Source organism: Triticum aestivum, chromosome 7A, assembly GCF_018294505.1.
Source record: "Triticum aestivum cultivar Chinese Spring chromosome 7A, IWGSC CS RefSeq v2.1, whole genome shotgun sequence".
Classification (NCBI taxonomy): domain Eukaryota; kingdom Viridiplantae; phylum Streptophyta; class Magnoliopsida; order Poales; family Poaceae; genus Triticum; species Triticum aestivum.
The window spans coordinates 59,699,817-59,771,905 of NC_057812.1; the positions used below are offsets into that span (position 1 = coordinate 59,699,817).

Sequence of the window (72,089 nt, forward strand, 5' to 3'; positions counted from 1 at the left end):
TCTCACCGCTACCTTTACCAAATCGTGTTCACACACTTAGCTCACACACAGTAGGACATGTTCACACGCCTCTGATTCATCCCCGATGAATCAGACCTGACTCAACTCTAAGCAGTAGCAGGCATGACAACAAACATGAATGAGTAGGCACAACAGGGCTCAAACAACTCCTACTCATGCTAGTGGGTTTCATCTATTTACTGTGGCAATGACAGGTCATGCAAAGGATAAAGGGGTTCAGCTACCGCAGCAAGTAACAAATATGCGTTGTTGTCCTAATGCAGTAAAAAAGAGCAGGAGCGAGAGAGTGGGATTTTATCGGAATGAACAAGGGGGTTTTGCTTGCCTGGCACTTCTGAAGATAACATTGAGTCTTCATCAGTGTCAACGATCACATCATCGGTATCACGTCTATCGAGAGGGGACAAATACCGGCAACACAGAAGGGAACACAATCAATGCAATGCACAATATGATGCATGATCATGACATGGCAAAATGAATGTGTTTTGAGCTAATGCAACTAAAACCAGATTAAATGAAGTTGGTTTGAATCCAAGATTCAAATTCAAACTCCATATGTGATTATTTAAATGCCATTTATTCGATTTGTGCTAAACAGTAGTGATAAGTTGTTCTAACATGCATGAAAATGGTACAGATGGATTCCTTGAATTTTTCTGATAATTTTTCATATATAATTTATTTAATTTGGAGTTACGGTTGAATTTCTATGAATTTTAGAAGTTTATACAATTTTCTGGAATTATTAAATCATTTAAGATTTATTTAAATTCCATAAAGGAATTATTGCGTCAGCACTAGGTCATGCTGACCTCAGCAGAGTCAACAGGGGCTGGTCCGGGTCAAACCTGACCAGGGGGGCCCACTGGTCAGTGACACACCGCTGGCATGAGTCACTGACGTGTGGGGCCGGTCAAAAGCCACGTCAGCAAGTCAAACTGACATCGAGGCCCACATGTCAGTGAGATAGAGAGCTAACAGGGGGTTATTTAACTTAACCCGTGTTTTTAACAGCGGCGGTCCCACATGTCATGCACAAGGGTTTAATTAACTGAGTGATTAGCACCTAACCTAATGCTCCACGTCAGCTCTAATCGGCGTTTAACCGCCAGCGTAATAGGGCACGGCGAGGTCGCTCGTCCGGCCAACTCCGGCGACGGGAGGTCGCGTGGCCGGGTGCGTTGGAACACCCGCAGCAGGGCGCGTACGATGGTGGTGGTGGCTGGAGCTGATGCGGGCTGTAGCGGCACCGGCGATGAGCTCGGCGGCGGCGATGCTTGGGCTCGGTCGGGGCGCGGGGCTGCAGCTTGCTAGCGAGCAGGTTGAGAGGCGCAAGAGCACCAGGGAGCTCCTGGAGCACTACCGCGTGCTTGGACGTGAGCAGATCGAGCTCAGGCCACGGCGGCGATGAGACACGACGGCAGAAGCTCTCGGCGATGGCGGGAATCGAGCTAGCGAACCAAATCCACCACGGGGTATGAGGGGAAAGGGAGAGGGGCTCACAGGGAGTCGTATGAAGAAGACGGCGAGCTCAGGGAGGCCCTGTGGACGACGAATCGGGCGGCGGCATCCGGCGGCCGTGGACGGGGAAGAAGGGTCGCGGCGTCGTCTTGGGGTCCTCCGGCCTTGCGTGGGTCGGCGGAGAGGCGCTCGGGTTCTAGGCGGAGCTCCTGGGCTGGTCAGAGAAGCGAGGGGGCGCGGTGGCCGCGGCAGCAGCAAGCGGCGGCGGCGGTCCGCTCTCGGGTGCGTGCGAGAGAAGAACAGAGGAGGAGATGGGACGAGGGAGTGAGCGGGAGGGTTCCAGGGGTCGAGGCGGCGCCGAGGAGAGAGCGCGAGGCGTCGTGGTGGCCTCAGTGACGCAGGCACGGCAGGAGGTGCGTGGCGCCGCGGGGCGCGGGCGCGTCGACACGCCTCTGCCTACTGGCAGAGGTTGAAGACGGTGGGGAGCTGGGTTGGGCCTCAGCCGCATTGCTGGGCTAGGTGGGGCGCCAGATGGGCTGCAGGTGAGTTAGGTAGGCTTCTGCTCTTTTTTTTTATATCTGTTCTGTTTCTTTTATTTAATATCTTTTGCCATTGTTTGAATTTAAACAAATTCAAACAATGCCAAAAACTCCTCTGAATATTTTTATTTTGCTAGATGGACTTTTCCAAAAGCTTATAAAATATTTCAGGGGTATTTGAAATTATATTCTAGTTATATGAATATAATTCAAATTCAAATAGCTAATGATTTAAATTCAAAGTCCCAAAAATAAATCCTTTTAAAATGTTCATTATTTTTGGTTTGGATCAAAACCCTTGCCAAAAATATCAAACATCTAAGAGGAGCATTTTGGAACAATGAATGAGATTTTAGGGGTTTTGCCCTTCTTTATTTAGGGTTTTGAGGCTTCTGACTTCCTCAGTTCAAGTTTTAAAAATTTAAACATGATGCACAGATGGAAGCAAGCACAGGACAGGTCAGAGCTAGGGATGTGACACTTCTAGTCGTATTCAGGCCGTGATGGCCTAGTAGGTGGCATTTTTTTACAATTCATTTTTTCATTTCTACTTAGAACTAAATACTTATAGTTTTTTAGTGATTTTTTTCTTTTAGGTCACAAAAATTATAAACTTTCTGTTAGTGCCATTAGTTATAAAATTTGAATAGTTTAAATGTGAATTTTTTAAAATTTGTGTGAATCACTAGTTTATGAATAACTTTACTACAAAAATTGATTTTTGAGTCATTCTTTTTCCTGCTATTTAATATTACTGTGCTTTATCATTATACTCAATTTGGTAATTTTAGTTAGTCATAACAAATGTTATAGGCATTTTTTTCTTTTTGCTATTTATTTTTTCATTTCTACTTAGAACAAAATACTTATAGTTTTTTAGTGATTTATTTTTTCTTTTAGGTCACAAAAATTATAAACTTTCTGTTAGTGTCATTAGTTTTCAAATTTGAAAACACTTTTTTTGTTTTTTTGCTTTTAGTGCCTATTTTTTTCCAGTTTTTTTGTTTTGTTTTCTGCATTATTTATTTTCTTTTGTTTTTTGATTTACTTTTTAATTCCTTTTGCTTTCAGTTTTAGAAAAATTATAAACTTTCTGTTAGTGCCATTAGTTTTCGAATTTGAAAACACTTTTTTAGTTTTTTTGTTTTCATTGCTGCTTTATTTATTTTATTTTGTTTCTACTTACAACAAAATACTTATTGCTGCTATTTTTATTTTTTTAGTTTTTTTGTTTTGTTTTTTGTATTATTTATTTTCTTTTGTTTTTTGCTTTATTTTTTAATTCTTTTTGATTTTAGGTCAGCAAAATTATAAACTTTCTGTTAGTGCCATTAGTTTTAGAAAAATTATAAACTTTCTGTTAGTGCCATTAGTTTTCAAATTTGAATAGTTAAAATTTGAATTCTTTGAAATTTGTGTGAATCACAAGTTTGTGATTAACTTTACTAAAAAAGGAACATAGATGCACCTATAGAGAAAATTCGACCTAAATTCATAGTTTTCAAATGAACTCTGAAAAAGTTGGCATAGCATACTCGTGTGTTACAAAGTTGGCTTGGTATCATCATAATAGTTGCGGGAGAAAGTCTTCACTTTTTCTTCGCTTGTGTCATTTGCTTATTGCGCCGTAACCATGGATAATCTTCATCGTTTATCAGGATGCTTGGGTCAGCCTTGACATTGAAGGGAGGAATTTCATGAAACTTTTCATAATCTTCAGACATGTCTGTCTTGCCCTCCACTCCCAGGATATCCCTTTTTCCTGAAAGAACTATGTGGCGCTTTGGCTCATCGTATGATGTGTTCGCTTCCTTATCTTTTCTTTTTCTCGGTTTGGTAGACATGTCCTTCACATAGATAACCTGTGCCACATCATGGGCTAGGATGAACAGTTTGTCAGTGTACCCAAGATTTTTCAGATCCACTGTTGTCATTCCATACTGTGGGTCTACCTGTTCCCCGCCGCCTGACAGATTGACCCATTTGCACTTAATCAAAGGGACCTTAAAATCATGTCCGTAGTCAAGTTCCCATATGTCCACTATGTAACCATAATATGTGTCCTTTCCGCTCTCGGTTGCTGCATCAAAGTGGACACCGCTGTTTTGGTTGGTGCTCTTTTGATCTTGGGCGATCGTGTAAAATGTATTCCCATTTATCTCATATCCTTTGAAGTCAATACAGTCAAAGATGGTCCCCTGGACAACAAGTACAGCTCATCACAAATAGTGTTGTCACCTCTGAGATGTGTTTCCAACTAACTGTTGAAAGTCCTGATGTGTTCACATGTAATCCAGTCGTCGCACTGCTCCGGGTGTTTGGAGCGTAGACTGTTCTTGTATTCATCGACATACAGGGTCACCAAGGTAGAGTTCTGTAGAACTGTGTAGTGTTCTTGAGACCAAGAATATCCGTCCTTGCATATTATTGAGTCACTTTCAAGAGTGCCTTTTCCAGTCAGTCTCCCCTGATACCGCGATTTAGGGAGACCTATCTTCTTAAGACCAGGAATGAAGTCAACACAAAACCCGATAACATCCTCTGTTTGATGGCCCATGGAGATGCTTCCTTCTGGCCTGGCGCGGTTACGGACATATTTCTTTAGGACTCCCATGAACCTCTGAAAGGGGAACATATTGTGTAGAAATACGAGCCCCAGGATGACAATCTCGTCGACTAGATGAACTAGGACGTGCGTCATGATATTGAAGAAGGATGCTGGGAACACCAGCTCGAAACTGACAAGACATTGTGCCACATCACTCCTTAGCCTCGGTACGATTTCTGGATTGATCACCTTCTGAGAGATTGCATTGAGGAATGCACATAGCTTCACAATGGCTAATCGGACGTTTTCCGGCAGAAGCCCCCTCAATGCAACCGGAAGCAGTTGCGCCATAATCAGGTGGCAGTCATGAGACTTTAGGTTCTGAAACTTTTTCTCTGGCATATTTATTATTCCCTTTATATTCGACGAGAAGCCAGTCGTGTCCTTCATACTGAGCAGGCATTCAAAGAAGATTTCTTTCTCTTCTTTCGTAAGAGCGTAGCTGGCAGGACCTTTATACTGCTTCGGAGGCATGCCGTCTTTTTCGTGCAAACGTTGCAGGTCCTCCCGTGCCTCAGGTGTATCTGTTGTCTTCCCATACACGCCCAAGAAGCCTAGCAGGTTCACGCAAAGGTTCTTCGTCACGTGTATCACGTCGATTGAAGAGCGGACCTCTAGGTCTTTCCACTAGGGTAGGTCCCAAAATATAGATTTCTTCTTCCACATGGGTGTGTGTCCCTCAGCGTCATTCGGAACAGCTAGTCCGCCGGGACCCTTTCCAAAGATTACGTGTAAATCATTGACCATAGCAAGTACGTGATCACCATTACACATGGCGGGCTTCTTCCGGTGATCTTCCTCGCCATTGAAATGCTTGCCTTTCTTTTGACATTGATGGTTGGTCAGAAGAAATCGATGATGGCCCAGATACACATTCTTCCCGCATTTTTCCAGGTATATACTTTCAGTTTCAATAGTGCGTGCATGCAAAAATCTTTTGTTTGTTTGTCCTGAAAGGTTACTGAGAGCGGGCCAATCGTTGATGGTCATGAACAGCAACGCCTTTAGGTTAAATTCCTCCTGTCTGTGCTCATCCCACGTACGTACACCGTTTCCATTCCACAGCTGTAAAAGTTCTTCAACTAATGGCCTTAGGTACACATCAATGTCGTTGCCGGGTTGCTTAGGGCCTTGGATGAGAACTGGCATCATAATGAACTTCCGCTTCATGCACATCCAAGGAGGAAGGTTATACATACATAGAGTCACGAGCCAGGTGTTGTGATTGCTGCTCTGCTCCCCGAAAGGATTAATGACATCCACGCTTAAAGCAAACCATAAATTCCTTGGGTCCTTTGCAAACTCATCCCAGTACTTTCTCTCGATTTTTCTCCAATGCGACCCGTCAGCGGGTGCTCGCACCTTCCCGTCTTTCTTCCGGTCCTCACTGTGCCATCGCATCAACTTGGCATGCTCTTTGTTTCTGAACAGACGTTTCAACCATGGTATTATAGGAGCATACCACATCACCTTCGCAGGAACCCTCTTCCTGGGGGGCTCACCGTCAACATCACCAGGGTCATCTCGTCTGATCTTATACCGCAATGGACCGCATACCGGGCATGCGTTCAGATCCTTGTATGCACCGCGGTAGAGGATGCAGTCATTAGGGCATGCATGTATCTTCTCCACCTCCAATCCTAGAGGGCATACGATCTTCTTTGCTGCGTATGTACTGTCGGGCAATTCGTTATCCTTTGGAAGCTTCTTCTTCAATATTTTAAGTAGCTTCTCAAATCCTTTGTCAGCCACAGCATTCTCTGCCTTCCACTGCAGCAGTTCCAGTACGGTACCGAGCTTTGTGTTGCCATCTTCGCAAATGGGGTACAACCCTTTTTTATGATCCTCTAACATGCAATCGAACTTCAGCTTCTCCTTTTGACTTTCGCATTGCGTCCTTGCATCGACAATGACCCGGCGGAGATCATCATCATCGGGCACATCGTCTAGTTCCTCTTGATCTTCAACAGCTTCACCCATTGCAGCATCATTGGGCACATCGTCTGGTTCCTCTTGATCTTCACCAGCTCCCCCTGTTGCAGCATCACCGTATTCAGGGTGCACATAGTTGTCATCGTACTCTTCCTCTTTGCCGTCTTCCATCATAACCCCTATTTCTCCGTGCCTTGTCCAAACATTATAGTGTGGCATGAAACCCTTTTAAAGCAGGTGGGAGTGAAGGATTTTCCGGTTAGAGTAAGACCTCGTATTCCCACATTCAGTGCATGGACAACGCATAAAACCATTATGCTTGTTTGCCTCAGCCGCATCAAGAAACTCATGCACGCCCTTAATGTACTCGGAGGTGTGTATGTCACCGTACATCCATTGCCGGTTCATCTGCGTGCATTATATATAATTAAGTGTCCAAATTAATAGAAGTTCATCATCACATTAAAACCAAAGTACATACATAGTTCTCATCTAACAACATATAGCTCTCCAGAGCATCTAATTAATTTAACCATACATTGAAACTATGTAAAACATTTCAATGCGAAAACAAATGCGATCATAATCGCAACCAAGGTAACAATTGATCCAACGGCATAATGATACCAAGCCTCGGTATGAATGGCATATTTTCTAATCTTTCTAATCTTCAAGCACATTGCATCCATCTTGATCTTGTGATCATCGACGACATCCGCAACATGCAACTCCAATATCATCTTCTCCTCCTCATTTTTTTATTTTTTCCTTCAACAAATTGTTTTCTTCTTCAACTAAATTTAACCTCTCGACAATAGGGTCGGTTGGAATTTCCGATTCACATACATCCTACATAAATAAAATCTATGTCACGTTGGTCGGCATAATTTTCATAAACAATAAATGAACCAATAGTTATAAAGATAATATATATACCACATCCGAATCATAGACATGACGAGGGCCGACGGGGGCGGATACCAAAACCATCGCACTATATAAGATGCAATAATAAAAGTAAGAAAATAATACAAGTATCTATGTAAACATACAAGTAAGAATATTTTTCCTTTCAGAAAGAAGATAAGAACAAGAGGCTGACCACGGTGGTGCCGGCGATGACCTCGGCGTGGGTGATCGACGGCGGTGAAGACGGGGACGGTGCGTGATGGACCGCTAAACCTAGACAAATATTGAGGAAAATGGAGCTTGGAGGTTGAGCTTGGAGAGGAGAAAGCTTAAGTAGTGTGGCTCGGGCATTCCATCGAACACCTTGTGTGCATAGGAGGTGAGCTAGAGCGCCACCAAGCCCTCTCCCCCTCGGCCAGAAAAAAACAGAGCAGTGTGCTCTGCTCTTATGCGAGTCGATATATATAGGCACCTCATTGGCCCCGGTTGGTGGCATGAACCGGGACTAAAGGGGAGCCTTTGGTCCCGGTTCAAGCCACCAACCGGGACCAATGGTGGTGGGCCAGGCGCGAGGCCCATTGGTCCCGGTTCGTCCCACCAACCGGGACCAAAAGGTCCAGATGAATCGGGACCAATGGCCCACGTGGCCCGGCCGGCCCCCTGGGCTCACGAACCAGGTCCAATGCCCCCATTGGTCCCGGTTCTGGACTGAACCGGGACTAATGGGCAGACCCGGCCTGGACCGTTGCCCCCTTTTCTACTAGTGCCTCTCCCATTCTCTTTAATTTTGTCGCGGATGCCCTCTTGAACATCCTATCCAATGTTGCGTTAGCCGGGCACATATCCCCTATAAGCTCTCATCTCATTCCTGAGGGCATTACCCATCTACAATATGCTAACGACCCGATTATCATGGTGGAACTTAATGATCCCTGTCTCTCACATCTTAAGTTTCTTCTCCTATGCTTCGAGGCATTGTCAGGCCTGAAAATTAATTTTGCTAAGAGTGAAGTAATAGTCACTAGGGTATCGGATGCTGAGGCCCTACGTGTTGCATATCTGCTCAACTGCTCTCTAGGTTCCTTTCCTCTGAAATATCTTGGGCTACCTATTTCATGCGACAAACTTCTGGCCAAAGATTTCGCTCCCACGATGGCCAAGGTGGGCAACCGAGTCATGCCATGGAGGGGCAGATATAATACTCAAGCTGGAAAGGTCCCCATGATTAATGCGTGTCTCTCTTCCCTCCCTATGTTTGTGATGGGGTTTTGTCTCCTTACTAATGGCACTCATGCTGGTTTTGACAAACACAGAGGTGCCTTTTATTGGAATGCGGCAGATAACAAGTGCAAATGCCGTATGGTCAAGTGGGACCAAATTTGTCGACCCAAAAGCCTTGGGGGATGGGCATTATTAATACCTTAGTCATGAACAAGTGTCTGATCATCAAGTGGTGGTGGAAGATCATGACAACCTCGGATAAACCACTTTGGTATAACATTCTTAAGGCCAAATACTTCCCTTCTTCCAGCCCCATGTTTGCCCCCGCTTCTGGTGCCTCTCAGTTCTGGAAGGACCTCGTCAAACTCAGGCTAGTGTTTCAAGGCTTAGTCAAGTTCGTTGTGCATAATGGCAGATCTACGAGGTTTTGGCTCGACTAGTGGTACGGTCCTACAACCCTTGTTGTTTCTTTCCCGGTGTTGTTTTCATACTATCCTGACTGAGAGATCTCGATATTTGAGCTCTCTGACAATAATTGGGACCTTTAGCTACGGCGTTCTCTATCTCCCGGAGAGTTGGTTGATTGGCACCGTCTTGTTGCCCACTTCCATTTGCTCTCGGAGTAGGAGGACTCACTTGTGTGGCCTCATTCTTCTTTTGGGCAGGTTTCTGTTAAATCTTTATATAGCAAGCTGATCTCTGGCTTGACTACTTCCAAATTCAAGTGGATCTGGAGGGCCCGCATCCCTCCAAGATTAAGTTTTTTTTGCGGCAGGCCTCCCACGGGCGCCTGCCGGCTGGTGACAAAATTCGCAAGCATAATGGCCCTGGCTCTGATTGCTGTGCATTATGTGGTCAGTGAGAGGACACGGCTCATATATTTTTCAATTGTGTCTTGGCTAAACTCTTTTGGTCATGTATCAGATCGTGGCTTCATGTCTCTTGGATACCGAACTCCTTCTCTGAGCTTCGTCTTTTGGCCTCTAACCTGGTTGGGGCCTAGAGAAGAATGTTTTGGGTGGGATTTGCAGCTGTTTGTTGGACTCTCTGAATGACTAGGAATAAGTTTGCCATTGAACATACCTTTCCTACTAATCCTGCTGATTGCTTATTTAAAACTTGCATATTCTTGCAACAGTGGAGATTATTGACTAAGGAGGAAGATCGGGATGCTTTTGTTGAGATGACGTCCAAAATTTGGGTTACAGCTACCTCCCTCCCTCGCACTCAAGCTGGCAGTTAGGAGTTGTTGGCCCTGATAGCGTCGTTCTTGAGTCTCCGGCCTATGTGTCGTGTACTGGCCTGGGAGCAATGTACATTAAACCTCTGTTTGTTCGTTGTGGCACAGATACAATGATGTCCTAGTGGATGCTGGTTGGTTTCGTTTGTTATGACTCTGTGTGACGCCACCGATTTGAACATACACTAATCATGCACGTAAATGTGTACGATCAAGATCAAGGACTCACGGGAAGATATCACAACACAACTCTAGACACAAATTAAAATAATACAAGCTTTATATTACAAGCCAGGGGCCTCGAGGGCTCGAATACATAGCTTGAATACACAAGAGTCGGCGGAAGCAACAATATCTGAGTACAGACATAAGTTAAACAAGTTTGCCTTTAAAGGCTAGCACAAAGGTAGCAACGATCAAAAAGGCAAGGCCTCCTGCCTGGGACCGGAAGACTTAGTGGTACAATCGACAACAATTTGATTGGTTGATACCCAGCACATGTTTTGATGTCTGAGCCAGAAGGATGAATCCTAGGATTTGATTGAGGATTGCGAGCATTCGCAACATTTTGAATCAACAGACTCAAAATGATAATGACAAAGGATACTAATTGAATATTGCTGGTCTTAAGGAACGCAACCAAAATGCAAGCACACAATTGTAGAGCAATAGCTGGAAGAGGATTACCGGAAGATCGAATAGTATTTCGACGTATCTTATGGATCATAAGAACAATGGGGAAAGAACGGATCTATGTAAGCGTGAGGAATTATCCGTAGGGGGTATTCATGTGGCAAGACTGCAAGGCAGTAGGTACCAAGTATCCTCGAAACAATAGTGAGAATTTTGGGGTATCTTACAATAACAAGATCAACGGGGAATGATTGTACCAATGGCAAGTGCACATGGTTATCCATAGGGGTTTATCGATGGAAGGGAATTGCTATAGCCATGGCACAAAGTCTCGAGAGAACATCGCAGAGTATCTTCGGGAACCTTCGGTGCACCGAGCAATCATATTGAGTGTGGGGCTCTCCGGGAGGAAGTGGTTACGAGAACCTAGAGTCAGAGTTTAGTAAAATCATTTAACCCGAATAGAAGAGATATTAGAGTCCCAGAGTATAGGTCGAGGAATAAAAGATCCTAATACCACCCAATGGCGACTTGGGCCCGTAAGACACACAGGCATGTTAGTAAAAGTTTTGCAATGTATAGACTTGACTTCGACCAAGGAGTGTGGACGCCCCCGATTTGACCGTACACTAATCATGCACGCAAATATGTACGATCAAGATCAAGGATTCACGGGACGATATCACAACACAACTCTAGACACAAATTAAAATAATACAAGCTTTATATTACAAGCCAGGGGCCTCGAGGGCTCGAATACACAAGAGTCAGCGGAAGCAACAATATCTGAGTACATACATGGCACAAATGTAGCAACGATCAAAAAGGCAAGGCCTCCTGCCTGGGACCTCCTAAACTACTCCTGGTCGTCGTTAGCGGCCTGCACGTAGTAGTAGGCACCTCCAGTGTAGTAGGAGTCGTCGTGGACGGTGGCGTCAGGCTCCTGGGCTCCATCGTCTTGTCGCAATAACCGAGTATAGAAAGGGGAAAAGGGGGAGCAAATCAACCGTGAGTATTCATCCAAAGTACTCACAAGCAAGGAACTACACTACATATGTATGCATTGGTATCAAATGGAAAAGGGGTAGCATATGTGGACTGAACTGCAGAATGCCGGAATAAGATGGGGATAGCGAGTCCTATCGAAGACTACGCTTCTGGCAAGCTCCATCTTGCAGCATGTAGAAGATAGTAGATGGTAAGTTCACCAAGTATCATCACATAGCATAATCCTACCCAGTGATCCTCCCCTCGTCGCCCTGTGAGAGAGCAATCACCGGTTATATCTGGCACTTGGAAGGGTGTGTTTTATTAATTATCCAGTTCTAGTTGTCATAAGGTCAAGGTACAACTCCGAGTCGTCCTTTTACCGAGGTACACAGCTATTCGAATAGATCAACTTCCCTGCAAGGGTGCACCACATTTCCCAACACGCTCGATCCCCTTTGTCCGGACACACTTTCCTGGGTCATGCCCGGCCTTGGAAGATCAACACGTCACAGCCCTACCTAGGCACAACAGAGAGGTCAGCACGCCGATCTAAATCCTATGGCGTAGGGGTCTCGTCCCATCGCCCATTGCACACCTGCATGTTGCGTATGCGGCCGGCGAGCAGACCTAGCCTCCCTTATACAACAGCAGGCATTCCAGTCTAACCCGGCGCGCGTCGCTCAGTCGCTGACGTCACGAAGGCTTCGGCTGATACCACGACATCGAGTGCCCGTAACTGTTCCCGCGTAGTTGGTTAGTGCGTATAGGCCAGTGGCCAGACTCAGATCAAATACCAAGATCTCGTTAAGCATGTTATTTTGAAATAACCACGGGCGCCGACCAGGGCCAGGCCCACCTCTCTCCTAGGCGGTGTCAACCTGCCCTGTCGCTCCGCCACAAAGATCCACTCAGAGGGCCGTCGGGACAGACGTCCTTTCGGACCCAATCCGTGAATCACTCGCGGGTACTCTACAAGCCGACCTGACTTTAGTCACCACAAGTATCATATAATATGTATATAAGTATATACCCGTGAGCACCTCCCGAGTGATCACGACCCAATAGTATAGCATGGCAGACGGACAAGAATGTAGGGCCACTGATGATAAACTAGCATCCTATACTAAGCATTTAGGAATGCAGGTAAGGTATCAACAATTGTAGCAACAATGACAGGCTATGCAACAGAGTAGGATTAACGGTAAGTAGTAACATGCTACACTACTCTAATGCAAGCAGTAGAGAGAAGAATATGCGATATCTGGTGATCAAGGGGGGAGGGCTTGCCTGGTTGCTCAGGCAAGAATGAGGGGTCGTCATCGATATAGTCGATCACGGGACTATCGGCAGCAGTCTCGAGGTCTACCGAAAAGAGGTAACGGACGGGGAACACAATAAGTAACAGAGCAATCAAAGGCATCACAAAGCATAACACAACAATATGCGGTGCTAGGAGTGGTCTAACACGATGCTATACGTTATAGACAGAGCGGGAAAATATCTGAGGACATTTCCTAGGTTTTGGGCATTTACTGGACAGACGAAAGAGAGGGGACGGTTCCATGTTTAGCATGCTAGGGGCATGTGACAGATGAACAGATCGCGTATTTGGATTTGTTGGATTTTTCTGAGCAACTTTCATATATAAATTTTTTTAATCCGAGTTACGGTTTATTTTCTATGAATTTTCAAAGTCTTAAACATATACCAGAATTCCTAGAATTAATATTAATTCGAAAATATAAGGATAAAATTCTATGGGTACACAAAGAGTGTACTCGGCTATTTGCATATGTGGCTAACAGTGGGCCCTGTTGACTGCTGAGTCAGCAGTCAATGGTCAATTGGTTGACTGGTCAAACTGACCAGGGGACCCACATGTAATAGGCTATTTACCTAAAAAAATAAACAATCCTAACTTATTTAAATGGGGGCCTACATGTCATTGCCACATATATTTAACAATTGTTTAACTTGATCTAATTAGTGGTAGGGCCCGCTGTCAGTGCCTAATTAGTGGGGAAATTAGCACTAATAGGATTAGCCGCTAATTAAGCAAAAGAAAAGGGGGGCGGACCCCACTAGCAGAGAGCCAACCAGCCACCAGGGTTGTGACCGCTGCACGCACGAGCAAAAGGCTCGCCCATGGCCAGCAGCCCCGACGGCAAGCGGCGACCGGTGACTGGAGCGGCAACAATTGCGGCCGGTGGCGGGCGGGGCTAGGCGGAAGAGGGCGGCGAGGCGCACGCGAGGGGCGAGCAACGGCTGCGCGGGACGCGGACGGCAGAGGGGGAGCCAAGCGCGGGTGAGGCCATGGCCTCGGCGAGGCTCACCGTCCGGCCACGGCGGGCGAAGGCGGATGCAGGGGCAGCGAGCGAGACTGCAGGCGGCGGCCGCGGGGAGGCTGGGGGCGTGGGGATGGGACGCCGCCAGCAGGCAGAGGCGGGGCGGGAAAGACGACGGGCGTGGTCGGGAGGAGCCGGCGGAGGTGGGACGCAGGGAGCCAGCGGAAGCGACGGCAGTGGGTGCGGGGGTGAGCACGGCCACGGCACCGACGGTGCACGTAAGGAGCAAGCTATGGGTTGGGGAGCAGCTAGGGGCGATGGGCACCCAACGACACGGCTGTGCATTGGCAGGCGTGACGAGCTGCAGACAATGGCGGCAGCTAAAGCAGCAGTGCAGCAGAAGCAACTAGCGGCAAGGTGGGGTGCGAGCACGCGGGCGGCGCACGGTCGGGCACGCACGGGGCTCATGTAGGTGGCTCCAGGGTTTGGCTGAAGGTGGTTGGGCCACGCGGGCGCGAACGCCGAGCTTCGGCCAGGGCGGAAACATCGTGAGAGCGAGCTACGGGGGAGAAAGAGATGTGCGAGGGGAGGGGAAAGGAGCCGGAGCTCACCGGGAAGGCACAAGGAGGCCGGGCGTGGGCTTAGGAGCAGCAGAGGTGTGGGAATCGTCGGGGATCACCGGCAGCCGTCGAGGAAGAAGATGGTCGGATCCGGCGGGGTGGTGGTTCCCGACTCCGATGGCTTGGCGTAGAGGACGTAGTCGAGGGAAGCGCATCTCCTGGGCATGGCCTCGCGGTGCAGGTCGGGCAGAGACCACGTGGACGACGACGTTCATGGTGGCGGCGGCGGGAGGCGGTGCGTGGAATAAAGCGGCACGAGGGGGAAGAAGTGGAGAGGCTAGGGTTTGTAGAGCGGTCCGAGGGTGTCCAGTAGGAGGCCAGGGAAGGCGACGGGGAGGCGCGGATGGCCGGCGGGTGTCCTCCCGTGGCCACGGACGGCGCACATGCGTCCACCGCTCCATGGTGAACAGGGGAGGGTGATGACCACGGTGTGGGCTAAGCCACACCGTGCACCAGAGGCCCAAGTGTACAGTGTGGGCCCCTTTTACTTTCTTTCCTTTTTTAAGTTCCTTTTTATTTTCTTTTTTCAATTATAACCATTGTTTTGCATTTGTTATGCTGTTAAACTATTTTTTTAAATTGATAAAGTTGCCTCAATAAATGTTATGCAACATCCAACACTGTCATAAAAAGTTTGAACCTCACTTGAATTTTGGTTTGAATTTAAATGCGATGAATGAGTGCTGCTGGGTCATTCAAAAACAGCTATGGGCATTTTGGAGTTTCAAATAATTTTGGTTTTACTTTTTTTTAATTGCTTTGGAAAAATTTGCAATAATATGAACACTTTTGTTTTACCGTTGGAAGAAATAATATATTTGACTTTATTTTAAATATGAATTTGGGGCTGAAATATTTCTTCATTGTTTTTCTTACGGCATTATGATGATGACTTGGCATCCTTAGTGTGGAGTTACTGTAGCTTAATTATCCGGACGTCACACTCTGCCTGGTGGCTTTATTTATAAAGTCGGGCTCTTGCTTTTTCTCTAAAAAAAGTACTCTTACTTGTCTTGTACTTCAAAAAGATCATGTATTCCTATATATATGCCCACGAGGCTCAAGCAATAAACATCGATCTCACCAATCCCTCTATATATTCCTCTAACATGGTATCAGCCTAACGATCCAACCCTAGCCGCCGTCGCCGCTTCTGCTCCACACCACCATCGAGGCAGTCGGTCTCCATGATCACCGTCGGAGGCCGCGCCGCTCGTACCTAGGGTTCTTCCGCTGATCATGTTTACCGGCTGCCCTAGAGAGTTCTTTTCCCCATCCTTTGATCAGAGTTTTTCTCTCTCTAGCCGGTCATCTTAATCGGCATTTTTATTTTTGGTTTACCAATTTATGATCGGTTTACATCACCCGCCGCCATCGCCAACCCCCGCGCATCTACTCTAACATCGGCACAGACTCTACACCGGCCATGACATCATCAGTGTGGCACGGCTGGACGCGTTGCCCAAGGGACGCCTTCGTGTGTAGCTGTCGGCCGCTCATCCGCATGGTCTCCATTGCCGGTCCGTCTTAGTCTTCATCGTCTGGGACATCACCAACAAACGGCACCATCGACTTCAATCTGCGCATCGTACCAGCCATGGCGCGTACATCGCCGCTGTTGGTCTGATCAAAAGATCACATGCGTGACTTTGCCAAGCCCGTCCCCGAGCACGCGCCTACCACCGATCGAGCCACATGTTGTCGTCATGTCGTCCCTTCGGACCGCTCCGTCGCCGCCCTAAGGCCCTACCGCCGGCTGCCCTAACTGCCCACTACTCCCATCGATGCACGTTCAGGTCGTCGTGCTACAACAGGGGGTCCATGCCACACCCCTCCCGAGATCCTCCCAACGGCTACCCTGGTAGTTGTTGCCTTTGTGTCACCCCTTCGGGTTGTCGCGCCGCGGCACGCGGTCCAGGCCGCTGCTGTTGTGCTGTCGCCACTGGCCAGTGGTTCTCCCATCGTCTTCCCCAACCCGCAAGCTGCCGCTACATCACCGCTTCGGGCTGTAGGGCTATGGTACGCGGTCCCCGCCGCTGCCAGAGGCCGTCACCATGGCTGCACCGACCCGCGCTCCGCCACTGCATCGCCCCTTTGAACCGTAGCGACACGGCCTGCGATCCACTCCGCCACCCCTGCGCGTCGACTTCCCATGGTATGTGCCGCGTCACCTCCCTCGGCGCGAGAACACTGAAGGAAATATGCCCTAGAGGCAATAATAAAGTTGCTATTTATATTTCCTTATATCATGATAAATGCTTATTATTCATGCTAGAATTGTATTAACGGGAAACTTAGTACATGTGTGAATACATAGACAAACAGAGTGTCCCTAGTATGCCTCTACTTGACTAGCTCGTTAACCAAAGATGGTTAAGTTTCCTGACCATAGACATGTGTTGTCATTTGATGAATGGGATCACATCATTAGAGAATGATGTGATGACCATAGACATTTCTTATGAGTTATGTGTTTTGGTGACCGAAGTTTGTTCGGAGTCCCGGATGATATCACGGACATGACGAGGAGTCTCGAAATGGTCGAGAGGTAAAGGTTCATATAGAATGGTTCCGAAGAGGTTCAAGGATTTTTCGAAGTTGGACAAGGGGAGGGGGCGCGGCCCCCCTTTCCTATTTCCCCTCTCCGTTGGAAGGAAGCGCGGGGGGGGGGGGGCGAATCCTACTAGGGGTAGGACTCCCCCCTAGGCGCGCCTCTCCCTGGCCAGCCACCTCCACCCCCTCTCCTTTATATACGGGGGCGGGGGGCACCCCAAAGGCACACCAAGATTTCTATTAGCCATGTGTGGTGCTCCCCTCCACAGTTTACTCCTCCGGTCATAGCGTCGTAGTGCTTAGGCGAAGCCCTGCATGGATCACATCACCATCATCGTCACCACGCTGTTGTGCTGTCGGAACTCTCCCTCAACCCTCTACTAGATCCAGAGCTTGAGGGACGTCATCGAGTTGAACGTGTGTTGAACACGAAGGTGCCGTATGTTTGGTATTTGGATCAGATGGATTGTGAGGACGTTTGACTAAATCAACCGCGTTAACCTAACGCTTCCGCTTTCGGTCTACGAGGGTACATGGACACATCCCCCCTCTTGTTGCTATGCATCTCCTAGATAGATCTTGCATAATCGTAGGAAATTGTTTGAAATTGCATGCTACGTTCCCCGAAAATGGCATCAGAGCCAGGTCTATGCATAGATGATATGCACGAGTAGAACCTAAAGAGTTGTGGGCGATAATAGTCATACTGCTTACCACCAACTCCTTGCTTTGATTCGGCGGTATTGTTGGATGAAGCGGCCCAGACCGACATTACATGACCCCGTTCATGAGACTAGTTCTACTGACGTGCTTGGGTTAAACTTGAGGAGCCTAGCATATGCAGATATGGCCTCGGAACACTAAGAACGAATGGTAGAGCGTGAATCATATAGTAGATATGATCAACATAGTGATGTTCACCATTGAAAACTACTCCATCTCACGTGATAATCGTACAGGGTTTACTTGATATGGATCACGTGATCATTTAGATGACTAGAGAGATGTCTATCTAAGTGGGAGTTCTTAAGTAATATGATTAATTGAACTGTAATTTATCATGAACATAGTACCTGATAGTATTTTGCATGTCTAAGTTGTTGTAGATCAATAGCCTGTGCTACCGTTCCTTTGAATTTTAATGCGCTCCTAGTGAAAGCTAAGTTGAAATATGATGGTAGCAACTACACGGACTGGGTCCATAACTTGAGGATTATCATCATTGATGCACAGAAGAATTATGTCCTGGAAGCATTGCTAAGTGCAAAACCCGCTACAGGAGCAACACCGGACGTTATGAACGTCTGGCAAAGCAAAGTTGATGACTACCCGATAGTACAGTGTGCCATGCTTTACGGCTAAGAACCAGGACTTCAACGACGTTTTGAACGTCATCGAGCATATGAGATGTTCCAGGAGTTGAAGTTAATATTTCAAGCAAATGCCCGGATTGAGAGATATGAAGTCTCCAATAAGTTCTACAGCTGCAAAATGGAACATAATACTTGGGTTAAAATTGAGGAGCGTAGCATATGCAGATATGGCCTCGGAACACTGAGACCGAAAGGTCGAGCGTGAATCATATAGTAGATATGATCAACATAGTGATGTTCACCATTGAAAACTACTCCATCTCATGTGATGATTGGACATGGTTTAGTTGATATGGATCACGTGATCATTTAGATGACTCGAGAGATGTCTAGCTATGTGGGAGTTCTTAAGTAATATGATAAATTGAACTTTAATTTATCATGAACTTACTACCTGATAGTATTTTGCATGTCTATGTTGTTGTAGACCAATGGCACGTGCAACCGTTCCTTTGAATTTTAATGTGTTCCTAGAGAAAGCCAAGTTGAAAGATGATGCTAGCAACTACACGGACTGGGTCCGTAACTTGAGGATTGTCCTCATTGCTGCACAGAAGAATTACGTCCTGAAAGCACCGCTAAGTGCAAAACCCGCTGCAGGAGCAACTCCGGACGTTATGAACGTCTGCCAAAGCAAAGCTAATGACTACTCAATAGTTCAGTGTGCCATGCTTTACGGCTTAGAACCGGGACTTCAACGATGTTTTGAATGTCATGGAGCATATGAGATGTTCCAGGAGTTGAACTTCATATTTCAAGAAAATGCCCGGATTGAGAGATATGAAGTCTCCAATAAGTTCTACGGCTGCAAAATGGAGGAGAATGGTTCTGTAAGTGAACATATACTCAGAATGTCTGGGTACCACGACCACTTCACTCAACTAGGAGTTAATCTTCTTGATGATAGTGTCATTGATAGAGTTCTTCAATCACTGCCACCAAGCTACAAAAGCTTCGTGATGAACTATAATATGCAAGGTATGGATAAGACAATTCTCAAGCTCTTCGCAATGCTAAAGGCTGCGGAGGTAGAAATCAAGAAGGAGCATCAAGTGTGATGGTCAACAAGACCACTAGTTTCAAGAAGAAGGGCAAAGGGAAGAAGGGGAACTTCAAGAAGAACGGCAAGCAAGTTGATGCTCAAGTGAAGAAGCCCAAGTCTGGACCTAAGCCTGAGACTGAGTAATTCTACTGCAAAGGGACTGGTCACTGGAAGCGGAACTGCCTCAAGTATTTGACGGATAAGAAGGATGGCAAAGTGAAAGGTATATTTGATATACATGTTATTTATGTGTACCTTACTAATGCTTGTAGTAGCGTCTGGGTATTTGATACTGGTTCTCTTGCTCATATTTGCAACTCGAAACAAGGGCTGCGGATTAAACGAAGATTGGCTAAGGACGAGGTGACGATGTGCATGGGAAATGGTTGCAAAGTCGATGTAATTGCCGTCGGCACACTACCTCTAGATCTACCTTCGGGATTGGTTTTAGACCTAGATAATTGTTTTTTGTAGCCAGCGTTAAGCGTGAACATTATATCTAGATCTTGTTTGATGCGAGACGGTTATTCATATAAATCAGAGAATAATTGTTGTTCTATTTATATGAGTAATATCTTTTATGGCCATGCACCCTTGATGACTGGTCTATTTTTATTGAATTTCGATATTAGTGATACACATATTCATAGTATTGAAGCCAAAAGATACAAGTTTAATAATGATAGTGCAACTTATTTGTGGCACTTCCATTTAGGTCATATCGGTGTAAAGCGCATGAAGAAACTCCATGCTGATGGACTTTTGGAATCACTTGATTATGAATCACTTCATGCTTGCAAACCATGCCTCATGGGCAAGATGACTAAGACTCCATTTTCCGGAACAATGAAGCGAGTAACGAACTTATTGGAAATAATACATACTGATGTATGTGGTCCGATGAGTGTTGAGGCTCGCGACAGGTATCATTATTTTCTGACCTTCATAGATGATTTGAGCAGATATGGGTATATCTACTTGATGACATAAGTCTGAAACATTTGAAAACTTTAAAGAATTTCATAGTGAAGTTGAAAATCATCGTAACAAGAAAATAAAGTTTCTACGATCTGATCGTGGAGGAGAATATTTGAGTTACGAGTTTGGTCTTCATTTGAAACAATGTGGAATAGTTTCATAACTCACGCCACCTGGAACACCACAGTGTAATGGTGCGTCAGAACGTCATAATTGTACTTTATTAGATATGGTGCAATCTATGATTTGAGACTACCATTGTATTTTTAGATAAATATTGTGCCATCCTCATGGACATTGGATTCTGTGGCTATAATCGGAGTTATAGACAACTAATGTTTATGTTAACACCATGTGTAACTTTTCTGACTTTGTCATACTTCCTATGTTCCTACTTTTTGATCCCCTGAGCGAATCTACATTCATTACATGATTTTTGTAATATCTCTTAAATCTTTCTTGAAGCATGCCATCATAGTGTACAGATATTTCTATTCTCTTGAAAATAATAGAGTCTACTAAACAAAGTTAGGTCAAATGCGAATCAACTTGTGGTTGGATGGTTAGAAGGACAATGGTATTTTCAGTCCACTAGGTTTAAGTCTTAGACTTGACCCTAGTACTCGCCATTTTCTGGATTTATTTCAAGCCGTTCGGCGATGCGTGTTTAATGAGAGAAGGGGTGTGCGTGCATGTGCTCGTAGGGGTGAGCGTATGTGCGTATGTACGAGCGTCGTCGTGTGTACCTTGTGCGAAAAAATGTAAGATCAAATTAATTATTCTGACATGATTAAAGAAATGGCTAATGAAACAAGATAAATTATGCAGTTGACTTAAAGCTATTGGAACTTGGTTTGCAATATTGGTTTGATCAGATTCCATGACATTATTTTCCTCCGTTGTGGTGGTAAATATAATGCATATGATCCTTCGGTAATACCGGGGCGTGATTAGATTGGACGCCCAATAATAGAAGCCGAATATAAGAAACGAATATCCAAGGAAAATACTGTGTGTGTTTGAATTGGGGTGGAGGGAGGGTGATTGTGAGCCGAATGCGTCATTGGCAAAGATGATAAATTTGAATTAGGTAGGCGGAGACATGAAGGCAATGGCTGAAAAATAAGACGTGATTATTATTAAACCACAAGAATATTATGCCCCGTTGCAACGCACGGCCATTTACCTATGAAATAAGAAAAGAATGACATGAGGGGTGTTTTGGCTATCGGGAGCATTTGCTCCTAAATGAACTGTACCGGAGAAAAGTTGTAAAATGTTTTCAAATTTTTTTGATTTTTTTTGTGGATGTTCATGTTTGTGTCGCAGGCATGCTTGATAATTTTCATGTGAAACGGAGCTGTAGTGTTTAGTCGGTGAAAATATATATTTGGGGTGACATTTTGAGGCAACATGTGATGTTCAATTTTTTTAATCCAAAAATGCACTATGCTCGGGCCGACCCCGCCAACGCGCTCGCCGAATTGGATTGCCGATGGGTTGGCCGAAAACTGGGAGCGCGAGGACTAGACAGATCGCCAACAAAACGCTCCTACTCCTACGCACGCCAACCCCGATCGATGCCTCCTCTTATCCAGTTGCAGTGTAGTGGATCGCCGGTCACCAGAAAGGAGAGCCGAGGCACGTGAGACCAACGAAGCGCTGCCATCTATGCTCTGCCGCCCGCCGGTACCAACGCTCGTCTCAAAACCACATTCTTGCTTCCCACCGTATCAAATAACGTTTCTCCCCGCGCGTTGGTTGCGCGGTTTCCCGCAACCTATAAATCCGGCCGAACCACCTTGTCCGCTGCCCATCTCATCTCACTCGCATTCACTCTGTACTGATAGTACTAGCTTGCTTCGGATCTCGAGCCACCAAGCTCTGCTCCCGCGAATATGTCTACGGTGACCCCTGCCTACCTCGACCAGAGGCTCCCGCCGCCAACCGCTACTTCAGAGGTAACGGTTCCGGCCTCAGGCAGCACTGCTCTGCTTTATACTCCCTTCGTTTCAAAATATAAGTCTTTTTAAATATTTCAGTACATGATTACATACGAAGCAAAATAAGTGAATCTGCACTTTAAAATATGTCTACGTACATTCGTATGTTGTAGTCTATTTGAAATGTCTAAAAAGATTTATATTTCGGAACGGAATAGAGTATATCCCATTCATTGCAGCTTATGTATCTGCTGAAACTTGATCTTAAATTCTTAATTAACACTCCTACGTTGATCCGAGACTGCAGAGGCTGCCATCGCGGGAGCCAAAGCCGCAGCCGTCGCTGCCGCAGTACCCACCGTAAGTAGCCAGCTAGCCATTCATTCAGTTCCAGAGTTCATAGCACACATCTCATGAATCAATGCGTTACCTGTAATGTAATTTCAGCTGGCGAGTGTGAAGATGCTGCCGTGGGCCAAGGCACAGCTGAACCCAACCGGGCAGGCCCTCATCATTTCCACCGTCGCCGGGATGGCCTACTTCATTGTCGCCGACAAGACCATCCTCTCCATGGCCAGGAAGCACTCCTTCGAGGACGCACCGGAGCACCTCAGGAACACCTCCTTTGACTAATTAGACCATAACAGATCCATTATTAGTGCGCAATAAACCGTGTACGCCGGTCGCCGGTCGGCTTGTACCTGTCTGCTGAAGCCTGAAAGATGCTCTGCTCTGAATGATACACTAGTATAATGTTCAGCGAGAGGGGCGAGGCGATGCAGATCAGGCCTTGCGCTTCTATCCGTGCAAGCACTTATCGGATGATGAAGTTACCATGTAATCCAGCCAGTATTTTCTTGAATTAATGAATACCAGTATTTGTATAACTCTGGTTCATCTGCCATCACTCATCTTACATGTGCCAGAGCATGCAAAAAAGACCAAACCAGTGTCATCTCCAACCCTGACCCCTAAAACGGTCACAATATCCGTTTATGAGCTGGCCATCCACGCTAATCCATCAAACGCCCAGACACAGTTTAAATAGACTTTAAACAAACTAGATAAAGTTCATACAAACTGAACGATTTTCATTCAAACCGGATCAAATCCGTGCCCCACCTCCTACTCTTACGGCCAGAGTCCGTCATGTGGATGTTGCCGGACATGGACGGATCGGCCTCGTCGCCATTGCAGTTGGGCACTAACTTTGCTAGCGACACGACCAACGCGGAACTGCCAACATCTGTGATGTTTGTGCCCCCTCTTTTTTCGTCTCCGCCTCGATCTCCGTGAGCAGGGCGTCAGTCTCCATCTGCAAGACACACTGCTGCCATCGCTCGTGAGGGATGTCGCGAACTGCAGCCGACGAGCATGAGGCTTGTCCATCCGACATTTCTGACACGGAGGTTGTCTCATCTCCAACGACAAGAAGAACTTGGATAGTTTGATCTATGTATGATATAGTACGTGGTTTAATTTTACATTCCATCATGCAGTATCAAAAAAGTAGATGGTGAGACTTGAGGTTTGTGGTTGCAGCGAGAGATAAATAAAGGGTGACCGGACTCTGTCCGCGGATGCATCCGGACGCATCTGCGAACATATGGGGTCACTTTTGAATATGCAGCTGTATATGGTAAAACACATGAACAATGCCTTTTTAAATTAAGTAAAACAATATTTTTTGAGATATTTAAAATATATATTATATCTATGTTTGGGCTTATTTCAGGCTTTTGGGCTGGGTTTCGGACGGAGAAGCTGAGCCCAAGCCCGGCCCAAATGTCGGGGTTTCGGGTCGGGCTGTCCATGCCGGGGCCTATTTTGGGTCGAGCCGCCGGTGGAATTGGCCTGATCGATTGCCGACGCGGCTAGCCGAACTAGCTAGGCCAAAAACTGGGAGCGGCCAGCCACATACAGATCTGAACTGAAACGGAGTGCACTCCACTCACGCACATGCTCCTATGTTCCTACACACGCTCCCTGCCAACCCCAGCCGCATGCTGGTTGCGCGGTTTCCTGCAACCTATAAGGTCATATTCACCGCGCGACCTTAAACGAACGTTCAATTTAGCCGGATTTTGTTCCTTTGGGGCGCCGATGGATTCGTCCATGTCCGCGTTTGTCCGATGGGTCGTGGGTGCGTCTAACGCGCGTTCGCATTCTAAAACCTTTCTGGGATGGATGTGAATAAAAAAATAAAAAAACTTAAATGAAATGACTAAAAAAGTAAATAAACGAAGTTAAAAAAAGATAAAACATATATATAAGAGTTACGGCGACAAAACGGTCCAGTTTATTAGTCCACTTAAATGGCCCAGTTCATAATTAACATAAAACCAAAATAAAAAAACACCTTCCACGCGCTCCTATGCTGTCCGGCCCCGACGAGCCGCGGCGGTGTCCCGATGAGGAACCAGCCTCGCGGTCGTGCTTGCCTTTGCGGCCGTAGTTCCAGATTCCCATGGCTGCGGGCGGCCGGCCAGCGAGTTCTTGGCTAGGGTTTCGGTTCGGCGCTGTCGGGTTTCAAGGAGGCCGCAGGGTGGCGTGGGGGCAGTGTGGATGACGACTCGTCCACGCTTCCCACTTAAAGAAGCACGGCGACCTTTCGATGTGCGGATGAAAGATGGGGGCCGCCCGCTCGGGCGCATTGATGTTGGCGGGTGGGAGGTAGGTGGCCGCCTGCCACGCGGCCCCGACGCGGACGAGGCGCGCGTCCGTTTGGTTTCCGTCGTGATCCAAACCCGGCGCAAGTTTGCGCTCGAAATGGATCGGCCCGGACACAAAACGGACAAGATGGGTCTGGCGTTCACGCGCTAGGCCGCCTCGTTTGTCCGTTTTACCCCAAACGGACGTGGCCGGACAGGATAGGTTCACGCGGTGGAGTTGGCCTAAATCCCACCAGAGCACCTTGCTGTGCCCATCTCATCTCATCTCACTCGCACTGCTAACTGATCTCACCTACTCCTACTTGAGTTCACTTGCTACTGGTTCAATTCCTTAGGGCATCTCCAGCCGTTCGGCCCCCCAGGGCGCCTAAATAGAGCGGCCTGGGGCGTGCCGGCGCTAGTTCGGCCCCTGGGGGCGACCTAGCTCCCAGTCACGCCCCCACGCGCTGGCCCCGGGATGCGGGAAATTTAAACTTGGTCGTTCCCGCTCTCAAAAGACGCCGCAAATCCGGCGATCGGACATAGTCTGGCGTTACAAAAAATAGAGCGCCGCCGCCGCAAGTTCGCATGTGCAATGATTCACTCGGCGGGGTCGGCTCCAGGCGTTGGCGGAGTCGACGTGCGCGGGCTCGGCGGTGTCGGAGCTGCTTCGGCACTGCTGGGCGGCGATGTAGAGGCGTCGCTCGGGCTTGGCGTCCGTGTGTTCGTGGGCGTCGTCGGCGTCGTCGGCGTTGCCGTCGGCAGCTCGCTCAGGATGAGGCCGCGCTGCACCAGGTCCCACGCCTTGAGCTTCTCGTCGTTGCTCTGGAGCATGTCCGCCCCGTCCATCAGAAAAGCCATGTCGGTGTTCCTCTTCTTCGCGGTGACGTTCGTCCGGAGCAGGTCGAGCTTGATGGCATTGTTCTTCATCAGCGACGACCACCGCGCCTCGGTCTTCTCTTCGCGTAGGATGGCCCGGGCCTGGGCGTCGGCGAGGCAATGCTCGATGGACTCCTGCACTCGCGCGGTTGCCGCGTCGGCATTTTTCCCCTTCTTTGCCAATTTGTGGCCGTCCGGCCGCCTCTTTGACGCGCCCGGAGTCGTCGCGTCCGGCTTGTATGTCTCCTTGGCCTTGTCGAGGGCACGTGGAACTTCCGCCCACTTCTCGCACTTGTCAATGCGTTTGTAGACGTGGAGGTGCTTGAAGTCGGCGTCTTGGTTGTCGCCCCGATACATGGCGAACATACGCAGCAGCTGCGCAGAGGGACGAACAGTTGGCGGGCGGCGGGCGTAGACGACGAAGATATGCGGGCGAACGGCGTGCGTACCTGATCCTCAACGCCGGCGCCGCTCTCCGGGCGAGCCACGACCTCCTCGATGATTCCATGCCATTTGTTGCACGCCAACTGGATACGCTCCCAATGGTTCGCCATCGCCTTGGAGTCGCGCTGCATGTAGACGCTTTTGAAATAGGGGTCGACGAGCTTCCGCTCGTCGAACTCGGCCTTGATGCGGTCCCAGTACGTCTCCAAGCTCTGGTCCGCGCCGGTGGTCGGGTCGAGGCAGACGACTTTCAATGCTACGGCGAGGCATTCCTCCTCCTTGGACGTCCACTTGATGCGCTGTTCGCCTGACCTGGCCGCCCTCTTCTTCTTCTTCTGGCGCCCCTTTGTCGGAACAGGAGCCGGCTCCTCCTCCTCCTCCTCGTCGTCCTCCTCCTCCTCCTCGGGTTCCTGCGCGTCCTTGCCGTAGACGTAGCCGAGCTCGGCCTCCATGTCGCCGCTGAGATCCACTACCTCGTCCTGGGTGGCGAACCCGGGAGACGCGGCAGCCGCGGTCGATCCTGTCGCGATGATGTCGTCCATGTCGGCTTCCGTGTCGTCGGCGTCGCCGAGGTGCGAGAAGGGCAGCGGTCCACGGTAGAGATGGGGCATCGGTGTGGACGCGTAGGCGACGGACGGCGAGTAGTTGTATGGAGGGTACTGCACGCCGACGAAGGCGGGCGAGGGCGTGCGTGTAGCGGGGTGACCATGAGGGAAGGTCACGTTTGGGTTGAACCCACCGTGCGCGTCGCCGTCGGCGTAGCCGGGCGACGATGAACCCCATGGAGATCCGACGCCTTGCTGTCCCCAGGGCGCGTACTGGGCATGGCTGATGACGGGAGGATTCATCCCCACCTGGTCGACCGATGAGGAAGACGCCGCCGTGCGCGCCGCGTTGTCGCGGGCCTTCTTGGCTATGGCCCTGTTCCGCTGGTCGGCGGTGACTGCTTCTCGCCGCTGAACTTTCACCCTCCATTCGGCGTTCGACAGGCCCGGTGGCTTCGATTGCGGCAACCTCGGCTTCCTCTGCTTCGGCTGGGCCACGGTGCCAGTAGCGGCTGCCGCCGCGCGCGGAATGGCATACTTCTTCGGCGGCATGGCGGCGACTGGGAGGCGAGCGGGAGGAGGTTTGGCGGGAGAAAGGCAGAGAATGGCGGGAGGAAGGCGAGCGAGCGGGAGAGATGCGAGGGAAAAACGTCAAGAAACGGCGGGAAAAGGCCCTCGAGTCGCCTCCAGGGCGGGCCCACGCGCCTTTTTCGCTTGTGCCGGCTCCCCAAGCGCCCCCCAGGGCGCCGGGTTCGGCCTGGGTCCGCCGGTACCAGTTTTGGCCCGAGCCGGCGAAAAACGGGCTTCTGGGGGCGCGACTGGGGCCTTTTTTGGCACCGGCGCGGCAAAATCGCCTGTTAAGGGCCTGTTGGGGCGCGGCTGGAGATGCCCTTAGGACTCTCATGCCACCAAGATGTCTACGGTGACCCGCGCCTACCTCGACCAGAGGCTCGCCGCCGCCAACCGCTGCTCCAAAGGTAACCAAAACTATGGCAGGCTAGCAATGCTCGTGTCCTTCTACTGTTAACATTGCAGCCTATGCGCTAGTAGTTAAAGGGCCTTTAGTTCCGATTCATAAGGGCATTTAGTCCCAGCCTTTAGTCCCGGTTCTTATACGAACCGGAACTAAAGGCCCTCCACGTGGCCGCTGCCTGGAGGTCCACCTTTAGTCCCGGTTGGTAACACCAACCTATACTAAAGAAAATTTTATGATTTTTTTTATTTTTTTTGCTTTTCAAATTTCTAAATTATTTTAACCTCTAATCTCTAATCACCCCTCATCACTGCTCAATTTAACCTTTAATCTCTAATCACCCCTCATCACTTCTCGAACGGTCACCCATCCTCTCACTACTCCAGCCTGAGCACGCTTAATTTTCGGGTTCTATTCTCCCTTGTTTCCAAGTCTGCACTTGTTGTTTTCCTGACAATAGTAAGATGTCAATCCTATTAACCCTCAGAAATTTAGCTTGAACATGTAGTCACACATTTCACTGTTTGAGTTTGAAACTATTTTTCTAAAAGACAATAATTATTTAGTAACACTAATATTTCTTGAATAAGTAGTTTGACCACAGTTTGACCCTAGTTTGACCATAGTTTGACCAGATTTGACCAAAATTCAAAAAACTGAAATAATTATTTAGTAACACTAATATTTCTTGAATAAGTAGTTTGACCATTGTTTGACCACAGTTTGACCATATTTGACCAAAATTCAAAAAAACTAAAATAATTATTTAGTAAAACTAATATTCTTCAATAATTATTTAGTAACACTAATACTTCTTAAATAAGTAGTTTGACCATAATCTGACTAGATTTAACAAAAATTCAAAAAAAACTGAAATTTGAGCATAACTTTTTTTCCTTTTAGAATTTCAGGATTCTAAAAAATTTCAAACATGTCGTAGGCCGTCAAAATTGGAAGCGGATTTTTGTTCTGAACATTTTGATATATTATACGTTTTTTTCCGACATCGTATGCAAAAGTTATAGCCGTTTTACATTTTCCCTACATTTTTTTTGCAAAACATGTTCAAATTTATGTTTTTAAATTTTCCTAACTAGTAGATGTAGTAATATAACTACCTCTCGAAGGATTTTATTTTTTTGAAGTTTTTATCATTTTCTTTTGATTTTTTCTAAACAAAAAAGGCGATCCAGGGAGGTTGAGTTTGAAAATGGGACCTTTAGTCCTGGTTTGACACAAAAACCAAAACTAAAGGGCATTGCACCCTTTAGTCCCGGTTTGTGTCTCAAACCGGAACCGGGACTAAAGGGCATCGCACCCTTTAGTCTCGGTTCGACGTGCCTCAAAACGGGACTAAAGGGCTCAGGTGAACCAGGACTAATGCCTTAGCCGCACGAATCGGGACCAATGCTTACATTAGTCCCGGTTCGTGACTGAACCGGGACTAATGGGCTGACCCGTCCAAGACCTTTGCCCCCTTTTTTACTAGTAAGACTTGATGGTGACTAAAATGTCTCTGTTGCTCCGGAACTGCAGAGGCTACCATGGCTGGAACCAAGGCCGCGGCCGTCGCCACCGTCGCTGCCGCAGTCCCCACCATAAGTAGCCGTTCAGATCCTCGACGAGAATCCTACCAGAGCTCATTGCATGTCTTAATGTGTTACCTTTTTTTTCGGGTGTCTTAGTGCGTTACCTCTAACGTAATTTCAGCTGGCGAGCGTGAGGATGCTGCCGTGGGCAAAGGCACACCTGAACCCAACCGGGCAAGCCCTCATCATCTCCACGGTCGCCGGGATGGCCTACTTCATCGTTGCCGACAAGACCATCGTCTCCCTGGCCAGGAAGCATTCGTACGAGACGGCGCCGCCGCACCACAAGAACACCTCCTTTCATTAGTTTGACTGTAATAGATCCATTAGTAGTGTGCAATAAACTACAGGCCGGCCCGTACGTACGTGTGTGCTGAATTATACTGTAGTATAATGTTCAGCGAGTGAGGCCAGGCGATGCAGAGCACTTATCTGATGAAGTTATCATGTAATCCAGCCAGTATTTTTGAATAAATGAATAATAGTATTTGTACAACTCCCATCACTCATCTTACATGTGCCAGAGCATAAAAAGAAAGAGGGCATCTTCAACACTGGCCCCTAAAACCGTCACAATATCCGTTTGCGAGCTGGTCATCCAACGCTAATCCATCAAGCGTCCAGACACATTTCAAATAGACTTTAAACAAACTAGATAAAGTTCATACAAACTGACCGATTTTCATTCAAAACGGGTCAAATTCATTACATTTTAGATATATTTGAACTAAACAAAAGCGGACGACGGCACTTTTTAACCCAGTCTAAATATTCATCAGTCGTGGAGGCCTTCGTGTTCCGCATCATGTCTTTGCCATGACTGGCAAGTTCAGTGACAACAAGCTTTTGTGAAGTGAAGTTACCCGAGGGGAAGAATGTGACATGGGACACGACTCACATGGGACCCGAGACTTGCCCACATCCGTGTCCCACCTCCTACTCTTCCTGGCCAAAGTCCTCGCGTGGACGTTGTCGGACATGGATGGATCGGCCTCGTCGCCGTTGTGGTTGGGCACGAACCGTGATAGCGGCGCGACCAATGCGGAACTAGCGACGTCCGTAATGTTTGTGCCCCCTCTTCGTCCGCCTCTGCCTGCAGGACGCACTGCCCCCATCGCTCGCGAGGGATGTCATGAACTGCGGCCAACGACCATGAGGCCGGTCCATCCGGCATTTCCGATGCGGAGGTTGTCTCATCTCCAATGACAAGTAGAACTAGGATAGTTTGATCTATGTATGATCTCTACTATTAAAGGGGGATCGAAACTTCAGTATGTTACTTGTCCGGTTACTTGTCCGAGATTTGATCGTCAGTATCTCAATACCTTTTACGTAAATCTCGGACAAGTAAAACTTTTCAGGTACCATTTGGACATGACTATAAACACATAAAAAGAAATTGCAAACTTTTTGACATTTTAAAAATTATTTTTCGCACGCAGGAGCATGTGCTCCCGAGAGCCAAATTAAATTTTCGAAGAATATTTAGGCATAATTTTGGTCTTATATGATTTTGCTATTTGCCGGCCGGTTATATTTTTGTGTGTGAAGGTTGGTGTTGCTGTGTATCTTAACTGAGCAGAGGCTGCATGTGTGCTCATTTTTATTGTATTCATTTGATATTTTATTTTGAGTAATAAAATTCATCCTTTATTGAAAAAGGCACTATGTTGATGGCCGACCCCGGCAAACAAAGGATCTGTACTGAGGCGCTCGCGGAATTGGACAGCCGACGGGTTGGCCGTAAACTGAGAGCGCCCACACGTCGCCAACAAAATGGAGTGCACGCTGACAGACACTGCTCTCACGGACATGCTCCTACGTGTTATCCTAAACAGGAACACGCTCCCGGCCAACCCCGATGGATCGATCCATGCCTCCTCTTATCCGGTGCAGAGTCCGCCACCCGTGCACCGCCCGCCGGTACCAAAACCACGGTCTGGTATTGCTTGCTTCCCACCGTATCAGGTCGTCTTCTTGCCCGGCCGCACGCTGGTTGCGCGGTTTCCTGCAACCTATAAATTCCGCCGGAGGCCGGAGCACCTCGCCCTGCCCCTCTCATTCTCGTATCATTTCACTGCTAATACTAGCTCACTTCCTTCGGATCTCGCTCGTTCCACCAAGCTACTAGTCCCTCGAAGATGTCGACGGTGACCCGTGCCTACCTCGACCAGAGGCTTGCCGCCGCCAAGCGCTGCTCCAGAGGTAACAACCGACGACCGGTTCCGGCCCAGGACCAGCACTACTCTGCTCCTATATCTCAACCATCCATTGCAGCTCATGTGTCTCCTGAAACTTGATCTTTGATTAACATTCCTGCGTTGATCTGAAACTGCAGAGGCTGCCGTGGCGGGAGCCAAGGCCGCGGCCGTCGCCACCGTCGCTGCCGCAGTCCCCACCGTAAGTAACCGTTCAGTTCTTCAGTTCCAGAGTTCATAGCACATATCTCATGATTGCGTTACCTGTAATTTCAGCTGGCGAGCGTGAGGATGCTGCCGTGGGCGAAGGCACACATCAACCCAACTGGCCAGGCCCTCATCATCTCCACTGTCGCCGGGATGGCCTACTTCATCGTCGCCGACAAGACCATCCTCTCCATGGCAAGGAAGCACTCCTTCGATGAGGCGCCGGACCACCTCAAGAACACCTCCTTCCACTGATTTTAGACTATAATAGACCCATTAGTAGTGCGCAATAAGCTGTGTGCGCTAGCCCGTACGTGTCTGCAGAAAGATAGTGTATAACGTTCAGCACTTACCCGAGATCAGGCGAGGCTTGCAGACAGTTAGTGGTGTGGGTGCAATTAGCACTTATCTGATCAAGTAATCATCATGTATCCAGCCAGTAATCTTGAATTAGTAATAACTTGCATTTGTACAGATCAGATTCACCTGCCATCACCCATCTTACATTTTCATGTTTGTGGTTATCATTTGTCATGTGGCCAGTGGCAGATCCTGCACAAGACCCAAATAACTCTGCATTCTTCGACCCCTATCCCCCCTGCTTTGCGACGCACACCAGGACCATGCCGCCTCACTTGTTAAATCTTTTGATAAGGTTTAGTAGATGGCGTGGCAAATATGGAAAGTTTTTAAAGGAAAAAGGAAAATAATCCTCAGAGCATACGTGCATTTCAACAAAGGACAGAACGACAATCCATCTTGTGCCTGAAGCAGAGACCAGTACCTCCACTACCACACCGTAGAATAAGGGTTTGCGCAAACGACAAAAAATGTTTCAGGGAATGTTGGTCCGGGTTGAAAGTAGTTCTAAATAGAGCAGTCGCCGCCAGCGACCCTATATCAGTTTAGAACTCTCTTCCCGTTGGTCATACGTTTGAAGTTCAGGATATGCTCCACCGCCATCTCCAAACCGGACTACTAATCACACGGCAACCTAGACTTGCGACTAACTCAAGATTATTTCTAACACTCGTTGCCGCGGTACATCCCACTCCTCCCGTCATACACCTTGCTCTCTATGTGTTCAATAATGTCTGGTCAGTTTTTTTTAGGATTCTTGCAAAACGATTGATTCGTCAAATGAGGAGTATAAAGAATAGGAGCTTGATGAATTCATGCAAAAAGAGTTCATCGATTCATCGAAATCGGAAGACAAAGATACGGAGTTGATGATGATGATCAACATCCAGGATGATCAACATCCAGCGACCCTATAGGCAAGTGTCCATATTTTGTACGAGGACCAGTACATGATGAAAAGCTAGTTTGTACAGGGAAAAGGACTTGTGTCTAGTAGTAGTCCGCGTAGGTAAAGGAGGTCAAGCTTGAGTCGATTTGCTAGTAGTCCGCGTAGAAATAATCTTGAGTTAGTCACAAGTCTAGGTTGCCGTGTGATTAGTAGTCCGGTTTGGACTACGCTAGTTATTTAGCTATAGGCAAGTGTCCATATTTTGTACGAGGACTAGTACATGATGAAAAGCTAGTTTGTACAGGGAAAAGGACTTGTGTCTAGTAGTAGTCCGCGTAGGTATAGGAGGTCAAGCTTGAGTCGGTTTGCTAGCGGTCGGCTAGGTTCATGGCTGCATATATATATATATATATATATATATATATATATATATATATATATATATATATATATATATATATATATATATATATATATGCAGTAGATCCTACAGATTGTATCAACGTGGAGAAAATAGAAAATAAAAAGAGGAGAAACAAAAGGCACGACAAGAATCCTTGGCTATAAAAGTTTTTTGTGCGCGCCTCTGTCGTGATTTGATGTGATCGATCCTGTGGGCGAGTTCCAACAACGAGAATGGCGAGGAGCAGATTTGTGGTGGTGTTGCCGGCGTTATGGGTTCAAGATGGTGGGTAAGCTACGGTGACGATGAAGCTAGGGAAGGGCCTTCGCAGACGAGGGAGAAAAGAGGAGAGCAAAAGGGCAAGACCGGCTAGGTCGAGGTGGTTTGATGAAATTTGGGGTGCTTCGTGTCTGTCGGATCTGACGTGGCGGACACGTCCGAGCCTCCCCATACCCGTCCTAGATATGATTGGATATGAGCGGTGCCGGTTGATCCGGACGTATATGACCAATATGAGGGAGCCTGTTGGCTTGCTATTTCTTGAGCGGTCAATGACTGAATCGTCCGTCCAGACATACAAAGCCGACATAAAGGGTCTGGTTGTAGATGCTCTAACATTCAATGCTAAGGTCTCCCTTCGCCGAAGTGCACAAAAATAACCACTGAGATGCTAGCAAATTCCCAACTAAAATGAGTATAGCACAAATAAATTTGAATTTGAAAATTTTGAACGGTGTCTAGTTGGTATTTGTCGGTAAATGCGTTTCTCGCCTCCTCTTGGTAATTTTTTTAGGTATTGCCAAATCCTTGGTGAGGGTCGAGATTCGTGACGACGGGAGATCTACGGTGGCGGCGCGAGCGGTGAAGGGGAGATTCCCATCGATTGTGTTGTTTTCTTTTTCTTTTTGTCATGTTAGTTGATACTGTATATGTTTTAGACCTATTTATTTTATTTTAATAAAGATGGTTGTGTGGATGATGCAGAGGTCGAGGTCTTCACCCTTTTCGGGAAAAAAATGTATCATGCCAAAAATCGGTGTTACATGTCCGCTGCTTATTGTCGGTGATGTCCCATGAATATATCGTTGTTTAACTATCAATAAACTAGTCCACGCAACTGAATCATTATTTTGGTGTTTAATTTGCTATTCCCCATGAATCACATATCTTGCTTTGAAAAATGCATATGCGATGTATATATGTTTTTTGGATGAACACAATGACATTGGTGTGGAAGTGACCGCAATTTAGTTTACTGAACTTTTGTTATTAATTAGTGTAAATATTTGTACGGTACCGAATTATTTCAGATCTCACCAACAAATATTCAAAATTTAATATAGAATCAGTTCGTCTAAAATTCTTGGATTTGAAAAACATTATTCCAATTATGAATACAAATTAACTTCGGTTTAGGTGTAGGCCAAAAAGAATTAGGGTAAAATCTACTTCAGTGACCAGTAAAATTACCAAAGTTTTGTTGTAGTTATTTTCTTTAGTTGGATTGTTGAAGTAGTTGATTAGCGCTAATTGTTTATATTTGCAAGATGAGCTAGTTCCCATAGAAGTTATCCTTTACATGTCTTCCTTTATGATTTCATCCCGAAGGTTTGGACGCACTTCGCTGCGTCGATGGTGGTGTTCGGATTTCAAAAAGATAATTTTATTTTTACTTGTGAGAATTATGATGTAGTGTTTTTTTAATACAGTGTTTTAGTGGGTTTTCTTGGCGGTGTTATCAAGTGTCCTCTATATCTAAATATAAAATGTCTTACATTTTTATACAAAAGAAGTATATCTAATCAATCTATACTTATTTGGGGAAGTTTTTTTTGTTGTGTTGATAGCCGCATTTATTATATTGATGTTACAGTGTCACATGTTGGCGCTTCTTTTTTAGATGGCGAGAGCGTGAACAACACAGGACAAATGTGTTTTTACAGGCTGGTTTGGTTGCTGCCGATTAATTTAAGTAATCATCGGCCTAGTCAAAATCATGAATCAAATTCAAAATTTAATACCCAACCGAATAAGAGAGCTTAGTTGAGAAATAGTTGACCTACTCAAAATTATAAATCAAATTCAAATTTGAACACTTCAATTCAATAGGAGGGCTTTAAAACTAGGAAGCATAGTTGTCTCATAATGTAATGTTGGAAATATGAGCAATTTACCAAATGATTTTATTAGCAGAAATATTAGATAAAGCATGACTAATATAACAGTGACAAAACAAGCCATGCGATTTGACAAAGAGAAGGTAAACAACATCTTCATATATGGACTATAACTGAACACATTTAGAGCAGCCAGTATAGCAAGTTGCATATATGAAATAGAGTCTAACCTATGTAGGGCAAATACTAGAACAAGAAACTGCAGCAGGACCTCTAACAGAAAAGAGAATAACACGTACGGGACAGTAGCAGCAGAAGCGCTGGACTTGGGGTCGATGTCCTCGTCTGCGATGTCGTCGAGGAGGTCGTGGACGTCGGGGAAGAAGTCGTCGTCGGGGAAGTAGTCATCGGAGTCCGTGATGAAGAAGCCAGTAGTCGCGCGGAGCGCTCCCCAAAAACCTTATCACCCTTCCCCCGTACATGACTCAATAGGTGCGGTTTCGGAGGCCTATTGTCCCGACTTGCGGTGCACGCCGCAAGATGGGATGGAGAAGAACGTAGTAGCAGCGCAGTGGTCGGAACTTTGTGGCAAGAGAAAGAGGAGCTTCTGTTGTGTCTCTCTAGAGAGGAGCGACCTCTCTTATATAGGCACAGGAGAAGGATGCGAAGAGGCTGCGGCGGGCGGTGAAGCAATGAAGGGAGACGAAGCGAACAGGCAGCGACCGAAGAGGCGCGCCGTTCGAATTCAGTGTCCACTACAGAAAACGTTTCAACTCCCACATGACCTTTCGTATACCCGTCGTGCGTGGCAAAAATTTAGACATCGGCTCGGCTCATTCCCGCAACCCGTAACCCGCAACCCGCGGCGTGTCGTGACGAGGCGTGGCGTGGCGAAGCGGGCGGCGGAGGAGGAGCGCGCGTGGATGTCCCTCTTGTTCTCATGCTCATACTTGTGGGGAAAGAACCTCCCTTATAAACAGGTTCAACTCCATCTAAACTAGCAATGTGGGACTGAACTTTTGTTCCACCTCTTGCCTTGCACAAATGGGCTGCGTGGGCCTCTAAGATTTATTAAGAATTTCTGAAACTGCTATTGGGCTAGGCCCAAAACAGACAAAATTCCAGCAATCCCCCACCAGATCACAGAGGCACACAAAAATTTGTCTTTGATTCTAAAACACTGTTTTATATACCGGTACTGGAGTGGAGACTGTTAAGTTGAACTTCCACCTAAAACTCTATGCTACACTAGTAAGCAACTTGAACAGTGGACTGGGCCTTGAACTGCAAGTTTTCTGCGAATCTAGCTTCACATAAAGCCTTGACCGATACGTGGCTACCGTGGGTCTTCCCCGCGGGTGGAGCTTATGCGTCATACTCCGTGACCTTTCATGAGTTTACTAGAGAGAACCCTACTCTCATAGATTGCGACGTTTGACAATCAGACTCATATAGGTGTGTTCTTCAAAAGATGTTCTGCAGGATAACATCTCTGCTTAATGAGCCACTTAGAACACATTAAGATATACATCAACCTGCCATGCAGATTAGGAGAGTATTGCATCTTCATGGAGTGGTATTGTGAATAGTAAGGATACTCTCCTCTCAGTTGACCAACAGCTTGTCTTCCACATCTAATTCACGGGATCTCCGATCACAAAGAATAGGTTCCCACTGTGAACAACTCATATTGTGGGTCTCATACCCATCTCCCTCGATGCATTATCTATCACATTACGTGATAGACCCTTAGTAAAAGGATCTGCCAGATTTTTAGACGTTTGGATATAATGCAATGCAATAACTCCGGAGTTTTTCATTTTCCTGACAGACTTAAACCTTCTCTGAACGTGTCTTGATGACTTCATGTTATCCTTTGAGCTGCTCACTTTCGTGATCACAGTTTGATTGTCGCATTTCATAAGGACACCTGGTACAGGTTTCTCAACAACCGGCAAGTCATTCAAGAGCCGGCGAAGCCAATCTGCTTCAACCATAGTTGTATCTAGTGCTGTGAGTTCTGCTTCCATTATTGACCTTGTTAAGATGGTCTGCTTGCAAGACTTCCAAGAAACAGCGCCACCTCCATGAGTGAATACATAACCACTCGTGGCCTTTATCTCACCAGCATCTGAGATCCAGTTTGAGTCATTATACCCTTCAAGCACCTTTGGATGCCCGGTGTAGTGAATTCCATAATTTGCAGTGCCTTTCAAATAGCGCAAAACTCTCTCTAGAGCTTTGCAATGCACATCTCCTGGTTTTGAGACAAACCGACTCAGTTTGCTAACAGCAAAAGAGATGTCAGGCCTTGTAGCACTTGCTAAGTACATAAGCGAGCCAATAATCTGAGAATATTTCAATTGATCTCTAGCAATTCTTCGATTCTTTCGAAGCAACACACTAGCATCATATGGTGTTGGAGAGGGCTTACTGTCACTATAACCAAAGCGACTCAAGATCTTTTCCACATAGTGAGATTGAAGCAATGTAATCCCACTATCATCGTCTCTCAACAACTTGATGTTTAGAATGACATCAGCCACTCCTAAATCCTTCATCTCAAAACAATGAGATAGGAAATCCTTGACCTCCTTAATAACATTCAGATTTGTTCCGAAAATCAGTATGTCATCAACATACAAGCAAAGGATAACTCCCTCGCCCCCACCATGGCGATAGTACACACATTTGTCAGCTCCGTTTACAACAAAGCCTGCAGCTGTTAAAGTTCTTTCAAACTTCTCATGCCACTGTTTGGGTGCTTGCTTAAGTCCGTACAAAGACTTCAGCAACTTGCACACTTTCCCTTCCTGACCATCTAGTACAAACCCATCTGGTTGTTCCATATAAATTTCCTCGTCCAACTCTCCATTTAGGAAAGCAGTCTTAACATCCATTTGATGAACGAGAAGACCATGCGAGGCAGCTAGTGAAAGTAGAACTCGAATAGTGGTCAGTCGAGCCACAGGTGAGTAAGTATCAAAGAAGTCTTCACCTTCCTTTTGGGTATAACCCTTAGCCACGAGCCGAGCCTTGTACTTCTCAGTAGTACCATCAGGCCTAAGCTTCTTCTTGAATACCCATTTGCATCCTATAGGTTTGCACCCATAAGGACGATCGGTTATCTCCCAGGTTTCATTCGCCAAGATGGAATCCATCTCGCTACGAATCACTTCCTTTCAGTAGTCAGCATCTTTAGATGCATGGGCCTCTGAAATATAACTAGGAGTGTCATCTATGAGATACACAAGAAAATCATCACCAAAGGACTTTGCGGTCCTCTGTCTCTTTCTCCTAGTAGGAACTTCATTGTTCTCCTCCACAGGACTTTCAAAGTGTTCTAACGAAATGGCAGGTTTGGTAATTGTAACTGGTTCCTGATTTGATGAACTAGGCATCTCCTGATTAGATGAGGTAGCCATATCCTTCATGGGAAAGATATCTTCAAAGAAAGTCGCATCATTCGACTCCATGATCGTACCGACATGCATGTCAGGTACCTCAGATTTTACAACCAAGAATATATAGCCAATGCTATGAAAAGCATATCCCAGGAAAACACAATCCATAGTCTTTGGTCCAAGCTTCCGCTTCTTTGAAATTGGAGCATTGACTTTCGCCAAACAACCCCATGTTTGCAGATAAGAGAGTTTTGACCTTTTCTTGTTCCATTCCTCGAATGGAGTTATCTCTTTGTTCTTTGTGGGGACTCGGTTCAGGATATGACATGATGTCAATATCGCCTCCCCCCACCATGCCTTGGAAAGACCCGATGTGTCTAAAATGGCGTTAACCAAATCAGTTAGAGTACGGTTCTTTCTTTCGGCCACCCCATTTGACTGAGGTGAGTAGGCAGGCGTCCTCTCATGGATTATACCATGTTCAACACAAAAAGCATCAAACTCATTGGAAAAATACTCTCCACCACAGTCGGACCTAAGCCTCTTGATTTTTCGATCAAGTTGGTTTTCCACTTCAGCTTTATAGATCTTGAAAAAGATCAAAGCCTCATCCTTATATTTCAGAAGATACACACGGCAGTATCTAGTGGAGTCATCAATTAACGTCATGAAATATTTATTTCCACCTTTTGTCAACACACCATTCATTTCACATAGATCTGAATGTATGAGCTCTAGTGGTGCAAGATTTCTTATTTCCGCAGTCGTGTGAGACTTACGAGGTTGCTTAGCTTGCATACACACTTGACACTTAGATCCCTTGACGGTGGTGAAACTAGGGATTAAGTTCAACTTCGCTAGTCGCGACATGCAACCAAAGTTAACATGACAAATACGTGAATGCCACACATTGGATTCACTACTGTTGCAAATATGATTAACAACTTTATTGCAAACGTCTGATAAGGATAAACGAAACAAGCCTCCTGACTCATAGCCTTTACCAACAAAGGTTCCATACTTGGATATTACAAATTTATTCGACTCAAAGACAAGCTTGTAGCTATCTTGACACAGAAGAGATCCGCTAACAAGATTTTTATTGACGGAGGGGACATAATGCACGTTCTTCAGCCGCACGATCTTCCCCGAAGTAAACTTCAGATCGACCATGCCAACACCACGAACAGAAGCACTTAAACCGTTGCCCATCAGCACGGTTGAAGTCCCTGCGGTCTGATAAGACGTAAACATGGAAATATCACCGCATACATGCACATTAGCACCTGTGTCAATCAACCAGTCAGGAGAATGAGATACCGAAAGAATAATGGGAAATATACCATACCCAACATCCTTCATGTCAGTGGCTCCAATGACAACATTAGCGGTCTTGCCGCCTTTCCCAGGATGAGGCTTGTCATAGAGATTAGGGCAACTAGGAGCCCAATGATCAGGATCCCCACACACATGACAAGCACCTTTCTTCTTGCTGTTCTTCTTCTTGAAGTTCGTGTGTTGCACAGCCTTGTCCTTTCCATCAAACTTTGCTTTTCCATCAAACTTGCCCTTGTTCTTGAACTTGTGGGACTGGAAGTTCTGCTTCTGTACCACATTGGCACTAGATCCTCCCTCAATACCTCGAGCACGTGTGTCCTTTGCTCTCGCCTTTTCTTCCACATCAAGAGTGCCAATGAGATCCGGGACGGAAAACTCCTGCCTCTTAATCTTCAGCAAGGTAGCAAAGTTCCTCCATGAAGGAGGAAGCTTAGTGATGATACCTCCGACAACAAACTTGTCCGGTAGCATACAATTGAAGTGCTCAAGTTCTCTAGCAAATGACTGTATCTAATGAGCTTGCTCAACCACGGAGCGCTCTTCAGTCATCATGTAATCATAGAATTGCTCCATGATGTATAGCTCAGTGCCAGCATCCGAGACCCCAAACTTGGCCTCGAGTGCGTCCCACATATCTTTTCCATTATCAATTGACGCATAAGCATCAACTATGTTCTCACCAAGAACACTCAAGAGAGCAGCCTTAAACAGAGTATCCATTTTCTGAAAGGCTTGTGACTGTTGAGCATCAAGCTCCCCTTCAGGTTTGCCGAGAGTGGCGTCATAGCAACTCATGGTTTGAAACCATAAGACTGCTCTCATGCGCCACCTCTTATAGGGGATACCCTCAAACATAGGAGGTCTCATGGAAGAAGCAAAACCACTTGGGGTAAATTGCCTATAATAAGGTTTTTGGATTGTTGGAAATATGAGCAATTTACCAAATGATTTTATTAGCAGAAATATTAGACAAAGCATGACTAATATAACAGTGACAAAACAAACAAAGCGATTTGACAAAGAGAAGGTAAACAACATCTTCATATATGGACTGTAACTGAACACATTTAGAGCAGCCAATATAGCAAGTTGCATATATGAAATAGAGTCTAACATATGTAGGGCAAATACTAGAACAAGAAACTGCAGCAGGACCTCTAACAGAAAGGAGAATAACACGTACGTGACAGTAGCAACAGAAGCGCTGGACTTGGGGTTGGTGTCCTTGCCTGCCATGTTTGTCGAGGAGGTCGTGGATGTCGGGGAAGAAGTCGTTGTCGGGGAAGTAGTCGTCGGAGTCCGTGATGAAGAAGCCAGTAGTCGCGCGGAGCGCTCCCCAAAAACCTTATCACCCTTCTCCCGTATAGGACTCAAAAGGTGCGGTTTTGGAGGCCTACTGTCCCGACCTGCGGTGCACGCCGCAAGACGGGATGGAGAAGAACTAGTAGCAGTGCAGCGGTCGGAACTTTGTGGCGAGAGAAACAGGAGCTTCTATTGTGTCTCTCTGGAGAGGAGCGACCTCTCTTATATAGGCACAGGAGAAGGACGCGAAGAGGCCGTGGCGGGCGATGAAGCAAAGAAGGGAGACGAAGCGAACAAGCAGCGACCGAAGAGGCGCGCCGTTCGAATTCAGTGTACCCGTCATGCGTGGCAAAAATTTAGACATCGGCTCAGCTCATTCCCACAACCCGCGGCTCGGCGTGTCGTGGCGAGGCGAGGCGAGGCGTGGCGTGGCGAGGCGGGCGGCGGAGGAGGAGCGCGCGTGGATGTCCCTCTTGTTCTCATGCTCATACATGTGGGGAAAGAACCTCCCTTATAAACAGGTCCAACTCCATCTAAACTAGCAATGTGGGACTAAGCTTTTGTTCCACCTCTTGCCTTGCACAAATGGGCTGCGTGGGCCTCTAGGATTTATTAGGAATTTCTGAAACTGCTATTGGGCTAGGCCCAAAATAGACAAAATTCCAACAATCCCCCAGCAGATCCCAGAGGCACACAAAAATTTGCCTTTGGTTCCAAAATACTGTTTTATATACCGGTACTGCAGTGGAGACTGTTAAGTTGAACTTCCATCTAGAACTCTATGCTACACTAGTAAGCAACTTGAACAGTGGACTGGGCCTTGAACTGCAAGTTTTCTGCGAATCTAGCTTCACATAAAGCCTTGACCGATACGTGGCTACCGTGGGTCTTCCCCGCGGGTGGAGCTTATGCGTCATACCCCGTGACCTTTCATGAGTTTACTAGAGAGAACCCTACTCTCATAGATTGCGACGTTTGACAATCAGACTCATATAGGTGTGTTCTTCAAAAGATGTTCTGCAGGATAACATCTCTGCTTTAATGAGCCACTTAGAACACATTAAGATATATATCAACCTGCCATGCAGATTAGGAGAGTATTGCATCTTCATGGAGTGGTATTGTGAATAGTAAGGATACTCTCCTCTTAGTTGACCAACAGCTTGTCTTTCACATCTAATTCACGGGATCTCCGATCACAAAGAATAGGTTCCCACTGTGAACAACTCATATTGTGGGTCTCATACCCATCTCTCTTGATGCATTATCTATCACATTACGTGATAGACCCTTAGTAAAAGGATCTGTCAGATTTTTAGACGTTTGGATATAATCCTATGCAATAACTCCGAAGTTTTTCAATTTCCTGACAGACTTAAACCTTCTCTGAACGTGTCTTGACGACTTCATGTTATCCTTTGAGTTGCTCACTTTCGTGATCACAGTTTGATTGTCGCAATTCATAAGGACACCCAGTACAGGTTTCTCAACAACCGGCAAGTCATTCAAGAGCCGGCGAAGCCAATCTGCTTCAACCGTAGCTGTATCTAGTGCTGTGAGTTCTGCTTCCATTGTTGACCTTGTTAAGATGGTCTGCTTGCAAGACTTCCAAGAAACAGCGCCACCTCCATGAGTGAATACATAACCACTCGTGGCCTTTATCTCATCAGCATCTGAGATCCAGTTTGAGTCACTATACACTTCAAGCACCTTTGGATGCCCGGTGTAGGGAATTCCATAATTTGTAGTGCCTTTCAAATAGCGCAAAACTCTCTCTAGAGCTTTCCAATGCACATCTCCTGGTTTTGAGACAAACCGACTCAGTTTGCTAACAGCAAAAGAGATGTCAGGCCTTGTAGCACTTGCTAAGTACATAAGCGAGCCAATAATCTGAGAATATTTCAATTGATCTCTAGCAATTCTTTGATTCTTTCGAAGCAACACACTAGCACTAGTAGAAAAGGGGGCTTTGGTCCAAGCCAGGTAAGCCCATTAGTCCCGGTTCAGTCCAGAACCGGGACCAATGGGTGCATTTATCCCGGTTCGTGCGGCTAAGGCATTAGTCCCGGTTCACCTGGGCCTGCGATGCCCATTGGTCCCGGTTGGTGGCACCAACCGGTACTAAAGGTTAGACCTTTAGTCCCGGTTGGTGCCACCAACCGGGACTAATGGGCTTTGAGGCATTAGTACCGGTTCATGGCACGAACCGGTACTAAAGGTCCCATTTTCAAACTCCCCCTCGGTGGACCGCCTTTTCAGTTTTAGAAAAAACAAAAGAAAATGATGGAAATGTCAATAAAAAAAAAAATAAGTTTCCCATGTGATATGTGGTCTAGTTGTTGGGAAAATTTACAAATATGAATTTCGACTTTATTTACAAAATCTCTCTGGAATTTGTAAAATGGGCATAACTTTTGCATACGAACTCGGATTAAAAAGTTTTTTATATGAAAAATCATCTACTCGAAAAGTTACATTCGATGGAGACGGCCTACGGCCTGTTTGCAAATTTGTAGAATCCTCAAATTCCAAAAGGAAAAAAAGTTATGCTCAAATTTCAGTTTTTTTAAATTTTCAGTAAATCTGGTCAAACTATGGTCAAACTACTTATTCAAGAAGTATTAGTGTTACTAAATAATTATTCAAGAATATTAGTGTTATTAAATAATTATTTCACCTTTTTGAATTTTGGTCAAATCTGGTCAAACTATGGTCAAACTGTGGTCAAACAATGGTCAAACTACTTATTCAAGAAATATTAGTGTTACTAAAAAATTATTATTTTTTAGAACAATAGTTTTAAACTCAAATAGTGAAATATGTGACTTCATGCTCAAGCTAAATTCCTGAGGGTTAATAGGATTGACATCTTACTATTGTCACGAAAACAACAAGTGCAGACTTGGAAACGAGGGAGAATAGAACCCGGAAGTTAAGCGTGCTCAGGCTGGAGTAGTGAGAGGATGGGTCACCGTTCGGGAAGTTAGATGATTTGGAATGATGAGGGGTGATTAGAGATTAAATTGAGCAGTGATGAGGGGTGATTAGATATTAGAGGTTAAAATAATTCAAAATTTTGAAAATAAAAAAATTTCAAAAAAAATTTCAAAAAAAATTTCAAAAAAAATCAGAAAATTTCCTTTAGTATCGGTTGGTGTTACCAACCGGGACTAAAGATGGACCGGCCACGTGGAGGGCCTTTAGTCCCGGTTCTGGATTGAACCGGGACTAAAGGGTCAGGGCATTAGTACCGACCCTTTAGTCCCGGTTCCAGAACCGGGACTAAAGGCCCTTTTTCTACCAGTGTAGCATCATATGGTGTTGGAGAGGGCTTACTGTCACTGTAGCCAAAGCGACTCAAGATCTTTTCCACATAGTGAGATTGAAGCAATGTAATCCCACCATCATCGTCTCTCAACAACTTAATGTTTAGAATGACATCAGCCACTCCTAAATCCTTCATCTCAAAACAACGAGATAGGGAATCCTTGACCTCCTTAATAACATTCAGATTTGTTCCGAAAATCAGTATGTCATCAACATACAAGCAAAGGATAACTCCCTCGCCCCCACCATGGCGATAGTACACACATTTGTCAGCTTCGTTTACAACAAAGCCTCTAGATGTTAAAGTTCTTTCAAACTTCTCATGCCACTGTTTGGGTGCTTGCTTAAGTCCGTACAAAGACTTCAGCAACTTGCACACTTTCCCTTCCTGACCATCTATTACAAACCCATCTGGTTGTTCCATATAAATTTCCTCGTCCAACTCTCCATTTAGGAAAGCAGTCTTAACATCCATTTGATGAACGAGAAGACCATGCGAGGCAGCTAGTGAAAGTAGAACTCGAATAGTGGTCAGTCGAGCCACAGGTGAGTAAGTATCAAAGAAGTCTTCACCTTCCTTTTGGGTATAACCCTTAGCCACGAGCCGAGCCTTGTACTTTTCAATAGTACCATCAGGCCTAAACTTCTTCTTGAATACCCATTTGCATCCTATAGGTTTGCACCCATAAGGATGATCAGTTATCTCCCAGGTTTCATTCGCCAAGATGGAATCCATCTCGCTATGAATCACTTCCTTCCAGTAGTCAGCATCTTCAGATGCACAGGCCTCTGAAATAGAACTGGGAGTGTCATCTATGAGATACACAAGAAAATCATCACCAAAGGACTTTGCGGTCCTCTGTCTCTTGCTCCTAGTAGGAACTTCATTGTTCTCCTCCACAGGACTTTCATTGTGTTCTATCGAAATGGCAGGTTTTGTAATTTTAACTGGTTCCTGATTCGGTGAACTAGGCATCTCCTGATTAGATGTGGTAGCCCTATCCTTCATGCGAAAGATATCTTCAAAGAAAGTCGCATCATTCGACTCCACGATCATACCGACATACATGTCACGCACCTTAGATTTTACAACCAAGAATCTATAGCCAATGTTATGAAAAGCATATCCCAGGAAAACACAATCCACAGTCTCTGGTCCAAGCTTCCGCTTCTTTGAAATTGGAGCATTGAATTTGGCCAAACAACCCCATGTTCGCAGATAAGAGAGTTTTGACCTTTTCTTCTCCCATTCCTCGAATGGAGTTATCTCTTTGTTCTTTGTGGGGACTCGGTTCAGGACATGACATGCTGTCAATATCGCCTCCCCCCACCATGCCTTGGAAAGACCCGATGTGTCTAACATGGCGTTAACCAAATCAGTTAGAGTATGGTACTTTTTTTCGGCCACCCCATTTGACTGAGGTGAGTAGGGAGGCGTCCTCTCATGGATTATACCATGTTCCGCACAAAAAGCATCAAACTCATTGGAAAAATACTCTCCACCACGGTAGGACCTAAACCTCTTGATATTTCAATCAAGTTGGTTTTCCACTTCAGCTTTATAGATCTTGAAAAAATTCAAAGCCTCATCCTTCGATTTCAGAAGATACACACGACAGTATCTAGTGGAGTCATCAATTAACGTCATGAAATATTTCTTTCCACCTTTTGTCAACATGCCATTCATTTCACATAGATCTGAATGTATGAGCTCTAGTGGTGCAAGATTTCTTATTTTCGCAGTCGTGTGAGACTTACGAGGTTGCTTAGCTTGCACACACACTTGACACTTAGATCCCTTAACGGTGGTGAAACTAGGGATTGAGTTCAACTTCGCTAGTCGCGACATGCAACCAAAGTTAACATGACAAAGACATGAATGCCACACATTGGATTCACTATTGTTGCAAATATGATTAACAACTTTATTGCAAACGTCTGATAAGGATAAACGAAACAAGCCTCCTGACTCATAGCCTATACCAACAAAGGTTCCATACTTGGATATTACAAATTTATTCGACTCAAAGACAAGCTTGTAGCCATCTCTACACAGAAGAGATCCGCTAACAAGATTTTTATTGGCGGAGGGGACATAATGCATGTTCTTCAGCCGCACGATCTTCCCCGAAGTAAACTTCAGATCGACCGTGCCAACACCACGAACAGAAGCACTTGAACCGTTGCCCATCAGCACGGTTGAAGTCCCTGCGGTCTGATAAGACGAAAACATGGAAATATCACCGCATACATGCACATTAGCACCTGTGTCAATCAACCAGTCAGGAGAATGACATACTGAAAGAATAGTGGGAAATATACCATACCTAACATCCTTCATGTCAGTGTCTCCAATGGCAACATTAGCGGTCTTGCCGCCTTTCCCAGGATAACGCTTGTCATAGCGATTAGGGCAACTAGGAGCCCAATGATCAGGATCCCCACACACATGACAAGCACCTTTCTTCTTGCCATTCTTCTTCCTGAAGTTCGTGTGTTGCACAACCTTGTTCTTTCCATCAAAGTTTGCTTTTCCATCAAACTTGCCCTTGTTCTCGAACTTGTGGGGCTGGAAGTTCTGCTTCTGTACCATATTGGCACTAGATCCTCCCTCAATACCTCGAGCACATGTGTCCTTTGCTCTCGCCTTTTCTTCCACATCAAGAGTGCCAATGAGATCCGGGACGGAAAACTTCTGCCTCTTATGCTTCAGCAAGGTAGCAAAGTTCCTCCATGAAGGAGGAAGCTTAGTGATGATACCTTCGGCAACAAACTTGTCCGGTAGCATACAACTGAAGTGCTCAAGTTCTCTAGCAAATGACTGTATCTCATGAGCTTGCTCAATCACGGAGCGCTCTTCAGTCATCATGTAACCATAGAATTGCTCCATGATGTACAGCTCAGTGCCAGCATCCGAGACCCCAAACTTGGCCTCGAGTGCGTCCCACATATCTTTTCCATTATCAATTGACGCATAAGCATCAACTATGTTCTCACCAAGAACACTCAAGAGAGCAGCCTTAAATAGAGTATCCATTTTCTGAAAGGCTTGTGACTGTTGAGCATCAAGCTCCCCTTCAGGTTTGCCGAGAGTGGCGTCATAGCAACTCATTGTTTGAAACCATAAGACTGCTCTCACGCGCCACCTCTTATAGTGGATACCCTCAAACATAGGAGGTCTCATGGAAGAAGCAAAACCACTTGGGGTAAATTGCCTATAATAAGGTTTTTGGATTGTTGAAAATATGCGCAATTTACCAAATGATTTTATTAGCAAAAATATTAGATAAAGCATGACTAATATAACAGTGACAAAACAAGCCATGCGATTTGACAAAGAGAAGGTAAACAACATCTTCATATATGGACTGTAACTGAACACATTTAGAGCAGCCAGTATAGCAAGTTGCATATATGAAATAGAGTCTAACATATGTAGGGCAAATACTAGAAGAAGAAACTGCAGCTGGACCTCTAACAGAAAGGAGAATAACACGTACGGGACAGTAGCAGCAGAAGCGCTGGACTTGGGGTCGGTGTCCTCCCCTGCCATGTTGTCGAGGAGGTCGTGGACGTCGGGGAAGAAGTCGTCGTCGGGGAAGTAGTCGTCGGAGTCCGTGATGAAGAAGCCAGTAGTCGCGCGGAGCGCTCCCCAAAAACCTTATCACCCTTCTCCCATACAGGACTCAAAAGGTGCGGTTTCGGAGGCCTACTGTCCCGACCTGCGGTGCACGGCGCAAGACGGGATGGAGAAGAACGTAGTAGCAGCGCAGTGGTCGAAACTTTGTGGCGAGAGGAAGAGGAGCTTCTGTTGTGTGGCGAGAGGAAGAGGAGCTTTGTTGTGTCTCTCTGGAGAGGAGCGACCTCTCTTATATAGGCACAGGAGAAGGACGCGAAGAGGCTGCGGCGGGGACATCGGCTCGGCTCAATCCCGCAACCCGCGGCACGTCGTGGCGAGGCGTGGCGAGGCGGGCGGCGGAGGAGGAGCGTGCGTGGATGTCCCTCTTGTTCTCATGCTCATACATGTGGGGAAAGAACCTCCCTTATAAACAGGTCCAACTCCCTCTAAACTAGAAATGTGGGACTAAATTTTTGTTCCACCTCTTGCCTTGCACAAATGGGCTGCGTGGCCCTCTAGGATTTATTAGGAATTTCTGAAACTGCTATTGAGTTAGGTCCAAAATAGACAAAATTCCAGCATGTAAGGCGTTTTTTGACACTACTAATAAAAAAACCTTTAGATTATTTGAATAAGCGATCAACTTTATATTACCTCACAAAAAGGCTAGCACGTACACCGGGGAACGATACCAGCCAAAAAAAGGATTAGCAGCGAACCGCTGTCGGAATTGGATTGTCCGGAGACTGGGAGCGCCAACCGCTGCTTTTTTTATTGCAGCAACTACGCACGAACACGCTCCCCGCCAACCCCGATCGATCTCAATGCCTTATGTTTATCCAGTTGCAGTGCAGTGGTCATCAAAATGTAACAGAGGCGAGTCACGTGGGATTGTTTTTATATGCGGACCATCTGTGCTGTGCCGCGTCGCGCCCGCCCGCCGCTCGTCTCGAAACCTTCCTCTCTGTTCTTAGTACAGATGGTCTCGCTTCCCACCGTCTCAGCTCGCCTTCCTCTCGGCACGCCGGTTTCGCGGTTTCTTGCATGCAGCCTATAAATCCGGCCGGAGCACCCAGCTCTGCCCCATCTCATCTCACACACCACTACTCATCTTGCCTCACACACTTCACTGCTAGCTACTAGTTCATTTGCTTGCGTTCTCGTGCCACCAACCTCGATCGCCAAGATGTCTACGGTGAGCCGCGCCTACCTCGACCAGAGGCTCGCCGCCGCCAACCGCTGCTCCAGAGGTAGCCAAAACAATATGATGCATGGCCCGTCGGTTCACCACGCCGGCGATGCTCTTGCCGCTCTGTTCTTAGTGCATTGTACTAGCTTTCTGTACTGTCTGTGCTGAAACTTAGTCGTCATTAACATCCCTCTGTTCATTCCGAACTGCAGAGGGTGCCATGGCCGGAGCCAAGGCCGCGGCCGTCGCCACCGTCGCTGCCGCAGTGCCCACCATAAGTACTTCATTAGAAGCAACCATTCACTCTGCACGGCAAGTAGAGAATACCGTCTGATGTCGTCCGTGCGATTTGTCTGCAGCCGGCAAGCGTGAGGATGCTTCCGTGGGCGAGGGCGCACCTGAACCCAACCGGACAGGCGCTCATCATCTCCACCGTCGCCGGGATGGCCTACTTCATCGTCGCGGACAAGACCATCCTGTCCATGGCCAGGAAGCACTCCTTCAAGGACGCGCCGGACCACCTTAAAAACACCTCCTTCAACTAATGAGCCTATAATAGATCCATTAGTAGTACTGTAATGTTCGGGCAGCACTTACGTGGTATCAGGCGAGGCTTGCAGACAGCCAGTGGTGTAGTAGTGCGCTTCTCTGCGCGCAAGAACTTATCTGATGAAGTGATCTTGAATTAATAATGACTAGCATTTGTAAACTCGGCTTCACCTGCCATCACCCATCTTACATTTTCTTTTTGGTGATTATCGTCTGAAATGTGGCGTCAGGATGATGCCACCCACTTTGTTAATAAATCTTTTGCGGACCGGGCTGCGGGAGGCAGGTGGCTCTGTAGGGTGGCCCCAGTAATCTTTCATTTCAAATGTTGTGTACTGCTATTTTGAACATTTGTGATGATAAATGTGAGTTTAAATCGCCACTTTTCATATACAATAGTAACCTACATTTAGTATTTTCTTTGACTTTTTAGTTGAAAAACACCTCCGTTTCTAAATATAAGCCCTTTTAAAGATTTTAATACGAACTATGTTTGGATGTACTATATGGACATATTTTAGAGTGTAAATTCATTCATTTTGCTTTATATGTAGTCAGTATTGAAACCTCCAAAAGGGCTTATATTTAGGAACGGATGGAGTAATAATAAGTAAAAGTTTTCAAAAGGTTAAAATTTGACACGGTGTCCTAATATTGGTACATGAACTTGTCATGGAAATCTCACACGATTTCTCAAAAAGTGGAAAAATCATTTGACTAGAAATAACCTCTTTAGGCACGACATCCAAATATTGGTACATGCTTAGTAGTTTCAAACCTTGGGCAGATTTTGCTAATATAGGCCAAAATGTCTCCAAAAATATATATTTTATAAATTCATGGGAACAACTAGGCAGAGGCGGCGGCGGCGGCCGCCGCCGCGGAAAAGTGGGAGAACGTGACTGGAAGTGGTGGGAAGAAGATTGCCCAACCCGCCAAAATTTAGGAACATGCCACTATCGACGGCTGTAGGTGGCCCACAACAGACGAAGTCGTCAGGTTGGCAAAATGGAGATTATGGCCTCAACTGCATTCCCCCACATCGGCCAGAATGGTCAAAGAGGCTCCTTACCAATATTGGTGGCACAATGTCAAAGTGGAAAAATGGAAATTATTGCCTCAACGGTGTGTCACCATATCGGCCGGAAGGGTCGAGTCTTCTCGTCGCTGCGGTTGTCATGGCGAAGTAGTGGGTCCCAGATGGAATGAGATGGCGCGTGGGGCATATATCTAATTCCTTTGCAATCGCTAGTGGCGTGGACTAAAATATGAAAGTTCGAGTGACAAGACTTGAATTTGCAACTTTGGCAGCGGCATCGACCGATTTTTCCATAAATATAATACTAAAAAATCCCTGATAGGTTTGATGATATTGATTGGAAATGCATATGTTAATATTTCTTTCCTATAAACTAGATCAAAGCATAATCAGACGAAACTAATATACACTCTATTTTGAAATGCAGGGAGTATGCCATATCTATAAAATATCATGACAATGGCTATTGATGATTTCTCTATACTACTCATGACATTTAATAGGATTTATTGGCATTTATTAGGATAAGGATAACCTTTTGGTGTGGGTCGGATAAGGATAAGCTTGATGCAAAAGAAACTGAAACATGTCATTTAACAACATTAATTGGATAAGGACAACCTTAATGCAACCACATCTATATAAGACGACTGAATGGTATCAGTCATGACCACAAAAACCATAGCGATTGACAGACTATTGCATAACTACATATTCCATGTTGTTCTGTGTTCTTAGGCAATGGCGAAAAATAGCATCTTCCAAGTGATCATAGTTTTTCTCATAGTGCAAGTCTGCTTGCTCATGATGATGGCAGCACCGGCAGCACATGCAGCTGCTAGACCAGTGGGGTACAATCCAGTGTGCTGCCCTAGGAACATTTACTGTTGCGGGTTCGGTGGCGCATTGGCCAATGCACCCACGCCATCCATTGAGCCTTGATGTGTGGTTTTATTCTCCTCGAGGTAGGAAGCTCATCATATAAATGATATATGTAGTTTTATTGTCTCATTTGTTACCTACTCTCGAATATTTGTGATGCTATTTTCAAGAAGATATTGTACTAGCTACTTACCTAATAGAATGAGAGGAGATTATTATATATATATTGTGTTAAAAAAACTACAAAGAGATTCAAATTTATGTTTTTATTCCTTTTGGAAACAAGATTACTTGGACACATTCATTTATGGCAAAAAGCAAGTGGTGAGGTGTGTGCCTTTGGGAATTTCCGTTTTATCATTCCGTTGGTCCTCCATTTTTCGAGATTGTCTGGGTCGTGGCAACACGCTTTATTTTTTACAGAGGTCATTACTTTTTGTAGCATTTATTGAGTGATGGAGTACATCACCAATTAGTAGAAACCAACTACTGTTGGTGATGCTTGTTTATGAATCAAGGGATCCACACTCCCTTCCTTTTTTGCAAGAAGGCCAAGGCCATGTATTAAAATTGTCCAACCCTTACAACACCATCCTTACAAAAGAAGAAAAATAGTAAACATATTCTGGGTTATATCAAGGGCGTCTTCCTTCTGGACTTGTACGGCGTGAGCAAAGCTCGATGTTGCCTTTGGATTTCCAGAACAACCTTAGAGCCATGGTAAATCATTCTCTACATTTTTCAAGTGAGTGCTCAATTCCTCAAAAAAGTCAAATAAATAGTATATGAATACAACATTTAATTCTTTGATGGAGCACGAAGGGATTGTTAGCCGTGGATCCTATATGTGTAATCTATCTATTAATGTATTACTATACTGATTAGAGACTCCTTCGAAATTCTCATGATTAATTAGAAAATACGAACTGTCCATGCCCAGGTTTAGTTCGAACCACCACTAGTGTCGGCCTCTGCATCAAGCGATGCACAACGTCATTTATTGAAAAGTATCGGGTCTCAAAGTATGAGTAACATCTCAAGTTACCAAACAAGAACAAGAAATCAAACAAATAGCCACAACTGGCAAAATAGGATTGTGCCTAAAGACCTATCTTATTCATGGACCACCTTCTAAACAGGTTGTGCGTAGCCCGTGCTACTGTCTCCCATCGGTTGCACCCAAAAGCCATAAGCCCCCTCTCTACCGCACTGTGCAGTAATGACCACTTAGGAATCCAGCTAGTCGCCCTGGTAGATAACCTGCAAAAAACTAGTGATACTTGTCCCATTAAAAACACAATCATTCCGATAGTTCCACATAGCACAAATTAATGCACAAACTAATTCGTGCCGTAGTATTGGGCTCAACCCCACCTAACCAGTTACCAAACAAATTGGAGATAATATTAAGAGGAGGTACGTTCAATGACACTTGTATTGTTCATCACCATAAGTTGGATATGGGGCAAGTGAGAGACAAATATTGACTCGTTTCATCATGATCGCAAAACTACAGCATTTACTCCCCTCCCACTTATGTTTTAAGACATCTCTAACCGATCCCCTATAAAATAGCGGAGGATCCGGCCAAGCAAAGCTTGGTGGAGTATATTTACTCCACTAACTTTTGGCCGGACATAGTCGATCCCCTAAATATTACAGAGTAAAACTTATAATTGGCTTATGCAATTCGTTGAACACTTGGTGCAGTCTGCTTGGGGACTCCGGCATGGCGAGCATCCCGGCGGCGTGGAACCTGGGTTAAACACGTAGCTGACCAGGATGCAGACGTTGACACATAGCTGCCACCGAGATGGCAAGCTAGACATTGCCAATTGCAGCATGCTGGTTCTGCTGGCAAGCTAGACATTGCCAATCACCACCCAGCACCGCTTGCTACTCACATGATCCTGCTCGGCCTGCACCCCGCCTTGTCCCCCATCGCGTGCTGCAGCTCCTATTGCTTGCTCCTGACGGAGCACTACACCCCACCACCGGGCTCGACAATGTAGCGCCTGAAGATCCTAAACTCCTCCTTTGGACATGCCTAAGGAAAGCTGAAACTGGATGGCGTCATCGACTGCCTGCGAGATGGTCGTCGGCAGTGAGTGTGGTGCTGCGTGGCACGATGGCAGCATGAGCTGCATCTTGAGGTCGTGCCGAAAGTTCATGTCACAGGCGCTCGTGATACTGCAGCTCGAGGTCGCCTTCGGCTACGTCACATGCGCTGATGCGACGAACATGTCCCCGTCCGAGCTCTGCAAGGAGAGGTTGCTGTCGCTATCGAACCCCACCCATGATGATTTCGATGACCACGCCGAGGAGGAGGGACGGGACGGGACGCGGCACTGGGCGGCGACCCGGGAGAAGCCAGTGGTGGCGGCGAGGTCGCTGGGGGAGGGGGTGACTGAGGCTGCAGGTGGTCACCAGGGTCTAGTGGAGCGCCCTCCCATTACGTGCTCCCATTTTATTACGACCAACGAGGCGGCGCCACCGTACCTGTGCTCTGCCCCGTCGCACCGCCTGCCGGTACTATCAAAACCACGGTCTTGCTTCCCATCGTATCAAGTCGCCTTCCATTGGTTGAGCGGTTTCCAGCAACCTATAAATCCCATGTCTCATCTCATCTCACTCACACTGCTAACTGACCTGTGCTACTTGACTTCACTTGCTACTGGTTCACTTCCTTCAGATCTCGTGCCATCAATCTGTCATCCACGGCAACGAAGATCTCGACCAGAGGCTTGCCGCCGCCAAGCGCTGCTCCAAAGGTACTAACCAAAACGGTGGCCATGATGGAAATTCTCCCACAGGATCGATCACATCAAATGCGATGAACACACACACATAAAACTGATAGCCAAGGGCCCTTGTCATGCCTTCTTTTCTTCCTTTTTATTTCTTTTGCTATTTTCTCACGGTGTTACAAAACTCACATATCGCTGCATATATATATGCGTAGACCTGGCTGGCTAGCAAGCCGACTCGAAAACAGCACTCCTAAACCTAACACAACGTACTACACCAAATCTACTACCAACCGGACACGAAGTCCTACTACAACTCCAAATACCATACTCCAGAGCTTGCTCTAACCGGACTGGCAAGGACTCACACTTTCCTAATTACCGGCCACACTGATGGCACTTTACTAATCCTAAAACGACTCAAACACAACTAGCACCACATATATGTCCACCTCCTAGTAGAACTACCAAAACTAAACTAAGTTTTGTTTGGATTACCTAACAATCACCCCCTAATCCAAACAATCGACTCTTTATTCTGCGAGACACGCAGACGACCTCTTGTTCATCTTGTCTTGCAAGTTGTCTCCGATTACGCGACTTATCGGACCGCAACTTCTCTCTTTTTGCAACAATGATCATCACTTCATCATCATCTTTTTTTTTCATGCCGAGTTGTAGACCGAACCAACGATTATCCGGACTACCAGCCACGCTGCCACATCTTAGTGTGATACATACAGACTAAACGCATAGCCTCATGCATGAACTCAACTTAAGTGGCGCACGTCCATCTACACGTTGATCTTCATCTTCTTATCGGTTGCTTGTACACGGGGAGACACATCTCTTCACCCGCCTCATCTTCACTTCATCTCTTTGTCGTTGGTGCCACAACTTACCAAACGACACCTCCTATCCAGAGGCAACGCAACTCGTCATATATGTGCAACTCAACTTCACCGTATATGAACTCACCGGAACTCCTTGATCACGAATGGAAACGCAAGGCACAATTTCCTTTTTCCATCCGCTCTCATTCTCAATTCTCCTCCGCCAGTGACACATCTCAACTGCAACAGAAGATTCACACACCCGAGCTCTTGGACGCACCTTACAAGAACTCATGTCCACACCTTGACGACAGCTCACAACTTTTTCGCCTCTTCCTCGCTCCCCCCCCCCCCCCGAACGACGATCTTGACGAGATCTTCTAGCACCGCACCTCGGCACAACCGCTCCCGTCAACGATCTCCTTCCACCGCCTTGTCGACGACAACCTGTCGCCCTCCTTCGGGTCATTCTACCCGTTGCCACGCTCATGACAGAACCTCACTGCCTTCTCGTCGCCTCTTCGCCGAAGGACAACCGCTCGACCACCCACGTCGCTGCACCACCCAGCGACTAGATCGCCCGATCCTCGTCGTTGTACCACCCAACGACTATATGGCCCGCCCTGAGGCGTTAGTCAGGTCGTCACCCCAGGGCAAGCGCGGCTTCAAGTCGACCTATCTCTAATACCAATTGTTGGAAATTCTCCCACAGGATCGATCACATCAAATACGATGAACACACGCGCACACAAAACTGATAGCCAAGGGCCCTTGTCGAGCCCTCTTTTCTTCCTCTTTATTTCTTTTGCTATTTTCTCACGGTGTTTGAAAACTCACACATCGCTGCATATATATATATATATATATATATATATATATATATATATATATATATATATATATATATATATATATATATATATATATATAGACCTGGCTGGCTAGCAAGCCGACTCGAGAACAGCACTCCTAAGCCTAACACAACGTACTACACCAAATCTACTACTAACCGGACACGAAGTCCTACTACAACTCCAAATACCATACGCTAGAGCTTGCTCTAACCGGACTGGCAAGCATTCACATCTATCTATCTATCTATATCTATACTTATACTAATTACAGACTCCCTAACAATTACCTATTACCTACCTATACTAATTACAGACTCCCTAAAAATTACCACATTAATCAATAATTAGGAGCCGTTAATCTGGTGGTGCCAAATTATTACGGTGTAGATTGATCCTAAATTCCCATGTTAGTTATTCCATAGTTAAAAAATATTAACTAGAAATTATGAACCATCAGATGAAGGTCGTAGCATGCGTTCTATCACGACTCCTTCCTTCCTATTTAATAAATATTAAAAGAACATGACCCATAAAAATATTCAAAGAACAGACTATATGATTTAAAAGAAGAGTCCATGTGTTGCACGTCCTAAAAGCTAAATCCTGAGATCGCCCAATCATTTTTCTTTCTAGCCGTCAATTCCTATTCGAGGTAGTGCAAAGCCAAAAGATTTCTTGATGTCTGCAGCTTCTTGACACGAACACAACAACCTCTCATGATCTCATCCATGGATGCCTCTCCCCGTCGCTGCCGCCGCCATCGCTGCAGTTCTCGGTGATCTCGCTGCCCTATTTTCTCTTTCTCAGTGTCATCTCCTTGGCGCTATGAATTTTCGTTATTGATTAGGGGACAGGGAAGGGAGCGGGGAGTTGTTTAAATCGGCATTGTTGTGAACTCGGGCGACAAAGTAGGATCAATCAAGAGAAGCTTCAGTTCAAATTCATGAAGAGAACTGCTATCAACGTCCAGCAACCTAGGGATTCAATTTTTTATATGTTAATCTACTTCAAGTCTCCTCTCCACCTTTTGCACAATCTCTCTCTAAAAAGGGGGGGGGGGGGGGGGGGGGGGGGCAGCCCCAGTGCATGTAGCTCCCGCTTGCGCAGGGTCTGGGGAAGGGTCCAACCACTTTGGGTCTATTGTACGCAGCCTTTCCCTACATTTCTGTAAGAGGCTGTTTCCAGGACTTGAACCCGTGTGGTCACAAGGCAGCAGCTTTACCACTGCGACAAGGCTCCCCTTCTTGCACAATCTCTCTCTCAAGAAAAAAAATTGAATCCATACTGCCAGGCGCTCCTCTCCTTCCTCGAGGCCTTCTGGCATGGTGCCTTATTTCTAATCTCATGGGCGTGGCATGTCGTTCACTCTTTCCAGGTGCCCTTCCACCTTCCCGTATAACGACATGAAGATAGTCAGGCAGGGCAGCGATCGCCCCACCGTAAGCTTCAGGTCGGTTCCTCAGGTAAGCACCACTGTATTTAGAACTAATAAACTGATGTCATCCCATTTCTTAGAAAATAGGATAACCGATCCTGCATGGCAAGTTGACTCCCTGAAGCTGATTTCCCATCTGTCCAAGTTTGTGGATTTCTCAAACTTGATTACCACTTTGAGTATTCTACTCTTTTTCACCTAATGGCAACTTACATGCACGTAATTCTAACAAATAAAATCATATTACCTTTGTTACATCGACATCGTTCAGATTTCAGACTAACATTGTACACAGATTATTTGGGTGTGCAGGCTGCAACTTTTCTGGCATTGCTGGTTCAGTTTCGACTTTGTGTCAATGAATTTGTGCACGGGATACGAGCCTTAATGTTGCTTCCAATAGATTTGAGTCAAGATGTAGCCGGACATCTCGGAGAGTTACCACTTTAGTTGTGCAAGATCAAAACACATAATTACAAGCCACCCGTTCTGATGTTTATATTTGCCCGTGTTCCTCCACAGGCTAAGCACATGCAGACAGATGCAGCCTAGGAATGCTCAGCATGAGATGAGTGTGCTGCAGGTGGACACGTGCAAGGCAACAGTAGGGGAGTGGCATGCAAAGCCACCGCCGCAGCTGACAACCAACTGTAAAATTACTTCGGATGTAAGGCTGGAAGCATCATGATACATATGTTGATAATGTTGTAATTTGTTCATTGGATAAGCAGATATGAGGCCAGTAGTGCGTGTGCTGCAGGTGGAGACGTGCCAGGCAAGAGCGGGGGCATAGAACGCAGAGCCGGCAGGCGGCAGCGATGAGAGGAAGACAGGCTAGCTGACAACGAACTATACTTTGGATGGAAGGTTTTAGCATCATGACATATATATGTTGCTTTTGTTGTAGTAATGTGTTTGTTCTCCTCTTTAGTCCTAGCAGATCTTATATCTCCGTCTCTCTCACCAGTTAGATCATACCTATAAAAAATTGTACATGTATGTCCCTTAACCAGTTAGATCACTGTTATTAGGGTAAGACTGATCATGTCATTATGTTTTCTATCTGAGACTGACATATACGTACTTATTTATCTACAAATGAAAATTTCTTCCTAAGAAAATAATGGTAATTGGCATGGTAGCAATGTTTGTAAATGTTATTTTAGCATCACTCGGTCCAATCTAACTGCCTGTTTTTTTCGTTGAGAAATTCTGCAACTTCACTGCAAATTGGTCTACCAGCTACAAGAAAAAAATACTTACTGTGTTGACTCACCATGACAGGATCATATCACAAATTGTCGTTGTGGCACTTCTGCTTTATACTGAGGTGAACCATGTGATGCGTACTAATTTAGTTTCATCAAGATATCAATATAATTTATGTTTTAGAGCAGGCATATAAATCTGTTGTATACTCCACTTATTAATTTATTTCATTGGATTAACGTTTATGTTTCTATGTGTCATTGGTATTTTCTTTGCTAGACTATGTTAAAGTTCATGACGGATATGCTGATTATCCTAAACAGAAGAATAATATGCATTTACATCATAAAATTTATCAGAATCATGGTTTGAAGACTCCAATGTCACTTAAATTCTACTATGAACATTTGTTTTGGGACATGCATTGTTATGAATGTAATAAACTTTCTCAAGAGACAAGCTCCAATGGTACTCTCAAGTGAGTGCATAATGTAGCATTAATATTTCTATGAAGTTGTACATTCGTTTTCAGGAAATAAAAGAAAGCACATTTGCATTTTTAAATCTTTGAACTGTATGTATGAAGTTGTAGCAATTTAGAATGGTATATGGACAGTAATTGTGTAATGCCATTAAATTGCTATGCGGTTCACAAATTTCAGGGTATTAAAATTGTCACTCAGAACATTATCTTTATTTCTTTTGTTTTATCATTACTATAATTCTATTCAGATGCCTAATATGAATGAAAAGGTTAATCCCTCGAGTTCCAACATAACAGTTTAACAAGTTATTTTTTAAAACAATAAACCACTAGCCCACGGGTACACGACTAGCTTTCCTAATTACCGGCCACGCTGATCGCACTTTACTAATCCTAAAACGACTCAAACACAACTAGCACCACATATGTGTCCACCTCCTAGTAGAACTACCAAAACTAAACTAGGTTTTGTTTGGATTGCCTAACAGGCCGGCCAGCAATGCCCGTGTCCTTCTGCTGTTAACATTGCAGCCTATGCGCTGAAACTTGATGGCCATTAACATGCCTGTGTTGCTTCGGAACTGCAGAGGCTGCCATGGCAGGAGCCAAGGCTGCGGCCGTCGCCACCGTCGCTGTCGCAGTCCCCACCGTGAGTACTTCCACTGGAACACAACCATTCACCCTGCACCGTAAGTACATTTATCTCATCCGTGCGATTTGTCTGCCTTCCCTGCAGCTGGCGAGCGTGAGGATGTTGCCGTAAGCCAAGGCACACCTCAACCCGACCGGGCAGGCGCTGATCATCTCCACCGTCGCCGGGATGGCCTACCTCATCATCGCCGACAAGACTATCCTCTCCATGGCCAGGAAGCACTCCTTCGACGTCGCGCCGGAGCACCTCAAGAATACCTCCTTCCATTGATTAGCCCATAATAGATCCATTAATAGTGCGCGATAAACTACATGCCGGCCCGTACGGCCGTACGCGTCTGCTAAATGATACTAGTATAATGTTCAGCTAGAGAGGCGATGCGATGCAGATCAGGCCTCGCGCTTCTATTCGTGCATGCACTTATCTGATGAATTTACCATGTAATCCAGCCAGTATTCTTGAATAAATGAATACTACTATTTGTACAACTCTTGTTCATCACACAAAAAAGGTTAGTTTCCTACCTCTTTATCTTTTTTTTTACAGGAAAGGCTGAAATAAATTCAGAAAACGCAGACACCAATGTCAAAGTCTAAAATTTGAATCTTCGTGGACTGGGATACCACCGTCCTCCTAACTATCGAACCACAGGTTTGTTCACTTCAACCTCTTCATCTTAACGATGCACATATTAGTTGAGTATTGTTATTAGATTGAAAACATAGGATAGAGTAGGAAGTACTCTGACTTGTATCTGTCATCATGAGCCATGTAGTGGAATTCTTCTCTTCCCTCCTCTCGGCAAACCTGATATGGGCTTTAGGATCTGCCTCTCCTTCTGGGACAACTGTGACATGATCACTACGGATGAAAATGCTGCTCTCATGCCGCCCCTGTCCGAAGAGGAAAATTTTCTCTCCATTAGTAAAGCAAATGCCAACTCTGCTTCGGGCCCGGATGGCTTTTCCATACCTTTCTTTAGGAAATTCATGCCTCAACTGTGGGGTCTTATCTGTGCGATTATCCAAGGTTTCTATTTGGGGACGGTTGATATCTCTAGACTTAACTATGCGGTCATGTCCCTCATACCTAAAATTAAGGGCGCGGAACTCATTTCTCAATTTCGGTCTATTGCCCTTATCAATAACTTTGCTAAATTCCCAGCCAAATGCTTCGCCATGCGTCTTACCCCTGTTTCCCACCGTACCCTCTCTCCTACTCAATCTGCCTTTGTTAAAGGCTGTTTTATCCTTGATGGAGTTTTATGCCTCCACGAGATCATCCATGATTTCATAAAAATTGGCAGCAGGGTCGTGATCCTTAAATTGGATTTTGAGAAAGCCTACGATTCTGTGAGTGGGATTTTCTTTGGCAGGTCCTTTTGGCCAAAGGCTTTGATGGTAATTTTGTTCATAGAATGATGCAGATGGTCTCGGGGGGCCACACTGCTATCACTGTTAATGGTAGGATTAGCAATTTCTTCAAAAACTCTAGAGGCCTCAGGCAAGGGGACCCGACCTCTCCCATTCTCTTTAATTTTGTTGCGGATGCCCTCTCGAATATCCTATCCAATGCTGTGTTAGCCAGGCACATATCCCCTATAAGCTCTCATCTCATTTGCGAGGGCATTACCCATCTACAATATGCTAACGACCCGATTATCATGGTGGAACTTAATGATCCCTGTCTCTCACATGTCAAGTTTCTTCTCCTATGCTTCGAGGCATTGTCAGGCCTGAAAATTAATTTTGCTAAGAGTGAAGTAATAGTCACTGGGGTATCAGATGATGAGGCCCTGCGTGTTGCACATTTGCTCAACTACTCTCTAGGTTCCTTTCCTCTGAAATATCTTGGGCTACCTATTTCATCCGACAAACTTCTGGCCAAAGATTTTGCTCCCACGGTGGCCAAGGTGGGCAACCGAGTCATACCATGGAGGGGCAGATATAATGCTCAAGCTGGAAAGGTCGCCATGATTAATGCGTGTCTCTCTTCCCTCCCTATGTTTGTGATGGGGTTTTGTCTCCTTACTAATGGCACTCATGCTGGTTTTGACAAACACAGAGGTGCCTTTTATTGGAATGCGGTAGATAACAAGCGCAAATGCCGTATGGTCAAGTGGGACCAAATTTGTCGACCCAAAAGCCTTGGGGGGCTGGGCATTATTAATACCTTAGTCATGAACAAGTGTCTGATCATCAAGTGGTGGTGGAAGATCATGACAACCTCGGATAAACCACTTTGGTATAACATTCTTAAGGCCAAATACTTCCCTTCTTCCAGCCCCATGTTTGCCCCCGCTTCTGGTGCCTCTCAGTTCTGGAAAGACCTCGTCAAACTCAGGCTAGTGTTCCAAGGCTTAGTCAAGTTCGTTGTGCATAATGGCAGATCTACGAGGTTTTGGCTCAACTGGTGGTACGGTCCTACAACCCTTGTTGTTTCTTTCCCAGTGTTGTTTTCATACTGTCCTGACCGAGAGATCTCGATCTTTGATCTCTCTGACAATAATTGGGACCTTTAGCTACGCCATTCTCTATCTCCCAGAGAGTTGGTTGATTGGCACCGTCTTGTTTCCCACTTCCATTTGCTCTCGGAGGAGGAGGAATCGCTGGTGTGGCCTCATTCTTCTTTTGGGCGGGTTTCTGTTAAATCTTTATATCGCAAGCTGATCTCTGGCTTGACTACTTCCAAATTCAAGTGGATCTGGAGGGCCCGCATCCCTCCAAGATTAAGGTTTTTCTACAGCAGGCCTCCCGCGGGCGCTTGTCGGCTGGTGACAAAATTCGCAAGCGTAATGGCCCTGGCTCTGATTGCTGTGGATTATGTGGTCAGTGAGAGGACACGACTCATATCTTTTTCAATTGTGTCTTGGCTAAACTCTTTTGGTCCTGTATCAGATCGTGGCTTCATGTCTCTTGGATACCGAACTCCTTCTCCGAGCTTCGTCTTTTGGCCTCTAACCTGGTTGGGGCCCAGAGAAGAATGTTTTGGGTGGGATTTGCAGCTGTTTGCTGGACTCTCTGAACAACTAGGAATATGTTTACCATTGAACATAACTTTCCTACTAATCCTGCTGATTGCTTATTTTGAACTTGCATATTCTTGCAACAGTGGAGATTATTGACTAAGGAGGAAGATCGGGATGCTTTTGATGAGATGACGTCCAAAATTTGGGTTACAGCTACCTCCCTCCCTCGCACTCAAGCTGGCAGTTAGGAGTTGTTGGCCCTGATAGCGTCGTTCTTGAGTCTCCGGCCTGCGTGTCGTGTACTGGCCTGGGAGCCACGTACGTTAAACCTCTGTTTGTTCGTTGTGGCACAGATACAATGATGTCCTTGTGGATGTTGGTTGGTTTCGTTTGTTATGACTCTGTGTGACGCCCCCGATTTGACTGTACACTAATCATGCACGCAAATGTGTACGATCAAGATTAAGGACTCACGGGAAGATATCACAACACAACTCTAGACACAAATTAAAATAATACAAGCTTTATGTTACAAGCCAGGGGCCTCAAGGGCTCGAATACATAGCTCGAATACACAAGAGTTAGCGGAAGCAGCAATATCTGAGTGCAGACATAAGTTAAACAAGTTTGCCTTAAGAAGGCTAGCACAAAGGTAGAAACGATAAAATAGGCAAGGCCTCCTGCCTGGGACCTCCTAAACTACTCCTTGTCATCGTCAGCGGCCTGCACGTAGTAGTAGGCACCTCCAGTGGAGTAGGAGTCGTCGTCAACGGTGGCGTCTGGCTCCTGGGCTCCATCGTCTGGTCACAATAACCGGGTATAGAAAGGGGAAAAGGGGGAGCAAAGCAACCATGAGTACTCATCCAAAGTACTCGCAAGCAAGGAACTACACTACATATGTATGCATTGGTATCAAATGGAAAAGGGTAGCATAAGTGGACTGAACTGCAGAATGCCGAAATAAGAGGGGATAGCTAGTCCTATCGAAGACTACGCTTCTGGCAATCTCCATCTTGCAGCATGTAGAAGAGAGTAGATGGTAAGTTCACCAAGTATCATCGCAGAGCATAATCCTACCCGGTGATCCTGCCCTTGTTACCCTGTGAGAGAGCAATCACCGGTTGTATAAGGTCAAGGTACAACTCTGGGTCGTCCTTTTACCGAGGGACACGGCTACTCGAATAGATCAACTTCCCTGCAAGGGTGCACCAGATTTCCCAACACGCCCGATCCCCTTTGTCTGGACACACTTTCCTAGGTCATGCCCGGCCTCGGAAGATGAACACGTCGCAGCCCTACCTAGGCACAATAGAGAGGTCAGCGCGTCGGTCTAAATCCTATGGCGCAGGGGTCTGGGCCCATCGCCCATTGCACACCTGCACGTTGCGTACGTGGCCGGCGAGCAGACCTAGCCTCCGTTATACAAGAGCAGGCGTTCAAGTCCAACCCGGTGCGCCGCTCGGTCGCTGACGTCACGAAGGCTTCGGCTGATACCACGATGTCGAGTGCCCATAACTGTTCCTGCGTAGTTGGTTAGTGCGTATAGGCCAGTGGCCAGACTCAGATCAAATACCAAGATCTCGTTAAGCCTGTTATTTTGAAATAACCACGGACGCCGACCAGGGCCAGGCCCACCTCTCTCCTAGATGGTCTCAACCTGCCATGTCGCTCCGCCACTAAGATCCACTCAGAGGGCCGTCGGGACTGACATCCTTTTGAACCCATTCCGTGAATCACTCGCGGGTACTCTACGAGCCAACCCAACTTTAGTCACCACAAGTATCATATAATATGTATATAAGTATATACCCGTGATCACCTCCCAAGTCTTCTCGGTCTTGGTTGCTCATTCATCGCCTCTAAATTCAAACCAAAATTCTTTGCAATAATATGAACACTTTTGTTTTATCGTTGGAAGAAATAATATATTTGACTTTTTTAATAGCTTTGGGAAACTTTGAAATAATATGAACACTTTCGATCATGTGGAACTGTGGGCTATGGGCCCATCATGTGGGTTAAAAGTAGGAGGAGCGGTGACATCTTGCATGGTCATGATAGCAAGGCTTGTCAGAGGGTAGCATGTCGATTATGTCGGCAACAACATTGGTACCAAGAGCGAGAGACAAAGAGAACTATTTTCCTGCTCATTGAAACGAGGCGGACCAGTAGGCAAAGTTCTTGTCCATCGGTGGCTCCCAGAATGTCAACAACAATAATAATAGGGTCTTACTGAGAAATTTTACACCGAGGTGTTTACATAAGCAGGGAACTATTACTGCTTAGTCTCATAAATCACAAGAAAGGTTAAACAAAGCATTGGGAAGGAAAAGGTGATTATCATATTAAACAGAACAATGGAAAGGAAAATGTGTTTAAACACATATTACAGGGGCATATCCTTCCCAATGACAAGCAGAGCATGATATCCATGACAGGATATAATGTAGGAATCCCTTGAGGTAAGGGGTGAGAAATTTCATGACATTACCCATACAACGGTGTCTGGATAATTGAGCAAGAAACATTTAGCATTGGGCTCCAAAGGTTCTTGTTGAAAATCGGAGTACCATAGACATGCTTCGAGATAGCATTGACATGGTCTCCAAGCAAGGACAAGAGTTACACTTTCCTCATGAAAGAATGGATAACCTTGCTAAAAAGGAAAACTATAACAATGGGTCCTCCGCCCGGTGCCCTAGGAATTATATCACCTTAACGAGTCTTAACTCTTGGAAGAATGTTCCAACCATCAAATCTGACCGAGATTCAGATTTGATTGGTGTTAGGATACCTCAGACTCAGGATGTCGCAGGAGAAAAAGGTGCAACACAAATTGATGAGATGGCGTTTCAAGATTCTCAGGAAATGAACTATGGAAGCAAGTTCCGAATCAAGAGTTCATCATTAAACCAAGGATATTGTGAGGAGGTGGCTGATGGACTCAACGATAATTCATCGGAGTTTCCAAAAAGATGGATTTCCACAATTATGTGAACAAGGAGATAATATTGGACATACCGAAGTAGGTAACAAAATATGTTCGAGGAAAACATTCACGAGTAAACATTGATCAAAACATGCACGTGGAAGGATGGACTAAGTAGCCCGATCGATGTTAGAATGGTAATTGAATAACCAGTAGACTAAGAATCAAGCTATCAACCATTAACTTCAAGCAATAGGGTTGATAAAAGTTTTGAAATTACACATCAAATTTAAATGGCTCGTATCCCAGTTAGAAACAACACAGGGATCAAGATATGAACGGAGATGGCGAGAGGTATTACTATATCAAGAATTCTTAAGAGGTGGTGAAATTCTCACGACATTCCTGTCATAAAAGATGGTAATACTCTCAGGTAAAGAAGAACAATTGCTGGATAGCAAGGAACTCAAAGTATAACACAAAACACGAACAAGTTTTTGTTGAACGGAAGGCAATAAAGTGGTCAATGATAACACAAATCACCGAGGGCAAAGGATGGTATTTCTCATCAAGAATTCGATAGATATCTTGGAAGACCTCAGAATGTTGATGATGATCACAACACATTTGTCGAGAGGTTGCAAGAAGATGTAACCGATCAGCGATGACATCAAGTCAATAGAATGATGAAGCGAAAAGTTATTGGAACCATGGGTATGACACAAACTCGAAATCAAGTTTGCTGTTCAAGGAGAAATGATATGACGAGGAAGATCGACGTAAGATTAGCTCACCTCGAAATTTGTGCTCCAGGAAGAAGGACTAGGTAGCACAGTTAAAATTTAGCACAAAAATGATATAGCCGACCAGGTTAGGAATGACTTGCAGGATTATTAAACTCGTAGGCAACGAAAATTATTTAGGAGTTATTGAATCGGAGTGCGGAATCGATTCACCTATCGGTGTTCTCGAGTGACTAATAGCTCAAAACCCCGGGGGAAATCTGAAATCGATGAGAAGCAATACTAGATGAAGACTCATAGGAAGCAACATAGTTCTTTGATATCCTCGAGATACTGGAGGTTATTACTCGAAGGAAGATCGACATAGGGGTTGCGGAGATGTATTGATTCGCAGAAGACTAGTGTTTTCACTTGCTTGAGAAATGGGAGCAAGTAGAAAATATGGTCGGAACCACGATTGCAAGGGATCAATTTATAGATACTAGATGATATTATATCAAGGCAATAGTTATTATTACTAGAAGCTTCCATGATAGGATATACATCGTGTCCATGGGCATGAACACAAAGTTCAAGGTCGACTCCCACTTCCTCAATGTATAACCTTCCATTCAGCTCTCGCCTTTTGAAAATGACATTAGTTGTTGAAAGTTTTACCTGATACAATACTAAATAAGTATGACCCGTGAAATTTTTCGGGTTCACACAGAGTAAGGAAGGCATAGGTTTAACCCATCGGGGCATCTTATGAACACATACCACAAACTTCAGGAGCGATTAACTCAAGCTCGGGAGCAGAGCATGGTTGACAAAAGCAGGGGATACAATCTACCGAAGGCATTATATATCCGATGAAATGCTCACAAGGTTAATGAATATGAAGGACAGTGTCAGACAAAATCCAACAGAGGATCTGGTGGCCCATAAGGGATCTGATGTGAGCATCAGTACTCAACCAGAAGAAGAAAGAATGCAAGGAGATCTGACTATAGAAACAACTGACTAATTCAAGCTCAAATGCAATGGGGAATTGAGATTTCCAAATCAAGGGATCAGAAGCCATCGGTCTAATGAAGAATGGATAAGTTGAATAGACTTAGGGGTACAATCGACAACAATTTGATTGTTTGATACCCAACACATGTTTTGGTGTCTGAGCTGGAAGGATTAATCCTAGGATTTGATTAAGGATTGCGAGCATTCGCAACATTTTGAATCAACAGACTCAAAATGATAATGACAAAGGATACTAATTGAATATTGCTGGTCTTAAGGAACGCAACCAAAATGCAAGCACACAATTGTAGAGCAATAGCGGGCAGAGGATTACCGGAAGATCGAATAGTATTTCGACATATCTTATGGATCATAAGAACAATGGGGAAAGAACGAATCTCTGTAAGCGTGAGGAATTATCCGTAGGGGGTATTCATGTGGCAAGACATCAAGGCAGTAGGTACCAAGTATCCTCGAAACAATAGCGAGAATTTCGGGGTATCTTACAATAACAAGATCAACGAGGAATGATTATATCAATGGCAAGTGCATGTGGTTATCCATAGGGGTTTATCGATGGAAGGGAATTGCTATAGCGATGGCACAAAGTCTCGAGAGAACATCGGAGAGTATCTTCGAGATATTTCGGTGCACCGAGCAATCATATTGAGTGTCGGGCTCTCCGGGAGGAAGTGGTTACGAGAACCTAGAGTCAGAGTTTAGTAAAATCATTTAACCCGAATAGAAGAGAGATTAGAGTCCCAGAGTATAGGTCGAGGAATAAAAGTTCCTAATACCACCCAATGGTGACGTGGGCCCGTAAGACACACATGCACGTTAGTAAAAGTTTTGCAATGTATAGACTTGACTTTGACCAAGGAGTGTGGTAGGGGGATTCCTACAGGCAGTCGGCTCTGATACCAACTTGTGACGCCCCCGATTTGACCGTACACTAACCATGCACGCAAATATGTATGGTCAAGATCAAGGACTCACGGGAAGATATCACAACACAACTCTAGACACAAATTAAAATAATTCAAGCTTTATATTACAAGTCAGGGGCCTCGAGGGCTCGAATACATAGCTCGAATACACAAGAGTCAGCGGAAGCAACAATATCTGAGTACAGACATAAGTTAAACAAGTTTGCCTTAAGAAGGCTAGCACAAAGGTAGCAACGATCAAAAAGGCAAGGCCTCCTGCCTGGGACCTCCTAAGCTACTCCTGGTCATCCTTAGTGGCCTGCACGTAGTAGTAGGCACCTCCAGTGTAGTAGGAGTCGTTGTCGATGGTGGCGTCAGGCTCCTGGGCTCCATCGTCTGGTCGCAATAACCGGGTATAGAAACGGGAAAAGGGGGAGCAAAGAAACCGTGAGTACTCATCCAAAGTACTCGCAAGCAAGGAACTACACTACATATGTATGCATTGGTATCAAATGGAAAAGGGGTAGCATATGTCGACTGAACTGCAGAATGCCGGAATAAGTGGGGGATAGCTAGTCCTATCGAAGACTACGTTTCTGGCAATCTCCATCTTGCAGCATGTAGAAGAGAGTAGATGGTAAGTTCACCAAGTATCATTGCATAGCATAATCCTACCCGGTGATCCTCCCCTCGTCACCCTGTGAGAGAGCGATCACCAGTTATATCTGGCACTTGGAAGGGTGTGTTTTATTAAGTATCCGATTCTAGTTGTCATAAGGTCAAGGTACAACTCCGGGTTGTCCTTTTACCGAGGTACACAACTATTCAAATAGATCAACTTCCATGCAAGGGTGCACCACATTTCCCAACATGCTCGATCCCCTTTGTCCGGACACACTTTCCTGGGTCATGCCCGGCCTCGGAAGATCAACACGTCGCAGCCTTACCTAGGCACAACAGAGAGGTCAGCACGCTGGTCTAAATCCTATGGCACAGGGGTCTGGGCCCATCGCCCATTGCACACCTGCGCGTTGCGTACGGGGCCGGCGAGCAAACCTAGCCTCCCTTATACAAGACTAGTCATTCTAGTCTAACCCGGCGCGCGCCGCTCAGTCGCTGACGTCATGAAGGCTTCGGCTGATACCACGATGTCGAGTGCCCATAACTGTTCCCGCGTAGTTGGTTAGTGTGTATAGGCCAGTGGCCAGACTCAGATCAAATACCAAGATCTTGTTAAGAATGTTATTTTGAAATAACCACGGACGCCGACCAGGGCCGGGCCCACCTCTCTCCTAGGCGGTCTCAACCTGCCATGTCGCCCAGCCACAAAGATCCACTCAGAGGGCCGTCGGGACAGACGTCCTTTCGGACCCAATCCGTGAATCACTCGCGGGTACTCTACGAGCTGACCCGACTTTAGTCACCACAAGTATCATATAATATGTATATAAGTATATACCCGTGATCACCTCCCGAGTGATCACGGCCCGATAGTATAGCACGGCGGACGGACAAGAATGTAGGGCCACTGATGATAAACTAGCATCCTATACTAAGCATTTAGGAATGCAGGTAAGGTATCAACAACTGTAGCAACAATGATAGGCTATGCCGCAGAGTAGGATTAACGGTAAGCAGTAACATGCTACACTACTCAAATGCAAGCAGTAGAGAGAAGAATAGGCGATATCTGGTGATCAGGGGGGCTTGCCTGGTTGCTCGGGCAAGAATAAGGGGTCGTCGTCGATGTAGTCGATCACGGGACTATCGGCAGCAGTCTCGGGGTCTACCAGAAAGAAGCAACGGAGGGGGAACACAATAAATAACAGAGCAATCAAAGGCATCACAAAGCATAACACAACAATACGCGGTGCTAGGAGTGGTCTAACACGGTGCTATACGTTATAGGAAGAGCGGGAAAATATCAGAGGACATTTCCTAGGTTTTGGGCATTTACCGGACAGACGAAAGAGAGGGGACAGTTCCATGTTCAGCATGCTAGGGGCATGTGACAGATGAACAGACCGCCTATTTGGATTCGTTGGATTTTTCTGAGCAACTTTCATATATAAATTATTTTAATCCGAGTTACGGTTTATTTTCTATGAATTTTCAAAGTCTTAAACATATACCAGAATTCCTAGAATTAATATTAATTTGAAATATAGGGATAAAATGCTATGGGTACACAAAGAGTGTACCCAGCTATTTGCATATGTGGCTGACAGTGGGCCCTATTGACTGCTGAGTCAGCAGTCAATGGTCAACTAGTTGACTGGTCAAACTGACCAGGGGACCCACATGTCATAGGCTATTTACCTAAACAAATAAAAAACCTAACTTATTTAAATGGGGGCCTACATGTCATTGTCACATATATTTAAGAACTGTTTAACTTGATCTAATTAGTGGTAGGGCCCGCTGTCAGTGCCTAATTAGTGGGGAAATTAGTACTAATGGGATCAGCCCCTAATTAAGCAAAACCCAAAAGGGCGGGGGCGGCGGACCCCACTGGTAGAGAGCCAACCAGCCACCAGGGTTGTGCCCGCCGCACGCACGAGCAGAAGGCTCGCCCATGGCCAGCAGCCTGGACGGCCAGCGGCGACCAGTGACTGGCGCGACAGCGGTGGAGGCCAGCGGCGGGCAGGGCTAGGCGGACGAGGGCGGCAAGGCGCACGCGAGGGGAGAGCAGTGGCTGCACGGGACGCGGGCGACAAAGGGGGAGCCAGGCGCGGGTGAGGCCATGGCCTCGGCGAGGCTCACCGGCCGTCCGCGGCGGGCGAAGGCGGACGCAGGGGTGGCGAGCGGGACTGCAGGAGGCGGCCGCGGGGAGGCTGGGGGCACGGGGATGGGACGCCGCCAGCGGGCAGAGGCGGGGCGAGACAGACGGGCGCGTTCGGGAGTAGCCGGCGGAGGTGGGACACAGGGAGCCAACAGAAGCGACGGCAGCGGGTGCGGGGGTGAGCACAGCCACGGCGTCGGTGGTGCACATAAGGAGCAAGCTCCGGGCCGGGGAGCAGCTAGGGGCGATGGGGCAACCAACGACGCGGCTGGGTGT

The 72,089-nt window shown here is 46.0% G+C and overlaps 3 protein-coding genes and 1 pseudogene across 3 annotated transcripts; all 4 read left to right on the top strand.

Annotated features, from left to right (window-relative positions):
• Window positions 1-22,239: 22,239 nt before the first annotated feature.
• On the top strand, window positions 22,240-23,217 carry LOC123153012 (early nodulin-93-like; the record flags this gene model as incomplete). Its single annotated transcript, XM_044572342.1, has 3 exons — window positions 22,240-22,369; window positions 22,659-22,711; window positions 22,799-23,217. Coding segments are annotated over 3 exons (369 nt in total), but the record flags the coding sequence as incomplete, so codon positions are not given.
• A 4,566-nt stretch (window positions 23,218-27,783) lies between these two features.
• LOC123151150 (early nodulin-93-like) lies at window positions 27,784-29,739 on the top strand. Its single transcript, XM_044570906.1, has 3 exons — window positions 27,784-27,847; window positions 29,380-29,440; window positions 29,553-29,739. Exons 1-3 carry the CDS (start codon window positions 27,784-27,786, stop codon window positions 29,737-29,739), a joined length of 312 nt encoding a protein of 103 aa, XP_044426841.1.
• A 1,697-nt stretch (window positions 29,740-31,436) lies between these two features.
• On the top strand, window positions 31,437-32,316 carry LOC123151148 (early nodulin-93). Its single transcript, XM_044570905.1, has 3 exons — window positions 31,437-31,637; window positions 31,771-31,832; window positions 31,907-32,316. Exons 1-3 carry the CDS (start codon window positions 31,574-31,576, stop codon window positions 32,090-32,092), a joined length of 312 nt encoding a protein of 103 aa, XP_044426840.1. The 5' UTR covers window positions 31,437-31,573; the 3' UTR covers window positions 32,093-32,316.
• A 27,977-nt stretch (window positions 32,317-60,293) lies between these two features.
• LOC123151874 (early nodulin-93-like) lies at window positions 60,294-60,856 on the top strand (annotated as a pseudogene).
• The last annotated feature ends 11,233 nt before the right edge of the window (window positions 60,857-72,089 follow it).

Excerpts from the sequence above, each read along its gene's own strand:
- LOC123151148 (XM_044570905.1), top strand. The coding sequence starts at position 31,574 with ATGTCGACGGTGACCCGTGCCTACCTCGACCAGAGGCTTGCCGCCGCC. Across the intron at positions 31,638-31,770 it reads CGCCAAGCGCTGCTCCAGAG|AGGCTGCCGTGGCGGGAGCC; the intron begins GTAACAACCGAC and ends CTGAAACTGCAG. Across the intron at positions 31,833-31,906 it reads TCGCTGCCGCAGTCCCCACC|CTGGCGAGCGTGAGGATGCT; the intron begins GTAAGTAACCGT and ends CTGTAATTTCAG.
- LOC123151150 (XM_044570906.1), top strand. The coding sequence starts at position 27,784 with ATGTCTACGGTGACCCGCGCCTACCTCGACCAGAGGCTCGCCGCCGCC. Across the intron at positions 27,848-29,379 it reads CGCCAACCGCTGCTCCAAAG|AGGCTACCATGGCTGGAACC; the intron begins GTAACCAAAACT and ends CCGGAACTGCAG. Across the intron at positions 29,441-29,552 it reads GTCGCTGCCGCAGTCCCCAC|GCTGGCGAGCGTGAGGATGC; the intron begins CATAAGTAGCCG and ends AACGTAATTTCA.